The 71059-nt window shown below is 45.2% G+C and overlaps 4 protein-coding genes and 1 non-coding gene across 7 annotated transcripts; 2 read left to right on the top strand and 3 right to left on the bottom strand.

The window, feature by feature from the left end:
• Positions 1-13967: 13967 nt before the first annotated feature.
• LOC100216770 (uncharacterized) lies at positions 13968-15806 on the top strand. 2 transcript variants are annotated; one of them, NM_001143169.1, is made up of 5 exons: positions 14004-14221; positions 14373-14504; positions 14613-14664; positions 14854-15033; positions 15133-15806. In NM_001143169.1, exons 1-5 carry the CDS (start codon positions 14141-14143, stop codon positions 15210-15212), a joined length of 525 nt encoding a protein of 174 aa, NP_001136641.1. In that variant the 5' UTR covers positions 14004-14140; the 3' UTR covers positions 15213-15806. The 2 variants fall into 2 exon arrangements, with proteins under 2 accessions (XP_008665135.1, NP_001136641.1); XM_008666913.4 differs by lacking the exon at positions 14613-14664 and having other exon boundaries at positions 13968-14221; positions 15133-15709.
• Positions 15807-17403: 1597 nt separating this feature from the next.
• On the bottom strand, positions 17404-22013 carry LOC100193430 (Putative tRNA pseudouridine synthase). Of its 2 annotated transcripts, XM_008652945.4 has the most exons (7): positions 21680-22013; positions 21559-21594; positions 20025-20137; positions 19781-19929; positions 19538-19682; positions 18387-18803; positions 17404-17921 (listed from the first exon to the last, which is right to left on the bottom strand). In XM_008652945.4, exons 1-7 carry the CDS (start codon positions 21951-21953, stop codon positions 17505-17507), a joined length of 1551 nt encoding a protein of 516 aa, XP_008651167.1. In that variant the 5' UTR covers positions 21954-22013; the 3' UTR covers positions 17404-17504. The 2 variants fall into 2 exon arrangements, with proteins under 2 accessions (XP_008651167.1, NP_001132024.1); NM_001138552.1 differs by having other exon boundaries at positions 17429-17921; positions 19781-20137; positions 21680-21980.
• A 941-nt stretch (positions 22014-22954) lies between these two features.
• Positions 22955-23036, top strand: TRNAS-UGA (transfer RNA serine (anticodon UGA)). Its single transcript has one exon. It is a non-coding gene; the product is annotated as a tRNA-Ser (tRNA).
• Positions 23037-23992: 956 nt separating this feature from the next.
• Positions 23993-26600, bottom strand: LOC100280494 (uncharacterized). Its single transcript, NM_001139021.3, has 2 exons — positions 26393-26600; positions 23993-25758 (listed from the first exon to the last, which is right to left on the bottom strand). The coding sequence occupies exon 2, from the start codon at positions 25426-25428 to the stop codon at positions 24112-24114; it is 1317 nt and encodes a 438-aa protein (NP_001132493.2). The 5' UTR covers positions 25429-25758; positions 26393-26600; the 3' UTR covers positions 23993-24111.
• Positions 26601-29324: 2724 nt separating this feature from the next.
• Positions 29325-32796, bottom strand: LOC542606 (lesion22). The gene is made up of 6 exons (NM_001112140.2): positions 32498-32796; positions 32286-32410; positions 31577-31687; positions 31234-31422; positions 30567-30692; positions 29325-30214 (listed from the first exon to the last, which is right to left on the bottom strand). The coding sequence occupies exons 1-6, from the start codon at positions 32613-32615 to the stop codon at positions 29699-29701; spliced, it is 1185 nt and encodes a 394-aa protein (NP_001105610.2). The 5' UTR covers positions 32616-32796; the 3' UTR covers positions 29325-29698.
• Positions 32797-71059: the final 38263 nt, after the last annotated feature.

Genomic DNA, 71059 nt, shown 5'->3' with positions numbered 1-71059 from the left:
TATTCATGATCACATGACTTTAATTAAAAAACAAAATGATCATATAGCAAAATTAGATGCTAAAATTACCGAGCATGAACTTGAAAATGAAAAATTTAAATTTGCTCGTAGTATGCTTTATAGTGGGAGACGCCCTGGCATTAAGGATGGCATTGGCTTCCAACATGGAGGCAGTGTAAAGCTTAATGCCCCTCCTAAGAAATTGTCCAACTTTGTTAAGGGCAAGGCTCCCATGCCTCAAGATAACGAGGGTTACATTTTGTACCCTGCCGGTTATCCTGAGAGCAAAATTAGGAGAATTCACTCTAGGAAGTCTCACTCTGGCCCTAACCATGCATTTATGTATAAGGGTGAGACATCTTGTTCTAGGCAACCAACCCATGCTAAGTTGCCTAAGAAGAAAACTCCTAGTGCATCAAATGAGCATAGCATTTCATTTAAGACTTTTGATGCATCCTATGTTTTAACTAACAAATCCGGCAAAGTAGTTGCCAAATATGTTGGGGGCAAGCACAAGGGGTCAAAGACTTGTGTTTGGGTACCCAAAGTTCTTGTGTCTAATGCCAAAGGACCCAAAACCATTTGGGTACCTAAAGTCAAGAACTAAACATGTTTTGTAGGTTTATGCATCCGGGGACTCAAGTTGGATCATCGACAGCGGGTGCACAAACCACATGACAGGGGATGTGTCTGGACCTCGCCTCCCACCACATCATCATCTCTCGTCACGTCGTCTTCGACGAGGATGTGTTTCCCCTTGCTGGCCCATCCCCACCCACCGATCATGACTCCCTCCTCGAGTCCGATCCGGTCTCCCCCCTCCCAAGCGCCCCTCCTTGTGTCGTTACCCGCACCCCATGCGGCCTCGATGCCACGGCTCGCGCCTATTTCCGAGCCATGCGCGGCCCCATCGGTCACGCGCGTGGCGCCCCCGCTGACCACGCCTGCGCCACGCATGGCCCTGTAGACCACGGCTGCGCCATGCGTGGCCCTGTCGACCACGCGTAGCCCCGTGAAAGGGAATTAGGCTTACACCTATTTCCTAATTGATTTTGGTGGTTGAATTGCCCAACACAAATGATTGGACTAACTAGTTTGCTCTAGTGCATAAGTTATACAGGTGCCAAAGGTTCTCACTTAGCCAATAAAAAGACCAAGAATTGGGTTCAACAAAGAGAGCAAAGGATAACCAAAGTGTGCCCTGGTCTGGCGCACCGGACTGTCCGGTGTGCCACCGGACAGTGTCCGGTGCACTAGGGGACTTCACGCCGAACTCCTCACCTTTGGGAAAATCTAGAGGCGCTCCGCTATAATTCACCGGACTGTCCGGTGCCCCAGAGGAGAGCAACTCTGGAACTCGCCAGCTTCGGGAATTTGCTCCGCTATAATTCACCGGACGTGTCCGGTGTACACCGGACTGTCCGGTGAGCCAGCGGAGCAACGACTACTTCGCGCCAACGGTCACCTGCAGAGTCATTTAATGCGCGCCAGAGCACGCAGAAGTCAGGCACACGCGAAGTGGCGCACCGGACACTCTACAGTACATGTCCGGTGTGCCACCGAACATCCAGGCGGGCCCAGCAGTCAGAGCTCCAACGGTCGGAACCCAACGGCCTGGTGACGTGGCTGGCGCACCGGACAGTGTCCGGTGGCGCACCGGACTGTCCGGTGCGCCATGCGACAGCAGCCTCCACCAAACGGCTAGTTTGGTGGTTGGGGTTATAAATACCCCCAACCACCCCACATTCAAGTCATCCAAGTTTTCCAACTTCCAACCACTTACAAGAGCTAGGCATTCAATACAAGACACACCCAAGTGATCAAATCTTCTCCCAATTCCACAAAAGCTTTAGTGTTAAGTGAGAGTGATTTGTTGTGTTCTTTTGAGCTCTTGCGCTTGGATTGCTTTCTTCTCTCTCATTCTTTCTTGAGATCAATACTCACTTGTAACCGAGGCAAGAGACACCAATTGTGTGGTGGTCCTTGCGGGGAAGTTTTGTTCCCGGTTGATTTGAGAAGAGAAAGCTCACTCGGTCCGAGGGACCGTTTGAGAGAGGGAAGGGGTTGAAAAAGACCCGGCCTTTGTGGCCTCCTCAACGGGGAGTAGGTTTGCGAGAACCGAACCTCGGTAAAACAAATCCGCGTGTCACACTCTTTATTCGCTTGCAATTTGTTTTGCACCCTCTCTCGCGGACTCGATTATACTTCTAACACTAACCCGGCTTGTAGTTGTGATTAACTTTGTAAATTTTAGTTTTGCCCTATTCACCCCCCCCTCTATGCGACTTTCACCCCGCCGACCCCTCCCGCACCATGCTCGGCCCCGTCGACGCCCACGGCTCGCTTCACCGACCCCGCGCTCGTCTACCACCGCCGCCACCACGTCACTACCTCGGCACATGCCGACCCGGGCCCATCGACGAGCTCGGCGCGCTTCACCGACCCCGCCGTCGTCTATCACCGTCGCAAGTTGGCCACGCCGCGGCCCCCGACGTCTAGGCAGACCGCCTCGAGTCACCGGTGTACCACCCGATCACCATCCACCGCGACCCCAGGCACGTCCACCCGATGGTGCCCTGGCGCGCCGCCGGCGTTCTCGACCTGTCGACCGGCTGATCTTGGCAGCTGATACGACTATCACTCCACCGGACGCCTCCCCGGTCCCATCCTCCGTTCGTACCGCTCTCACCGACCCACACTGGCGACGCGCTATGGAGGAGTACGCGGCCCTCCTGGCCAACCACACCTGGGACCTGGTGCCGTGTCCACCAGGCACCAACGTGGTCATTGGCAAGTGGCTCTTTTGCCACAAGCTTACCTCGGACGACTCCCTCGACCGCTACAAGTCCTGTTGGGTCCTTTGGGGCTTCACCCAACGCCCCAGAGTAGACTACGACGAGACCTTCAGCCTCGTCGTCAAGTTCGCCACTGTTCGCACCGTCCTCTCCCTCGCCCTCTCCCGGGACTGGGCGATCCATCAACTCGACGTCAAGAATGCCTTCCTCCACGACACTCTGATAGAGACTGTCTACTGCAGCCAGCCCACCGGATTCGTCGACGAAGCTCGTCCGGACCTGGTCTGCCGGTTGAATCGCTCCCTCTACGGCCTCAAGCAGGCGCCACGGGCCTGGTACAGTCGCTTCGCTTCTTACATGGCCTCCATCGGCTTCGTCGAGGCCAAGTCGGACACGTCCCTCTTCATCTACCACCGCGGCAATGACACCGTCTTCCTTCTACTCTACGTCGACGACATTATGCTCACGGCATCCACCGCCAACCTTCTACAGCGCACGATCGTCGCCCTGCAGTGGGAGTTCGCGATGAAGGACCTGGGGCCCCTCCACCACTTCCTCGGCATCATCGCCGAGCGCCGGCCCTAGGGTCTCTTCCTCCATCAGCACCAGTACGCCATCGATATACTAGAGCGCGCTAGCATGTCCGACTGCAAGCCCTGCTCCACGCCTGTCGACACTCAGGCGAAGCTCTCAGAGGACGACGGGCCCCCGGTCGCCGATGCAACGTCCTACCGGAGCCTGACCGGCGCGCTCCAGTACCTCACCTTCTCCAGACCTGACATCGTCTACGTCGTCCAGCAGGTGTGCCTGCATATGCACACCCTACGGGAGCCTCATCTCACCGCTCTCAAGCGGGTCCTGTGCTACCTCCGCAGCTCCTTTGACTACGGCCTCCTACTCCGACCATCCTCAGCGTCGGAACTCGTGGTCTACACCGACGCCGACTGGGCTGGCTGTCCAGACACGCGTCGATCCACCTCCGGTTACTCTGTGTTCCTAGGCGCCAACCTCGTCTCCTGGACCGCCAAGCGGCAGCCCGTTGTCTCTCGCTCCAGTGCTGAGGTCGAGTACCACGCCGTGGCCAACGACATGGCAGAGGCCTCCTGGCTGCGACAGCTCCTCCATGAGCTCCAGTCCCCTCCAGCGTGTCACCCTCGTCTACTACGACAACGTCAGCGCAGTCTACCTCTCCACCAATCCCGTGCAACATGAATGCATGAAGCACGTGGAGATCGACCTGCACTTCGTCCGAGAGCGTGTCGCCACCGGTAACGTTCGGGTTCTCAGTGTCCCCACCACTCTGCAGTTCGCCGACATCTTCGCCAAGGGGTTACCGTCGAGTGTATTTTTAGACTTTCGCTCCAGTCTCAACATCTGTACATGATAGAGTTGCGACTGCGGGGGGTGTTAGAATTGTATTAGGGTTTATGGGGTCTCCCTTATACATTTACCATTTCACCCCTCTGTTTGTAATGGGCCAGGCCCAACTCAGTCTATTAATATACAGGCCCACCCTATTGTAGGGTTAGGGTTTCTGTTATTCCAATACTAGGTAGGCTTACAATCGAGGTAGCCTAGTTAATAGGGCTTGCTAGAGTGGGGGCTGACAATAATACATGATCTTAACCCCATAATCATATCAACTAGAATTGATAAAACTTAGGTGTATATCTTTGGTATAGGAGGCCGTCATAGATTTATAGTAAGGTAGAAGTCCAATGATCGGCAGCGACGACAACATCAATAATGGGGACGACAGTCTTTTCTTCACTAACCACGATAGAGCAGATAAGATCTCGTTTATGTTTGTGGGGGCAAGGAGGTACCAGTAAATGTTGGTTCACATATTAGTCTTATTTCTTATTTATTTACACGATGTGAATGGGCCCGTAACCAAGGTGGTTTCTATGCCCTCAATCGGGACGCGAGAGGTCCTGCTTGGTCTTTTATGACCAAACCTAAATGAGATCAATCCAACATTCTCCTCTTGATCTCATGCTTAATCACTCATATTTAGAACTTATTTTCTTAATACCTTAACTTACATTCTCTAGCCCTTAATAGTTTAGTGCATCAATACCGAAGTGCCACAAAAATCAGTCATGAACCACTTGACAATGACTTTAGCACACCTTTCTATCTCAAAATAGAAAACATATTCTTGACGGTGATGGTTGCATTTATGACCCCTTAATCTAGAATCAATGGTGTGCACTTCATATACTCTTACCTGTGGTATAAGTTACTTGTGAAGTGCAGGACTCTTTGAGACAAGAACTTCATTTTCACTGCCACCTACTCGAAGCAATCTTCATTCCGCTGTGATCCAGTCTTTGAGTAGAGTAAGGTTTTAAGTTTTACAATGATAATATTATTATTCGCCTATTCACCCCCCTCTAGGCGACATCTAGATCCTATTTCCGGGCATAGGGAACTTTCAGTGGTAATGGATCACGATCCAAATGCTTCTTCACAAAATGGTAGGTCCCTAAATAAATTTTAATTAAAAAAGAATAGAAATAGGACCCGATCATAATCCAATCCGATCTTTAAATCTTATAGTGTAAAATTTAGAGTCCATTGTCACCCATAGCTAGATGGGTGAAGAATCAACTCATAGCGAGCACATGATCATTATGTGGATCAAGGAGGAGTTGTAACCTTTTGTGGGTCCTCCCATAAGGATTAGTGGAAAATGTAGACTCTCCGGTATCTCAAGAAAACATTGCCATGATCCTTTTCCTCTTTTTATATTAAGCATTTACTTTTAGCAATTACTTTCATGGACTTGAGATTACTAAAATTGCCATGCCGGTGTATGATTAGAACTCCATTGTAAATCTCTTGTGCGTTGGCTATAAACACTTTTAGGTAGAAGGGTGAAATAGCTAAGTGTTAGGTTTTAGTTTCATAATACTTTTAGATTAGCCCAATTCATGCCTCTCCTCTTGGACATCTTGAGCCTTTCACATAACACGATAGATCTCTGGGGCAGCACACTCCACACACACCATGGTAAAATGATCTAACCTAAACACCACACTTATTCTAGTGTCTGCACAAATTTATAATCTACTAGTAGAGCAAAGGCAAAAAAATAAAGATGAGGATCCATCCATCACCAACAAATACCTACAAGTTTGGAAAGAATAAACTAAAGCTTTGTAGAAGTAAAATGGGAACCAAATGCTAGCGAAAATTTGAAGATGTTGAACACATAAATAACGTTCACCTTGTCCACCAAGGGAGGTAAAATTGGGAACATGAGATCAACTAAGCAGTCTTGCCATGGCAATCGACCATGATACTGAGCTAAAATCCTAAAATGCATCCAAACTTTGTTCGCGTCTGGTGTAGAGACCAAGTGACCGCCTTATGGTAGCAAAGACCCGGTCGTAGAGAGAGTAGATCTAGCAGTGGGCAAGCAAGAGTAGCCCATGCCAACATGAAATATGAGGGGAGGGCGAGGCATGATCGAAGAGGTTACTATGGAGAGGGCAGGGAGCACAACCAGTGGAAGATAACCACCCCAAATGATTAGTGGAGTAGCTCTCCAGGACACGGAAGAGCGGGGAATCGGTCCAGTGTGAAGGATGGATTAGAGCCCGTTATAGGGTGAATATAGGGATAGATGATATGTGACAACATTGAGTGATGCCTCAACTATGACCTAGAGCAAATAGCTGGTTAGGCAAGGAGTGAGGAAGGAGATGAGAAGGGAGAAAGGGAGGGGAATGTGGAAGGGATCTCCAGGCTAACAAGAGAGGCCGCGGAAGCTAGGGTTTGGCACAAGGTTTAATTCGGGTGGCTGTCAACATGAGCATGACATACTTAATTATTACATTTGCAATCACATAAATTGACTCCTAGATCAATTGATTAAAAGTAGTACGATATGTACATGGTTAGAGTATGTGTTAATAGTTTGGGTTACAATGCAAGTAGCATCTGCAAATAAGCAAAGAATCAACCATGTAATATTGCTACTGATATAAAAAAGTACTCCCTTCATTTTTTTATTTTTAAAAATAATTTAGCGGACGATAAATATTTGAAAACGGAGACAGTATTATAATATGACCGCAGATAAGCTCGTATAGCTAGTAATACTATATCGATCGATGAGTTGCCACACAGAGACATTCTTTTTGAAAGGAAATCTGTGTCCACAGACATACAGTCCGATTAGACTGGCAGTTCAATTAATCGGCTGTCCCCGCATCGCAACGCAACACAACAAACGAGCGCTACGCTACCTCATGATGAACACCACAATTGCTGTTGTTTTTCTTGTTGTTTTTCTTTTTGGTTCTGCCAGCCATTTGTAGGGATGGGCACGTGTGGGCCGGCGCCAGCACGAGGGAAGCAGACAAGGCGCCTAGGGGCAAAATCTCCCCCGTGAAACTATTTCCTTTGGAGCCTTGTGCTAGCTGCGGCATGCACATCTCATCATCGCTTGTTAGCTAGCTTGCAAGAACAAACAAAGCTCCCGTGTGTAGTATTAACACATGCATGCACATATATATGTTTTGAACTCCCATGCTGTTCTATACGAGAATGACAAAATTCCAGCTACACAAAAGCAGCGACGATGGAATTCTCTAGAAATAGATCGATCGACGACCATGCATGCATGCATGATGATTAATTATTATTATCCAGGCAAATAATTAAAGTACGCGTGTGTATTGTTATACAATAATGCGCATGCAATGCATGATTCTATGAAAGAAGAGCGCTTCAAGAATCAAACGGTATTAATTTGAACATCCTCTGTTGATTTGATATTAATGCGCTATGCACTTTTAATAATGTTCCGCTAACACAACTGCCGTTGGAACCGCATAATTCCATTAGTCGATCTTATGAAGAAAAAGTGTCCAGCAAATAACGCTTTCGTGTTAGGGAAAGTTACTTATTTCTCTGCTGTGAGCTTAATTAGGGCCAGCTCTGCCTAGTCTGCAGTGTGCAGGTCCGGAGCGCCGATATTGCAACACGTACTTTGGGTCAAGACAATTCGATCGATAGTGTATATAATTGTGTGAAGCAGCAGTTGCTGATATACACTGCTTTGTATGAGAACAGGAGGCACACAAAGTAGATGTACATGCAATAGTTCTATGCGATAGTGCATGCAACAATCTATATAAAGGGACCACCAGAGACGACTGAGAGAAAAACACTATTTCTTCGTTTCCATACTTTAAGATGTTTTAGTTTTATCCTAAATCAGTATTAACCACATGGGTCAAAATTAGCTAGGTTTGCAATAGAATAAACTTACACAAGTTCAAACGGACGAAGTAGTATTTGAAGTTCCAACAGGTTCCAACAGCAATGGGAGGGGGGCACATTTCACTCGAAGCCTTGTTCGTTTGATTCAAAATCAATGGGGATTGAGAGGCTAGCTCCAATATAATCTCCTTAATTAGTTAGTTTTGGATCAAACGAATAGACCCTCAGATAGAGTGGTCTCATTTGGTCCCTAGACTTGCAGAGGTGGCCTGTAGCGGCCGGGTCCGTAATATAGGCTTTGACGAATGCTCGGTGGAATGGATGCAGACGACAAATTAATGGTGCGTGGCGGTGGAATGGATGTAGCCTGACACACCGTGATATATGTTTGTTTAGCCCCCCTTTGAAACGCATGAATTTTATAGGAATCATACTGGAATTTCACATGAATCGTCAATTTATTTTCACAGAAAAAAAAACATATGAAATAAAAAATTCATGCGTTCTGAAGAAGGCCTTAGTCTTAAAATAAGTATTGCTATAATATCGCATCATTAAACTTTTTAAATTTTAGTAAGTCTAATAAGTTTATTATAAAAAAAGATTAAAAAAATATATCTAAGAATACTATAAATATTTACTATATTTATTTAATTAATTAAAATTAGAAATATTTAACTGCTGAAACGAAATAGTAGGTTAAATTATTAGCTATATATATGTTCCACGTAATAATATATATAGTGCAGTGGAACACAGACAAAATTGATGCATGCTGATAATACGAACTAATTAATCATGCATGACTATATATATATGAGCTAGTTAGTCGGTCTCGATCAGTTGAAAGTCATCTCGGCATGCAATGCAATGCAAGGTGGAGGTGGGTGATGAGGAGGAGCAGATCGGCTCTGCTACATCACTACATGTCCAACGCTGTTGGTGTGTTGCCTGCCTACATGACGTGCGCAAATTGTCTGGTTCGCCCGCCAGCCGCGCCCCCGGTCATCTCGATCTGCCATTGTCGCGCCCGGTGCTCCTCCTCCATTATTCCAACACTACTACTGCCGCTGCCACTCCGCAACAAGGCGCGTCGTCGTCGTCTCGTCCCTGCGCGGCAGGTGCTGCATGCCGGTTCACGAGCAGATTCCCGGACGACCCCTTCCGCGCGCGTTGCCCTGCACGGCTAGCTCTCGCTTAATAGGAATCTAGGTCGATCTTTTCAAGTTTAGCTTAATCCAGAAATAGTTTAGTAAATTTGTAACGATAGTACTACCACTCGCAATAGTGTAGCTAATATATATGCAAGTCATAAAACACCGGTAGTAGTTCCATTATTCGCACGAGTCAACATTATATATGTGTTGCCAAAATATGCAGGTAGAGAATTAACAAGTAGAGATTGTGATGCAACACAACCAAAAAATATGATTGGTGAATATATGATGTTGTAGCCTCTTTTCTTCTTATCTCATATAAGAGCTAGATATAATCAGGAGTTGCAGGAAGATTAAAAGATATATTAATCACCATAACATAAAGTCCACATAAAGTCCAAATTGTAACCACATTAAGTCTACACCTTATTAAATTAAAGATAAAACCATCCTATGATACATAAAGGGAAGATGTGCATATAAATAGAAGTTTGTCTTTCGTTTGAGTCTACTAATAGCTTGTTTCACCATCTTACTCCATAGGATCTACGATCATATAGTATGATAGACTTCATATGAGTCTCAACCCTATCTCATTCGATAAACCATCTTACTTCATACGAGGCATATATAGTATGATAGATTTTATGGTAGACCCATAATGAATTGATTTTCAAGATTTTTAGACATATGAATATAATCCAACGCTATCATTCGAGAATTTCTTAGTTTTTTGATAGCTTTTAATTATCTCTTTATATGCCTCATCGATTTTATGTTATCCTTATAACCCTTCACATTGATTATCATAATCTGAATACTATAATTTGTACAAATAGCTAAAGTAGGGTTTTCAACTATTGGTAAACCATAAGGAGTTCATAAAGCCACTTGGTCTTAATAAAAGTGGTATTTAATGTTTGTTTTGCTTCCATAGTTAAACTTGTTAAGATGGTATGCTTGCAATACTTCCATAAAATAGTGTCACCTTCAATTAAGAACATACATCCACTTATGGTGTATATATCATCATCAGCAGCATATATCCAGTTTGCATCATAATAATGCTATAGTACTCCTGGGTACTCGGTATAGTGAATGTCATAGCTTATTCTACCTTTGAGATAGTGCATTACTCTCTAGCTCAAAAAGCATGCTAATGATCATCTCTCAAATGTGACACAAATTGGCTTAGATTGCTCATAGAAAATAAGATATCAAGCCTTGTAGGAATAGATAGATACAAAAGCAAACCAATTATTTAGGAGTATCACAATTGACCCATTGCTATTCTTTTGTTTTTCCTCAATAGCACACTAGGTTCATAAAGCGTAGGACCAAGTTGGTAGTCACTAAACTCTTTTGAAGCATGCTAACTCTAAAATATTTTGCCAAAGATATTAGAGCAGTGTACCTTTGGAAGCGTTTTCAAAAAACGTTTTCGCTTGCTCTCACGCGTGTCACTTGGGCCTATAAGTAATGCATATGATTCCGACACCTAGTGGTATAGTAGATGTCCTAGTTGTCTGATTAGACCCTCCTCTTAATAGTACGATGATCTATCATAAACCCGATCTTGATGAGTAAAATAAAATGCCCACGGTTGCCTTAAGCCTTTGCATTTCTCCTTTCTCTTTTCATGTTGAGCACTTGATCATCCTTTATATCCATCACTAACCTCTTCCATGTAGTGTGGAGGCGAAAGCGGCAGGCAACTCAACTTCCCTACTTTAGACAAGTGCGGAGGCAGCATGCAGCAGTGGCTAACGGCGGAGCCTAAACACGTGCCTAGTCTGGCCGTGCTCTGGCTCCGCCGCTTGTTCGAATGGCTCAGAATCGGATGCTCTCCAAAGAATTTTAGAGCCTCTAAATTAGGACCCTAAAGGCCCGTAAAAATCCCAAACATATATAAATACTTGCCCAAAATTAGTTTAGTGTAATGGAATAAAAAATTGAGCTACATATGTCCATATCATAATTTAACATCTCTGCTGTCGTCGTGCCTGCGCGGCGACGTCGTCACGAGTCACAACTCACAACTACTACTCATGTGCGGCGTCAAAAGCGCTGTCGGCCAGGGCGCGGCGGCGGCGGCGGCGGCCGGTCGACGGCTCGACGAGAACACATCTGCAGGCAGTGGCAGATGATCGAAGCGCAGTGCAGGCAGGCTCCAAGTTGCAAGGGCCGGCCGGTAGTAGTGTTGGTGTGGCGCGCGGCGGCCGGGCTCGATGCGGATGCACATGCATGCACGCGTGCGCGCACATCCGCATGCATGCAAACGCGCACTGGCTCGTCGCAACCAAAAGTTGAGCCGCCGGCCGCCGCCGCGCCACCCAAGCTAGAGATGAAGAGGCCGGCCGGCCGGGGCCGTAGTACTCGTGCCGTCGTGCGTACGTACTGTACGCTCGATGGCCAACCTAACTAGCTAGCTATAGTAGTACCTAGCTATCTAGTCTAGTGATAAAATGTGCTGCCGGCGCCGTGCGTGGGGGTGGGGGCTTCCATTCCTTTTGTTCGATCGCTAGCGGTGGGGGAATGAACATGCATGCGTGCTGGTGCAGTGGTGTGAATAAAGTATATAACAATCCAGCTACTGCCTGCTATAGGGAATGAGGTGGGCTTAATTATTTGCATTGTACGCAAGCAAACTAGCTAGGTTTGGAGTCCTGGACCACCCTTGCAGCATGACACTACTAGTTCATGAACATATGTCTGTGCGCTGTTTGAAAACTAATCGGGTGCCGTTTGGTTTACATATTTGTAACGTAATGGGTAATGAATAACGTTAAATCATGTTTGTTTTAGTCCAACCGTAATCAGATACCACACTAAAATTTGATACCAGCCTATTCAAATTTGTTACCGCCAGTAATCGAGCCGAAACCATTACCATTACCATTTGCGTTACATTTTTAAACCAAACAGCACTATAGATTCTAGATAAATATTGTACGTCGCTTTAGTCTTGCACTAAATTAATTAAGTTAGTCTAAATTTGATTGGTTAGTTAGTCTCTGATGAAATTTCATAGCACTCTATTTGATTGTGTGTTTGTGTGTTTTTTTATGTATGGTGTTTTTTAAGAAAGGAGATAATAAAATAAAACTCTTTTGGCATGATTACCAACTTTATATGTGTTGTAAAATTTAATACCCCTCTGTTCTAAAATATAATTCGTTTTAGACTAAATATATACTCATTAATTATTATTTATTCGAATGTGGACGTGGGAAAAAAATGTCTAGAAAAAAATTGGGATTGAGAGAGTATATATTTGAGACTGTAGAGAAAAAAACCACAGTTTATAATATACCAAAGTTTACAATATTGTCATGACATAACTATGTATATTATTTTACAACAGTCGAATCCAACATTAGTTTTAGCGTAGGAGAATAGACTGTAACCATGTGCAAGGGGAAAAAAATTGTCCAGACCAAAGTTTTTTAGACCCCAAAAATACCATAGTATTGGTGAAACCATGGTTTAAAATACAGAGTTTTTAGTTGTGCTCCCAAACACCTTTTGGCTTAAAATATCATAGTATGGTCAAATAATACCACGTTATTATCTTGAGACTAAAAAAATACTATATATATATATAGAGAGAGAGAGAGAGGATGGATGTGTTGATCTATATTTATTTATTTTGTTTACATGGTATGACAGTCCCAAAAACAGCGTCAAAACTCTCTGTCAAAAAGAAACACCTATGATCGAGAACATATTCCTTTTATTGCGTTGATTGTATTTGAAATATGTGCTGATATTGTAAACATTAACATATTTGTTTACAAAAAATAATCATAGTTAAAAAATGTTTGGTTTACAAAAAAAATTAAAAACAAGTTACAACATGTATATGTATACTCCATTTTGAATTATAAGGCGTTTTAGATTTTCTAGATACATAGTTTTTCAACTTGCTTAGGTATACACATATGCTATATTTAGATACATAATAAAGGCAACATATTTAGAAAAAAACATATTATGGTTTAGAGTATAACAAAGGAAGGATTACAGTTGTTTGAAAGCGTTGTTTTGATCTGAACCTCAGTTCCTTTGAACTATATATATGGTGAGTATCCGAGGTGTGTGTGTGTGTGTTTGTGTCAATCATATCTATATATACCACCAGGCCACCTCAAGTTGTCCATATATATAGTGGCCAGAGGAGAATGATGTCGCTTCTTTATATATATATATATATATATGCAATGCGGAGCGTACGGAGTACGTCTTGGCGTGCATGCAGGGGTAGCTAGGTTCCTTTAACCCAGGCAATGCAAACTCGAATTTTATCCACGGCTGTCATCATCTACTAGCTAGATACACACGAGCACGAATGACCTTAGCTTAGCTAGCTCTTGTCGCCGGCCGAGAACAGTCTAAGAACAAACTCTAGTTTCTAGTCTAAGAACACACATCTACTTCAACATACACTCTCTCGTGAGCAGCCTTTCATGCCTTAAAGGTGAAAATATAAGCCAACAATAGTTAATCATTTTAATAGTAAGTTACATGCATGCACACCGGCCAGCTAATAAAAGCAAGCCGTCCTCGGATATATGAAGAGATTTGACATGGATAGATGTCTTGTGTTTGTAATATTTTCGTTACATATTCTCGGCCAATTATTTTTTGTTATCACTATTGTGTGATTCTAGAATATTATGTATATACACCCGCACGGCACGACGAAGCGCCGCAGGGTAGCGACAAAAAGGTCACGTGAGTGCCCGCGGTACCGGGAGACCACGACTATATAGATATGGGGGGGATCGAGTCCTTGGTTCCTGGTCCTCCATTCAAGCTCCACTACTCCACACCTAGACTTCCCAATCCTCCATTGGGCAACCTGTCACACAGTACGCCGTCGCCTGTGGTTTGGTTTGTGGAGTGAGAGAGAAAGAGAGAGAGAGACATAGACTCGGACTCGGAGAGAAGGAGATGATGTCGAGGGAGCGCAAGAAGGCGGCTGCTCTTCAGGAGAAGCTGAAGATCCTCCGCTCCATCACTCACTCCCACGCTGTACGTATGACATGATCTAATAGCTACCTGTTGCTCAACCTTTGCTTATTCTTCTTCTTTTTCTTCTTCTTCTTCTTGATATATATATTCTCCAGTTCGATCTCTTTCCTCTGCGAATTAATTACTTGGCATATGGACACGTACACCGCAGCTGAGCAACACGTCGATAATCATGGACGCGTCGGCGTACATCAAGGAGCTGAAGCAGAAGGTGGTGAGGCTGAACCAGGAGATTGCGTGCGCGCAGGACGCGCTGAGACACAAGGCATCATCCTATCCCACGGTACGGTATATATAATCTAATCTCGCTGCTGCTTTTTGGCGCCCCAGCAAGCATGCAGTTCGTTCACATGCCAATAACCAACCAATCGATGGAGTTCGGCGGGTTCAGGCAGTAGGGCCGGCGTCCGGCGACGCAGGCATAGGAGTTCACATGCGTCGACGTACGTACGAGAGAGAGGCGTCTGCTAGCTAGCTAGCTAGCGCTGCATCACTTGCATATGTCGTCAGTCGTCGTCTGCATGCATTATTGAGTTGATCGATCCAGCAGCTAGCTAGCGTTGTTGTTGCCTTGATTGATCAAATATAATGACGACGAAACTAACGGGCCGGGTTATATATTATATCTGCAGGTGACCGTGGAAGCCCTAGGAGTGCAGGGGTCGTCGTTCCTGGTGAACGTGTTCTCCGACAAGAGCTGCCCGGGGCTGCTCGTCGCCGTGCTGGAGGCCTTCGACGAGCTGGGGCTCAGCGTGCTCCAGGCCACCGCGTCCTGCGCCGACTCCTTCCGCCTCGAGGCCGTGGGCGGAGAGGTAAAATTAATTATCGTCGTCGATGCTACACTGCACTAGTAGAGAGAGCACAGTCCAAAATCGTGATCAGTTAATAACAATCGGTGTATATATATGCAGAACGTGGCGGACAACGTGGACGAGCACGTCGTGAAGCAGGCCGTCCTGCAGGCCGTCAGGAGCTGCTCCGAGGGCGGTAGCGAGCACGACGACGAGGAGTAGTAGCTAGCTATAGCTAGAGGCTGAGCGCGCGTAAGCACACACGCCTTCTGCTACTTGCATCGGTCGATGTCGTCCCTGCTGCTGGTGCATGGCTGCCTGGACAACCGCGCATGTACTCGATCGATCGTCGACCGGCCGGCGCCCTCTATGTGTATGGTAGTAGCAGTAGCTCTGGCTGGACAACCGCGCATGTACTCGATCGATCGTCGACCGGCCGGCGCCCTCTCTGTGTATGGTAGTAGCAGTAGCTCCGTTTCTCAGCTAGCTCCCCCTCTCGATCTTTAATTCGATTTTTTTTACTCTTCTCTGTTTCCTCTATCTATCTATCTATCTATCGGTGGCAAAGATGAAACAGAGCCGCTGCTCCTAGCTGCTGATGGTCCGGTGAATTCGTTCGTAGCAGCGCCACCGTTTCCTGTGTAATAGTATTGGCCGGAGGGCACGCCGTGATTTACATATTTAGTATATATGTCTATGATGCATGCGTGATAATAAGATCGATCATGCCTGCACGCACGCACGCATGCATGATGTAAGAATGACGACGACAACGACGACGATGATGATCATGCAGCTACCCTTCATACATTAATGCTGACGATGGTCATTTTGGTTCGCTGCTAATTCGATCCCTTCCCCCTAACCAATTGCTCCTATTTGTGGAATAATCTCATGTACGTACGCGGTGCTGAATCGCTCCAGCTGCTAAGTCGGCAGCTCGACCTGCCTGCTACTCCCTGAAACATAGTATACAGTGCCTGCACAAGAGCAGCATCGTCGATTTCGATGAGATAATATGCTGCTGTGCTGTACGTGGGGGTTTTACTGATTGATCTGCCCAAAACAAAACACGCTTGTGATGTTGTGCACGCCGTGACCGTGTTTATTACTACTACTGTACTCGAGAACGGCAGTCACGAGCTCCAAAAACACAGGAAGGCAGCCAATGGGATGGATGGATGGGGTGGGTGGCCCAGACGGATCGGACATTTATTCCGAGCAAGAGAGGCCGCGTCGTAGTAGTAGTAGTTATTTTAAAAAGCTGCAGCAGCCACACACGGCTGGGGCTACTCCCCCGGCCGGTCAGGGTCCGGCTCCGGAGCCAGCAGGCATATCCATCCATCCATCCATCAACCACACCCCTGATGAATGATCTGACCCTGATCCTCATCCTGGGGCGCGGTGGCAGCCGCATCGATCGCTACAACGCCCTCGTGACACACGGCTCCGCGTCGCCTGTGACCCGTGTGTGCATGCGCGCGCGCAGCAAGCTGACGACCAAGCCACGGACGACGGACGGATCGATGGGGGCGGCAGGGCGTCGTGCCACCATCAGCCATGCCTGCTCCCTCCCTCCCTCCCTCCCGCGCGCGGCCTACCTAGCTAGCTAGCTACTTCGCCGTCCACCACGCACGCACGGTGACATGTGCCCCCCCAAGCCGCGCGTCCGGCCAGGTGCCGTACGACGGTGGCAGGGCCAGCGCTTTGTCGCCTCCCCGCACGGGAGCGCGGTGCCTTTGTTTTTCACCTGGCCCCTGTCTGTCGAGCGAATCGGACGAGAACCCGGTAGGCCGGGAGCACGGCGCGGCGTGCTGCACAGCCTACGGGCTATAGGAGGGGCCCTGGCTGGCAGCCAGGCAGGCACAGGTCGCCGCTGCTCTGCTCTGCTCTGCTCTCCCCTCCCCCCCTGCCATGCGGGCCTCATCACGAGAGGGATTTCGCGCGCGGCGCGAGGCTCTGGCTCGCCCGTCACCGTCCTCGACCTGCCCCTGGCCCTGGCGTCGCGTCCGGCGTCCGGACGTCCTCGGTCAGGTCAGACGTGCAGTGCGGCGTCCAGACGCGCGGGCAGCTGCTGCTGCTCGTGAGGCGACAATTAGGGAGGCCACTGGGCTCTGCACTAGTCATTGCCCCCGCATGCATGCCCGCAGCCCGCCCCTGCCCACTGACGAGACGTTCGGTTGAAAAAAACAAGCTAGGTAGCATCAGTGACAGCGAGCATCATCCTCCACGTGAAACCAACACGGGGTGCGTCCGTCCGTGCATGTGCCTCGCCATTGGAATGCCTCCACGTGACGTGAGTACAGAACACTAGCTTGCTCCTGAGCTAGTATCAACCCAACAACAACAGCAGTGCCCGCGCGCTGCTTGCACTGCGTGACGGGCTGCATATGTATGAATCTCAATATATAAACATCAAGCGAACTAGTATATATAAATCATCATTGTTCACTGCTAGGTAGTTCATCCACCTTGCGACACTGCCAGCACTCCTAGTTTCTAGCCATCTTCGCTCGGTCGTAATCATCCCTCCACGCTCGATACGCCTCCCTGACTTCGTCCAGCTGCGAACCCGGTATGCCCGAGAACCTGTCCAGGTTCTCCAGCCACTCCTTCCACGGCGGCAGAGAGGGGTCCAGGAACTTCGCTACTTCTGGCAGGAGCGCTGCCCTGTAGAACTCCTCGACCCCCTTCCTGGTTGCTTCCGACTTGTTCATGGACTGGATCCCGGGGCGAACGATCCTCCCTCCCTTGCTCTTCGTGCAGAAACTGTTGTCCTTGAGGACCAGGACCTCTGAAGGGGCTATTGGTAGAACGATTCTGGAGAACTTCGCGAGGGACAGCTCTATGATGTCTCTTGGTAGTAGTCCACGCTTCACCGTCACGGCGGTTCCAACCATTTTCCGGATCTGAGGCCAAGAAAGAGAATGGTGTGACTGCGAAGTTATAATTCCAGGTCTGCATGATGTTTTCAGTCCTATGAACAACCACAAAAGGGCTGTTTTAACAATCATGTTACTTCTCAGATGTGCCTAGATTGTTGACAGTGTATACTACTATCCAATGGACTGCTTGGTAAAGGAGAATAGCGTTTTAAAAGGCATGTCAGCTTCTCAAGTTCTCAGAGGGATTATTTTCTCGACAGCGATATCAAGAAACACAGTTCAGAATCATAGACAATAACATACTACTGAGCCGGTTTCTCAGATGGATTGGATTTCAAAAATCAAGTATGCATCCATACTTCCATAGGTTTTGCTTGATAAAACACCCAAAACAAAAACACGAAGTCCAGCAACAAAGTATCCAAACCTTAAAAGTAATCTTGTGAAATTTAGTTTTCCCTGATCGGTGGATCACTGAATTGTACATACCTGATGTAGCATGAAAGATACCCCGCATATGGTCAACTCAACGAACTGAATCCCTGATGAAGTTTGCAAGTCTCCACAGGAACAGGTAATGATATCTCTGAAATGTGAAGCGTTTAATCTATCGCTTTCGTCAGGCTCATGCAGCCACCTAGCTTGAATCTGCAGCCGATCCTCAGAAAGCTTCAGAATACCATTCACACGAGTGTCTTCTGGTATACCAGAGTCAAAGATTGATGAAATATTCAAGTCCTCATCGTGATCTGGAGAAGTGCTTTCTTCAGAAGAGCTTTCTGCCATGCCAGTGTCAGAGGACATGGACTTCAACGCCGAGCTTGCTCCTTTGGCCCTTCTGTGTCTTCCCGCGAGAACCTTCCTATACTTGGCACGTGCAGTGTAATTATGGAATGGATGGTTTCCCTACAAGTTGAGAAGATGGAGTGAAGTTTGTGTGCATGCAAAGTAATTCAACGAGGAAAAAAATATATTCTGACAAGGTCTTCCCCTGATATGCATATTAGGGTAAAAGAGGGTGTGCTTATATCTTAAGGAATTAATTTGTCCAGGCTTCGACAAATTTGTGTTATGTCTAAGCAGTGATCGTCTAGCAAATGTCATGCAGAGAGTACACTGAACTAGGCTCCACTTCTTCAGTTGTGTACTTGTGTCAGTACCACAAAATATATATTCTGAACCTTCAAATTTAGTCCAAAAGGAGCCTGAAGTTGTTTAACTACCCACTGAAGCATCCAGCAGTCAAGCAATTGGAAAAGCACCAACAAATGAACATGTTTAATTATGACACATGCCTCTCTTAACATGTTTAAATGTTCATGAGCATTCCACATTTTTTTTCATTTCTATCGTCTAATTGAGAAATCAGAGAACGGACCTAAGCAATTCAGATACATAATAGGGCAGAATCTAAGGTTAAAGCTCGTGGAATCATGTATCAAGTAGGTTCGATGACCTCTGGTGTAATATGCTCAATTGCTCATTAAATAAAACTCACTGCCATGTCTCTTTCTGATTTCAACATATAAGTGCGTCCCCCAATCACTTGCATGTTATGATTCAATTCATGGAAGATCCTATTGTTTTCCAAATACTGTACATCCACAGAATGATTGAGACACATTGAATCAGGGACATACCTCAAAACCTTTCAGTATTTTGTTGAATTCTGACAAGTGCTCTTGCATTTCTTCAGAGCTATAGTCATCTTTAATTCCAATAATTTCAGCAGGAAGAAGATAGAAGTACTCACGATATAAGCACTCCCTCCTTACATCAAAACTCCTATAGTTCAATGCACACCATGTCATGGTAGAAATTAAGTATAATCAAATGAATCCTCTTATCTCTATCCCTCCTGTACATTAAGCCGCCCCATTTACCTTTGTGCAGGCAATATACTAAAAACCCTCACATTGTCCGGCAAATTTGAGTTAATGAAGCTGGCAAGAGCAATACCATCAGGATCATCCTCCCATGCTCTATCAGGGATTTCCATCTTAAGGGAAATCATTGTAGCCAATGAGTGTACCTGCAATTAGTCCATTCTAAGCATGCATAAAAGCCTTTGTTAGCTGAAAAATGTATTCTTCATAAAATCTGAGTGGTTAAATGGTTAAAGCCTACCCCTTTATCAGTTCGGCTACTCCTCTCCCACCCAATCTTTTGCAGTTTTCCATAATTACTCTCGAGAATACCCCCGGACTTGAAGATGGCAGATTCCAGGACTGACTCAATGGCTGCAGAATGAGCTCAGAGAAATTAATCTATATCTTATAATGCCAATGCATCATTCTGAATTGTTGATACTCCCTCCAGTATGATTTCTAAGGCCAGTCTCAGTGGGAGTTTCATGTGAGTTTTATTTGCATCTAATACTACGACACGTGTGCAAATTTGATGATTTGGCAGGTTAATTGTGAAGCGAAAGTTTCATAGAGTTTCAGCAGGATGAAACCCGCTGACTCAGTTACCAACACAAAAGCTGATGTGGCAGTCTTTTGTAATTGTGCTGTGAAACTGGCTACTAAGGCCAGTCACAGTTAGTTGGGGGGGGTCATGTCCCTGTTTCCAAGACTTCCGGGTATTGAAATTTGAAAACAGTGCAACTAAGTTGTATTCCCATGAAACTCATTTCATCCCACGAAACTTTTATCACCTCTTTATGCTATGTCATGTCAGCTTATTTAATGCCCATAAAGCTCTAACAAAACTCCCATTGAGAGTGACCTAAGGCTGGCCTAAGGCATGAAACCTAAAATTCAGATACCAAGATGCACACACGGAACATTACTCTCATGTAGGATGATTTACTCCGTGGTGGGTGCCATGCCAAATTAGCCATGTTGTGCTTAATGCGTGGTTTCATGTGTAGGGTTGGATATCGAGCCAGCTCGGCTCGGTCGAGCTCGAGCTGGCTCGTTAAGATAACGAGCTGGCTCGACTTGGCTTGTTAAAGAACCGAACTAGAGAACCAGCTCAGCTCGGCTCGTTTGCGAGCTCAAGCTGGTTCGTTTAGCTCGCGAGTCACAACAAAAAAAAATATACACATGTATAAAACAATATAATCAATTACTAGTTAATTCTAGACCAATTAAACACTAGAAAAGTGTAATAATACTCACAATTTCACATACCATGACAATCCAACACCAAACAAACGAAGTTCATCACTTATTAGTTCATCCAACACAAGTGTGATCTTTGTTTGAATATTTTGCCCAACCCTATTCATACGCTTAATGACTTCAGATGACACATGTGCCTTATATAGTAGACTTTTTTTTCAAAACTCACATATGCCTTATGAAATGGACTGGAAAGAGTAATTAACAAAACAACCAGGAGAAACTATAGTACATAGAGCATACATGATTCAGTACCTATATTATAGAAATGTCATCTGTGTCATGTGTGTCAGTGTGTGACCTTTCACAATCATTATATAGGATTACAAAACATTGCGGTGAAAGTTTAAATCATTCGACAAGTGACCAAGCATTAGAGATCCAATGCACAGAACCACTAGCGGCAAAGCAATGCAACTAGCACGAAAAGAGTCATCTAGTACTACCAGGCAGCAACGGTGCAGTAAATTAAGCTACACTGAGCACACAAAATTAAGCATAAAGCCCAATCAAGTTAATTATTCAGAGCTTACTCGAATCCACGCCAAGCTCTTGCTGCTTTTGAAGCCCTGCCAAGCACATAGCAAAAGCATTACATCAAAGCTCCACGGCACCCATTTCCCGGGGGCAAATTAAATAGTCGACGAGCAAAACCTCGGTAATCAGTGCCGACGTAGCCGATGCGGAGCACCACCCTCTTCTTGCGCGCTGACTCCCACCTCATCCCGCCGCCTCCATCGTTGGCGGACGTGACAGGCGGAGACAGGGACGGCGTTGGTTTGAGTCTGGCGGATGCGGAGGAGGAATAGCAGAGAGTTGTACGCGGAATGCTAGGGACCGCGCGCTTCGCGAGGAATGCAGAGGATATAGACCTCCGGAGAAGACACGAAGCCGACGCCGTGGCGGCGGCGGCGGTGGCGGCGGCCATCGTCGAGGGAGGCGATGTGAGGAAGAGTGGCCCACGTAGAAGGTCCGTTAATTGCAGTGGCAGATAAGACCGAATATCGTGACGGGCTTTATCTTTTGGGCTTTGTATAGTTGGGCCTGTAAGGCTATGACCCGCAACCGTGAAATGCTCTATTCGCGATATGACATCGAAAATTATATAAAATCTTTGTATGCCACTGGATCTACATATCATACATATAAAAAATATCACCTAAATGTCATAATGGCATATAAGGGATGGGTATAAAATCCAATGGCATGGCTCTTTCAACATTAGACTAGTTTGCTAGTCATATGGGTTTTCAGAAGCATCGTCATGGATATATGAACTTACGTTTAATTACTTTTGTACTAGTTATTTTTATGCTTTCTAAAAAGGTGATAACATGCTAACATAAAAAATTGTCCTCTATAGTTGAATGTAATCCAACCTAGGGTTAGTGCGCCCTATGCCCCTATTCCGTGAAAATGTGGTGAATCTGATAGACAAGATTTGATGTTAGCTCCCTAATTCTTTTGGGGCAATTACGTCAATGACCCTATTTTAGGTGTAACTACAAATTTGCCCTTAGTTTTTAAACTTTGTGTGTTTTCCTCTGTTTTTTAAAATGAAACTGTTGTATATGCTCCTAGTCTGTTAATTGTACTGAAGGAGTGAAGGGTGTGAAGTACGTTGCACGGTGTAATATGAAATTTGGGCTTCTCTTGAACCATGTAGCTTTGTTTACACTGTCAAGGTGAGTGCCGTCGTGACACTGACAAGGCAACGTTGGTAGACAAGCAGATCAAAGCGCTAAAGATACCATAAACATGGACGAACAAACAAGGCTTTATGATGATTTGACAACACAAGGGATCAGGTTGAAGCAGCTGCAGCCATAAAAGTACAAGGGATCAGGCTGAAGGTCTAACGTAATCAACTAATTGAAAGTGTTCGAATAAAACATAACACGATGTATATTCAATCATTTTTCACCAATCGTCGATATGTCCGAGTGGTTAAGGAGACAGACTTGAAATCTGTTGGGCTACGCCCGCGCAGGTTCGAACCCTGCTGTCGACGTTTTTTTTGAATTTTGCCCCAACTGTTTTTTTTCATCTCATTCTGTAAGATTCGATGCACGCCGTTGATACTTTCCGTTGTAAAAGAACTGTTGCTAGAATAGCTCCCGGCGAAGCAAAGGTAAGTTTAGAGCCCCAGTTGTATTTAGATTATTTCTGAGCTTAACTGATGTTCTTGTAGTAGTAAACGACGTGATCGTCAACACTATAGGTCACGTATGATGGTTTCGCAGGCAGTGCTTGGATAGGCTTATGATCATTGATCCTGAGCCTATCTGTTCGAAATCGGACTAGCGCTTGGCCCAGACAGCTAGCTCCCGTTGTGGAGCCAACCAAACAGACCGCATGCTCTTAACTGCAGCCGAATAAGCCCGATCAATCAGGTTGATCCTTGACCACTCAAGCTTCGGCTGTTTGCCTTCTTCGGTGTCCTAGAGAAGATTCGGGGATTCCAAGGCTCAAAGAGCTGAATCAGGAAAGATCTAGATGAGTCTAGAGTGTTCTATACAATCAAGGACAGTTCTAAAACCCTAGTCTAAAAATCAGGCTTCAATGCGTTTAATTGATAAAGCTTTTGACAACTATATAGCTTTATGATTGTGAACATCTGACTTTTTTTTAGCAAAACCAGTAGATGGATGACAATTCCAAATAAAAATCAAAAGTTCTGCATAGTATAAAATTCAGTACTTGCCTAAACAACTTCTACAACACATCAGACATCACTTTCTTAATAAATTACTAGAGTAAAGAACTTTCTAGCTAACGTTACCACGGAAAATTCATACAATAAAGCAGCTCTATTAGGTTCACCCATTCTCTAATACCTTTTTTTTCACCAATCAAAGTAATTGATTATGAAAATATTCCCTTGAGATAGAAACCATGTTCCAGTAGTATTGGTCAACAGAAAGAACATTCCACTGCATGAACGTGAGAATAAAAACAACATATAAGTAATATTATTAAGTCCCATGACATTTTTTTGGCCTGAATGCCTGATACACTTTCTAATAGCATTAAAGCTGCCACAATATCTAAGGTTGTAGGTTGATGATTATCTAAAGTTGATGAGTCTACTTCTCGTCAGGTTGTTCACCATGCCATGCCCACACAATATCTTCTAGTGCCGGTCTCATGCTTTGGTTCATAAAGTTATGATACTCAAGGATGTCACCATTGATTTTCTTGATCTCCACGAGATGATAATTTGGTGTGATTTGAAATATCTCAGCATTTATAGACATCACACCTTTTATTCCTGATTTGGCAGCTTCCATATTCAACAATCCACCAGTTTTTGTTATAACCTTCAGATCCAGGCTCTTTGCAACTTCCATTAGCTTTGTGATAATTGTCATAGCTGTGTTGGTAGACATAAATTTAGACTCCTTGTTTGAGTTCTCAAATATACCAGAGAGATCAAACCCGTTAGACAGGGAGATGATATCAAAAGCATTCAAAATAGTCAGTTTCTCTGCCGCTGAATTACACTCGACCATATTGCTATTTAAGGAATTCAAAGCCAAATCCATGTCACTAGGCACATAATCTCTCGTTGTAGAATCAAACAATCTTGCATCAAGACCAATTCTAAACCAAGGATGAGTCCTTATTTCTTCAATAGATATTCGTCTATTAGGGTTTGGATGAAGGATGCGCCGCAGAAGCTTTCGAACATCTGAAGAAAACCAACTTGGCCATTTGAGTTCTGCTTTGCAAATTTTCTTATACATGTCCATCATGTTCTTGTCTTGGAAAGGAAGATAGCCCGCCAACAACACATAGAGGATCACTCCACAAGCCCATATGTCAGCTTTTGCACCATCATATCCTTTTTGACTAATTACTTCTGGAGCAACATATGCAGGAGTCCCACAAATTGTGTGGAGTAACCCATCTTTTCTCTTGCAGTTTGGAAGTGCACTCAAACCAAAGTCTGAAATCTTTAAGTTGTGACTTCCGTCAAGAAGAAGATTTTCGGGCTTTAGATCTCTATGATAAACTTGTCTAGTATGGCAGAAGTCAACAGCACTGATCAATTGTTGGAAATATGTACGAGCAACATCTTCTTTTAACCTTCCACGTTGAACCTTTTTGAACAACTCTCCTCCCTTGACATACTCTATCACAAAATATATCTTGGTTTTGGTAGCCATAACCTCATACAATTGGACAATGTTTGGATGTTTTACCAACTTCATCACCGAAATCTCTTGAATTATTTGATCCATAAGACCACACTTCTTGATCTTATCTTTGTCAATCACCTTGATAGCAACGCTTTCTGAAGTCTTAACATTGCGAGCATGGTAAACTTTGGCAAAACTCCCTTTTCCAAGTAACTTTCCCATCTCATATCTCTGCATTAGAATATTCTCTTTCTCAGCCATCTTCTCAGTGTTCTACTTTCAAACTTGAATAAGTTGGCGATGAACAACAATGACGTATAAGATGCTGGTAATTATAAGTGACCAGCAATTTTAACCATCTCCACCTAGAAAGAAACCAGAGACGATGGTTGAGCTACAACTCGCGGCCCCATTATGTGTGTGTGCATGAGGCAATTGTTGTGCATATATTTGCAGTCCAATGTCATCGAGATCAAGTAAAGTACAACTATGTTTGTGTATCCTGCCAATTTCCAGGCAAGGTACTCCATCATGCAACCACATCTTTCTGCATCCCTTTGATATTTTGGACCTCTGACTGGAAGCAAAATACTGCAAATGGAAAATACAGATGTTTAGACACGAAGTAGTTCAGTATTAACTAGATGTAACTTTTAAAATGGACAAGGAAAATGTTTCCGTGCGTATAAATACTACCTCTTGTATTCCTTTTGGTTCATGAAGAAGAAATAAGATCTTTTCACAAGAATATGAAAAAACTTTAGGGCCTTTGACCCAAAAAAAAACATATCTTTTCGTGGCCACGAAAAGAAAATACCCATGATATACTCTTAAAAATAATGCATTAATGTACCGAGAGGTAGATTGATTTGAAATCACAGGGAAATCCAACTAGACAGCTCTAATGTTCACACATCTCTAATTAACACAGCAGGTCGCGTGCAAACTAACTGTTGACGGTAATCGCACAGAACAGTTTGTGTAGATCTGTACTGTACTGTGCAAACCAGGTCTAAATCAAGAGGCTGCAGCAAGAGTATGTTCGTGTGTACTGAGAACCAACCAAGAGTAGGATTATATTCACCCTACATGTGCGAGTAGTCTGCCGGCGAGACTGAATCACATGTAAGCAGGCAAACATGCAAATCCCAGAAGCTAAAGATCCAAATAAAGCCATGTTAATAAGACAGGTTCTTGGGTGCAACAAGATCGATCGAATTGGTACCTGATCCCGGGCGATCCAGGCAACGCGGAGGAGCCGCTCCCGAAGTCAGATTTCCTCGTCAGAAAAGATTCAAGTAAGAATGGGTAGAGGAGCGATGGGCACGAGAAGAGGGAGAGGGGATGGCGATTTCTCTGAAGATCCAATCGGGTTTGCCAAGCCAAAGCATGCGCACGCCGTAGGAGAGAGACCCCGGCCCCTTGTTTATAGGCGAGGAGGCACTGACTGAGCTCCCTCTCGTTTCGTTGGTCAGTAAGTACTCACCATAGCCACTGGCCATGGGCCCATCAGAACAGAAACATCGATTGGACATTGGAGTGGACTAGGCAGTGAGTGGAGTGGATAAAATTGTTAGGCATATCACATAGCGTTTGTCTTCTGTATATATGAAGCGACCCGATGATTATACTGATCAATGGTAATCGTTGAGTAAAAGGTAAATGAAAACCAACAGATGCGGGATTGAACTTGTTGGCTGTTATCTAAACAATATCACCAGGAAGTCAAAACTAAGTCCGAAAGATGTTGTAGATGATAAGTTAGAGCCTGGAATGGGAAAGGAACAAGACACCAGAGCAAATCTGCCGAAGGGGAACATGGCCAGTTCATGGTTCCTCTGAAAGTTTGCTGAGTTGATGCTTCTCCACCGTCACCTCTTTCAGCCAGTAGTTTGGCAGCACAGGGAAAGTAGTGGAGCTGTGGAGGGAACTGAAGCCTATGTCGCCATTGTTTCTATTCTCTACTTCACGAATTCTCTACTCGGATGTTGATCCGGAGATTGAAGAAGACTTCAAAAGTTCAACCATGATTTTTGTGTGTGTGTGTGTGTTTTCACCACCGAGTTTGGCGTGTGTCGAATCCACCAAATCCTGCTCTCAGTAATACAATAGCACGATTATGAGATTATCGTTCATTAGACACGTACGTTCGCAGGTACCAGCACCCGATCACGTACGGGAGGAGGTGAAAAGTATGCTAGTAGCAGGACGAAACATTAGCAGCACAGCACGCGCCAACGGATAAAGATGAGGTTAGTTTAATTTTACACACTACCGGCGGCTGCCCTGATGAAATCGTCCTATCAGCCAAGACAGATAGTCTACTCTAGTCGATATGCATTGAGAAAACGTTAATAATAATAAAAAGGACGAAACGAGGGATTCGCACTTTCGCAGATAAGAAGATAAGGGCTCAATAGCAAGTCCAAAAGTTGTACGAAGGAATTGCCAAGAGAAAATAGACAGCGTAGAAATGGAAAGCGAGGGTGGATGTTGAGCTTCTTTTTTTTATGAGCTTTTCTGATAATTTAGTTAAAAAAAATTCTAAATATAGATAAAATCTAAGTATCATAAAGATTATGAACAGAAAGAGATAAAAAAACGTCCATAGCTGTAGCTTTAACTAATGTGATTCTCATAAAACGAACGCGTACTAAAAAGCTATACATTTAGCAGTCTGATCTTAAAAAAAGCTCGAATAAACAGGACCACTAGGGCTTGTTCGGTTCTACCCCAATCCATATGGATTGAGGGAGATTGAGGGGGTTTCAATCCCTAGTAAGTCAAAATCCCCTCCAATTCATATCAATCCCCTCCAATCCATATGGATTGAAAATAAACGAACAAGCCCTAATAGGACAAGAACCATGCATCCATCGATCCCGTCGCCATCGCACTCAGCACTGGGTCCCGTATCAGCGCGTGCGGGACTGCTCGGTCTGCGGCCGCCAGCCGAGATATTTTCAGCTAGATGATAGCGACGCCCAACCGCAGCCACTCCCACTCCCAGCTCCGCGTCTCGGTGCCCGATCGTTCCTTTCGCAACCTTCTTCCTCCGTCGTTGCTCTTCCTCTCCATCCTTTTAGCCTCCTCCACTGTGGCTTGCGAGCGCCGCCACCGTAGCAAAAGCTGCAGTTTCCTTTTCTAGTGTCACCTCCTAAATCCACTGTTTGCTTTACTTTACATGCTGTGAGCGTCAGGATAGCGTCAAAGCCCAAATGCAGATAAACATCCAGGTTTCTAAGCGCGGCACTGAGCTAGCCACTGACAAGTTTGTTTGTTTTTTTTCCTTCTTCCTCCGCTCAAAAGCTAACAAAACACTAAGAACAAACTAAGGCGACATAAATGGATCTGTCAGCAGCAGCAATCCATCAAGCAAGGATAACCATGCCTGGGTCTAGTGGTCTGTCAACGACGTCAGGAGCAATTGACAACTGGATAAGCATGGCAGAAGAACCAAACATGACCCTGATCTCTGCATTGCAGTTCTATTCTTAATTAAGAACCGTCTTTTTTTGATAAAAAAAAATAGAGCTCATCCAACAGCGCACCGTGCCGTACTGGATAAAGCCGGAGGATATAAATTAGGAGTAAAAGCATGGGTGCAGCCATAGAAAAACAATGGCATACGCCCCAGCTGACTGCACCGTTGACCTGCTTCAACTGAAGCAAAGCAGCTGGGCTGGCCCTGGCCTTCATTAGTTAGTGAAGAAAAAAGAATCGGCTAACGGTGGCATCCCCCCTGTGGCCCTACATACTTTGCTGAATGTTCAAGCAGCATTGCTAATTACTCACTTTTGAGCATATCTTAGTCTTCCATTTTTTTTCTTTCCTCCATTGTTTACCACCAGTACTACCACTACAAGTATGATGGAGACGTTTCAGCAACCAACTAATATTTGCTTGATGATCCAGAAATACTGCTTCTATGTAGGATCAGGTGTTATTCCTAACGCTTCCACAGTTTCTAAAATCCATGCACTCAATACCTGAAACGAATATAACCCTTTTGAGCTGGATCAATCGAACTCTACTGCTATAGGTCGAGTACATGGTAGACAGTACAATACAAAATCACTGCAGAAAATTTAACTTAACGAGATAGATCACGAGCAAGTTATCTGGGAAGCCAAGTCAACCTGAAGAACAAAAAAAACTGATATCATGCAAAGAAAATGTTTGTAACCAGTATTCTGAGAGAATACAAGAACAAACACCCTCGATGGGGTAAGACTGAAACATTTCTATCATGTCAACACATGATCAGTATTTCTGCTTCGTAGTCTCATAGACAAGGCTACTGGTTGTACAGAACTATAGTGCTATAAACAATTAGGCACTTCATTACGCCTCCACTCAAATCTGCTTACAATATTACACTGAAACCGGAACTTGAAATGCGACAGACAGAATCAGTCACAAAAATGTTTTCAGGCACTCTATACTGCACATGGCTTTCTGCATCTATCCTCGACCGCCGACTCTACAACTTCTGCCGATTTGGAGAAAGGAAAGAACCATGCAAGGTTCTTTAGTATCTGATCCCTTTTGCGACCTCGAAGAAGTGAGCAACATTTTCCTCCGGAGTTCCAACCTTGATGCCATGGCCAAGGTTCAATACATGTCCAACATTGCCAGCCTTCTGCACAGTGTCGTAAATCCGCCTGCTTATAAACTCTTTGGATCCAAAAAGAACACCAGGGTCCACGTTCCCTTGGACTGCTGTGTTAGATCCCAATCTTTTCCTGCCCTCTGCCATATCGACCGTCCAGTCCAAGCTGACAACATCAACACCTGTCAAAGGAAGCCTCTCCAGCAAGCCCCCAGATCCACTTGCGTAGAGTATCAGAGGCAAGTTAGGATGTGTTTCCCTAACACTATCCACTATCTGCTTTAGATAAGGCAGGCTAAACTCCTCAAAATCAGCCGGGCTGAGTTCAGTAGCCCATGAATCGAAAATTTGGACAGCCTGCGCCCCATTGTCCGCTTGGTATTTAATATAGTTAGCCATTGATGTTGTGAACTTCTGTAGCAAATTGTGTAGAATCTACAAAAAAAAATGTCAAGGTCAAAGCTTTATAACAAGACTTTGGATGATCAAGAAACAACAACAACAAAGCCTTTTAGTTCAAAGCAAGTTGGGAATTGGGATAGGCTAAATATGATCAGAAAAATGAATGAAAATAATGAACAAACTTAAAATATGCTTTGTGTTAATAAACTCTAGCAATGTCCTTCGTAGTGCTCTGAGATACACATCAACCAATTTGTTCAGATGTCATGCTAGAAGTCAATCAAACTGTGTAGCATTCAGTACCCTACATGCAACCGCAAATTCTTTTCAAAGTGATTGTGCTGAGTAGAACAGTATTCATGTGGAACAAAGATCTTTTCAATACCGCTGGTTCTGAGAAGGCCATTTTCTTAATCAATGTAAAGTTCTTTGATGAACCTCCTTCCACACAATAAGATGCCAAGGTAAACGGAGCTCCAACAAAACCTAGTACAGCAGCTTCATTCTTAACCTGAGAAAGAAACAACTGAGTCACTCCTAGCAAGAGGAGAAAAAAAAATCAAATGTTTGAAATGTGCCTCAATACCACCTCTACACGCTGAAAATGTAATTTCATGCAAAATACCAAAAATCCAAATAAGATTAGAGATACATGTGTTTTATAGTTTCCACTTAAACATAAAAGTATTTTTCAATCTTTTGAAGAATGGAGACTGATTGTTTCAATGTACTGTTTGCCATGTCATTTGACTAAGCATTCCCATTCAAAAATCCACATGAGCTACTCAGCATGATCAATTGCATTATCTTGATGTACTTATTCCATAATGTTTTCGTGACTATAGCAAGCTCCAAGTAATGTTGCATTAAAACTTTAAAGATGAGCCTAGATTGCCTGCGACTTAAGGCGACTGATATTTACACTGTGAAACCTAGAGGATTGATCAATTAGAAAATGAAAACAGTGAGTTGGCTACCAAAATCTTAACAGGAACAAACTTAGTCCCACATGAACATGTTTTTGTAATGACCAATAGACCACATTTACTAACCTCTTGTCTCAAAATATTCAGAGCCTGCCCCACATAAGGGACCCACTCCTCAGGAACAAATTCTCTGACTTCATTCACAGCTGCTGCCGTTCTCAATGGATCATAGATCACTGGACCTTTTCCCTTCACAATGTCAAAAGGTATGTTCATCCCAGGAAGTGGAGTAAGGATGTCCGAGAACAAGATGACCTAATAAAAGCACATGAAAAATATTAGCACAACACCAAAGACCAACAGATATTGGGAAATATCTGAAATTCATATACTCCGTGTAAGCTTTGTGATAAATTTCTAAACAGAGACCTTAAACAACATACACAAAAAGCTAAAGTCTGCAGCTTACTCCATCAGGCTTGAAAACCTTCCATGGTTGCAAAGAGATCTCAACAACTAGGTCGACATTTTCTGATCTTTCACGGAACGAAGGATACCGCTCGCAGAGCAATTGGTAGCTCTGCAGAAAAAAACGAAGGGTAATAAGTTAGTAAGGATGGGTGTTCAGTTGTTCACTATCGGTTGCACAAATAAAGCATGCCTTTAAAGGAAACATAGACCCATCCCGGTTCAAAAAGACATGGCTAACTTGGCATTGTTATATAAATCGTGAGTCACAGACACAAAGTTGTAATGGTTCTGAAAAGGCGAACAAGCTCAGTACCAGGATCATTTAGATCAACATGCAATCACTAGGTCTGTTGTGCGTGAACGGGAATCGGCATTCAATTTAAAATAGCAAAATGATTTTGCAGGGAGTTTTGATGATGACTTTTAATAGTTCCCCCTTGACTAGTCCACTTTTCCGCATGCCACTGGAACCTACATCACAGCACCCTACAAACATTTAGCATTTATGTTCCCTTCTATGAAGAATGTTGGCTAAATTCCTTATGTCTCACATGCATGATACATTGTTGATCACTTTTCGAGACTATGACTATATAACACTACCAACCAATTTAAGATCATTCCTCGAGCTGCGCACTGGCATGTTAACTACAAAAATGCTTAGCAGACATACAGATAAAATCGTCACAAAATGGAAGTGAACTTGCCTTCATGTACCTCCCGGCCTGCCTCATGAGCCAGACGGGTGGCCTCTCGACCTTCCTCCCTCTGATTGCGCTCACCAGCAGCGGCTCTTCCGCCGTCCTGGGCGAGGCCTCCTCCACTACCGCCTCTGGAGCACCATCACGTCGAAAGAGCAGCTAAATTAACTTCTCAGCACAAGCATCCCAACCTGTGAGCAGAACAGAAGAAGCTTCACCTCCGACGGCGCTGCAGCGGACGGCCGTGAGCTGCCTGCGTCTGGGCCCGGCGCGGGCGGACCTGCCGCGGAAGAGGGAGGTGGACGGCAGCGAGAGCGGCGGACACGCTGTTGCCATTGGGGCGGGATCCGAGGTGCTGCAGCGGTCGCGGACGGGCAAGGGGGTCGCGGCGTTGGGTCGGGGAGGCGACGACTTGGCTTGCTTGGCTTGGCAAGTTGGCTCAGCCGCTCAGGCGACGGAGAATCGGAAGGGGATGTGAATGGGATCAGGTTGGATGAGAGACGATCTGAGATGAGATGAACGGAGATCGTGGGGATGAGATGGTGGATAATAGCGTGGGCCATCGTGGCCTGTTAGGCCCAGTTCGCTTGGATCTAGATCGAAGAGTTTTATACGTAATTAAATCCTTCTATTCAATTTTGATTAGAAAAGAATTTAATTAATTTAATTTTTTCTAGTCCTTTTCAATCTACTCGTAACCAAATCAATTCCAGTTAGACCGACCTATCTAGCATTTTTCTCGGGTCCTTTTTTTTAAACTTGTAGAAAATAACTATGGTGATAATTTTATAATATCTAGTAAATATGTACATACGGAAAATATGTGATTATAACTACAAAAAAATCATCATATATTATAATATTAAAGATTTTTAATACTTAAAGTACTAAATTATTTAGTTATAAGACATCATGATCATTTTTAAAAATACTATATATGTCATCGTTTGAAGCATACATATAGGTATTGGAAAGATGTCTCCAAGCATCACATAGAAGGAAATCATCGAAGGTCCAACTACTACCGAACACACGCTTCTGAGGTCCTATACTTAGGACCTACCTTGGATCTAACAACGATAGAGGCACACCATCCTTGCGAGCTTGATATCAAACCCACCGAAAGAGTAAAGTTATTTGAGTCATCTCATCTCAAAACACATGGCCTAAAACCCTAGGCTCCCAGAGCCTCGATACACTCTAAGATTCAGGACACTTTCACACTTAAGTTTGTTTGAGCACTGTCGTCCATAAGGGATACCTAAAATCTAGGGTCCCTAGCCTTCAGACACTCCTAATAGCAGTAAACTTATATATTCTTTGCCCCTTGATCTCTAAGCTTCCCAGTTTCGGAGAATTCAAGAAGCTCCTACAATGGTTGTATGGAGACGCCCGTAAGTCAAAGAAATGCAGTTCACCCCCAGCAAGGGCATGATAACTGAAAGGGAAATATGGTTTAACCTTTTCCTATAAATAATTTTGGTGATTGAATGCCCAACACAAATAATCGAACTAACTAGTTTGCTCTAAAGTATATGATATACATGTGCATAAAGGTTCAACATAAACCAATAAAAGATTGAAGAAAGTGTTCAAATTCAAAGGAGCAAAGAAACCGAGTGTGCCCTGGTCTAGCGCATCGAACTGTCCGGTGCACCAGGACCGTACAGTGTCCAACTCTCAACTCTCGGGTTTCTCAGAGCGTGCTTCGCTATAATTCACCGGACTGTCCAGTGTGCCACCGGACTGTCCGGTTCACCAACGGAGCAACGGCTCCTTCGCGCAACGGTCGACTGTAAAAGCTGAAGTTTTAGAGGAACAGTGCGCAACAGTGCGCGGCAGAACAGAGCCGCCCGTTAGAGGCGCAGGACAGTGAACAGTACCTATCCAATGCGACACTGGACTGTCCGGTGCCACTAGAAGACAAAGCCTTCAACGGTCGACGGCGCCCGAACCCTAACGGTTGGGTGACGTGGCTGGCGCACCGGACAATGTCCGGTGGCGCACTGGACTGTCCGGTGCGCCATCGACAACAGCCATCCCCAACAGCTATGTGGTGGTTGAGGGCTATAAATACCCCACAACCACCACCACTCCAAGCATCAAAGTTTCTAGCACTTCACATTCAATACAAGAGCTCGTGTTCTTTGAGCTCTTGTTTCTTGGATCGCTTTCTTCTTCCTCATCCTTGTTCTTAAAGTGACTTGTAATCAAGGCAAGAGACACCAAGTGCGTGGTGGTCCTTGCGGGGTCTAAGTGACCCGTTTGATTAAGGAAAAAGCTCACTCAGGAAAGGGTTGAAAGAGACCCGGTCTTTGTGACCACCTCAACGGGGACTAGGTTCTTTGGAACCAAACCTCGGTAAAACAAATCACCGTGTTCATTCGCTTTAATTCTTTGTTGATTTGTTTTCCCCTCTCTTTCAGGCTCGAATTTATTTCTAACACTAACCCCGGCTTGTAGTGTGTGCTTAAGTTTATAATTTTCAGATTCCGCCTATCCACTCCCCCTCTAGGCGACTTTCAATTGGTATCAAAGCCCGGTACTTCATTAGAGTCTAACAACTCGAAGTGATGTCGGGAGCATCCGCCAAGAGGGAGATGGAAACCGGCGAGAAGGCCACAAGCCACGGGAAGGCTCCATCAAGGGAGGTCGGCGCCAAAGGCAAGGAGGAATCCCCTCCCCGCGTCAAGTCGCATCGGAGTGGTGACAAAAAGAAGAAGATGAAGAAAGTGGTCTACTGCGAGACCGACTCTTCATCGCTCTCCACATCCGGCTCTGACGCGGAGTCCGTCACTTCTAAGCGCACTCCATTACTTTCGGTTCCATTAGGCAAGCCAACATGTTTTGATGGTGAAGATTATTCTATGTGGAGTGATAAAATGAGGCATCACCTAACCTCACTCCACGCAAGCATATGGGACATTGTTGAGTTTGGAGCGCAGGTACCAAATGTGGAGGACGAAGATTACGATTCGGACGAGGTCACCCAAATACAACATTTTGACTCCTAAGCAACTACTATACTCCTCGCCTCCTTGTGTCGAGAGTAGTATAATAAGGTGCAAGGGCTAAAGAGTGCCAAGGAGATTTGGAACGTCCTAAAAACCGCGCACGAAGGAGATGAGGTGACCAAGATCACCAAGCGGGAGACGATCGAGGGGGAGCTCGGTCGATTCGTCCTCAACCAAGGAGAGGAGCCACAAGCTATGTACAACCGGCTCAAGACCTTAGTCAACCAAGTGCGCAACCTCGAGAGCACAAAATGGGATGACCATGAAATGGTCAAGGTTATTCTAAGATCCCTTATTTTTCGTAACCCTACTCAAGTTCAATTAATACATGGTGATCCTAGATATAAGCTAATGTATCCTGATGAGGTAATTGGGAAGTTTATGAGCTTTGAACTAATGATAAAAGGATCCAAACACGTTGACTTGGAGCAAGGCGGCACCTCCACACCCGAGGTGCGACCTGTCGCATTCAAAGCGACGGAAGAAAAAAGAAAGAAGAGTCTACATCAAATAGGCTCCCCATCGACGCCTCCAAGCTCGACAATGAGGAAATGACGCTTATCATCAAAATATTTCGCCAAATCCTCAAGCAAAGGAGGGGGAAGGACTACAAACCCCGCTCCAAAAGAGTGTGCTACAAGTGTGGTAAGCCTGGTCATTTTATCGCTAAATGCCTAATGTCTAGTGATAGTGACAGGGACAACGACAAGAGGAGAATGAAGGAGAAGAAAAGATACTACAAGAAGAAGGGTGATGATGCCCACGTGTGTCGGGAATGGGACTCCGATGAGAGCTCCACTGACTCCTCCTTCGATGAGGATGCCGCCAACATCGCCGTCAACAAGGGCCTCCTCTTCCCCAACGTCGGCCACAAATGCTTCATGGCAAAAGATGGCAAAAAGAAGAATGTACAATATAGAACCACCCCCAAGTATACTACATCTAGTGATGAGTGTAGTTCTAGAGATGATGAAGATGATGTGCTTACTCTTTTTGCCAACCTTAATGAAAGTCACCTAGAGGGGGGGGGGGGTGGATAGGCGGAATCTGAAATTTACAAACTTAAGCACACACTACAAGCCGGGGTTAGCATTAGAATTAAATCCGAGTCCGAAAGAGAGGGAAAACAAATCAACCAAGAAATAAAGCGGATAAACACAGCGATTTGTTTTACCGTGGTTCGGTTCCAAAGAACCTAGTCCCCGTTGAGGTGGTCACAAAGACCGGATCTCTTTCAACCCTTTCCCTCTCTCAAACGGTCACTTAGATCGAGTGAGCTTACTCCTTAATCAAACAGGTCACTTAGACCCCGCAAGGACCACCACACACTTGGTGTCTCTTGATTTGATTACAAGTCACTTGAGAATAAGAATGGGAAAAGAAGAAAGCACGACAAGAGCGACAAATAACACACAGATCACTCTCTCTCTCAAGTCACTAATCACTAATGATCACTTGTCTCAATTGTGGAACTTGGAGAGATTGGAAGCTTTGATTGTGTCTTTGAATGGATTGCTAGCTCTTGTATTGAATGTGAAGGATTGGAGTGCTTGGGTGAAGCGAATGGAGGTGGTTGGGGTTGTATTTATAGCCCCCAACCACTTCCTAGACGTTGCCCCCTTTCTGCCGACCGCGGACGGTCCGCGCCCCTGGTCCGGACGGTCTGCCCCTGCACATCAACGACTGAAATCGCAACGGTCAGCAGTAACGGTTATATCAACGGCTACTATGCATTAAATGTGTCATCATATGTCAGATAAAGCAGTCGCGGATGGTCCGGTCGTGCACCCCGGACGGTTCGCGAGGACACAAAAAATACATTTTACTGAACCCGTCACCTTCGGGTTTTTTCTGGTTTTCACCGATCGGACGGTCCACGCTTGGTCTCGAACGGTGCTCGCTTCTCCGTCGGACAGTTCGTAGTGTTGACTTGCGTTTATGCAGTGTTCCTGTCCGAGGCTCACTTTGGTGTCGCGGACGGTCCGCGCTTAGGTGTTTTTCCAAAAAGCTTCTCCTGTCCAGAATAATCTACGGTATTCCGGACAACCGATTTAGAATGATTGTAGATGAGCTTATTGTAGCATCCCAAAAATTCAAATCCTGAAATTTTCTCAAACTCGCCCTAAATTCAAAATGAATTTCAAGTTTCATTTCAAAATGTTTGTTTGCGAGTTGATATCAACAAATAAAATATAGTGGTCTATATTATCTCCAAAATCCTCCTCAAAATACCTACAAATATTTTCCGAGTGATCCCCCTCAAATTCTTTCCAGAAATACTGCCCAGATATTTCCTAGTGATCCCCTTCAAGTTCTTTCCAGAAATACTGCTCAACTATTCCACCGATATATCTTCGGATATTTTCCTCTTGAGAAATACCTTCAGAATCATTTTTCAAGACCCTACAAATATTTTCTTCATAACTTTCCTCATGCCCATACGTATACGTATGCCTCCAGTGTCATACGGTGAGCTCTACAAGCTAATTACACTTATTTAAGACAAATACATGCTAATCTCCACTAATCCTCTCATCCTCCCCCTAATCCTCTCATCCCTCCCCCTAATCCCCCCACCATGGCTATAAATAGAGGGGCAAGGGCCTCCTCTCATCCCACCCCAAGCCATTTCATGGCAACTCTCTCCCCCCCCACACACACCCACTCCATGTTCCACACAAGCACACACTAGCACAAGGATCGTTCGATCGTTCTTCGATCGTTCGTCCCCTGTTCTTAGTTTGTTCGTTCGTTCATCCGATCGTTCGATCGTTCATCCGATCGTTCATGGTTTGTTCGTCCGTTCGTCCGATCGTTCGTCCGTTCGTTCGTCCATATAATCTTTTTCCTACCGTTATGCTGCCGAAATTCCGATCGTTCGTTCGTTCGATCATTCGATCGTTCGTTCATACTTCCTATTCATCGTTCATCGTTCGTTCATAGTCCCTATTCATCGTTCTTCTAGATAATCTTTGTCCTGCCGTTATGCTGCCGAAATTCCGATCGTTCGTTCGTTCGATCATTCGATCGTTCATCGTTCATTCATAGTCCCTATTCATCGTTCATCGTTCGTTCATAGCCCCTATTCATCGTTCTTCCAGATAATCTTTGTCCTGCCGTTATGCTGCCGAAATTCCGATCGTTCGTTCGTCCGATCATTCGATCGTTCGTCCGTTCGTTCATCCAAATAATCTTTTTCCTGCCGTTATGCTGCCGAAATTCTGATCGTTCGTTCGTCCGATCATTCGATCGTTCGTCCGTTCGTTCATAGTTCCTATTCATCGTTCATCGTTCATCATTCGTTCATACGGACTATTCACTATCACTATTCACCATTACTATTCACACACACTATTCATCATCGTTACTATTTATTATTACTATTCATCATCGTTACTATTCATCGATGATATGTATAATTACTTTTCCGTCGCCACTATTCATCGTTACTAATCATCGTTACTATTCATCGGTCATCCAGTCACCCCAAATTTCAACTACTCATACATCATGCTGTCCAGTCCACCTAAGACCAGCCAGACCCATGTTCCAATCATGCGAACTCCGGTGACTGTGATTTTCCTTCCAGTGGGAACTTCCCATCTGGTCACCCATCCCAGGTTTCTCCAAGTTGAGCACGCTTAACTTTGAGATTCCTTCGAATCAGGCTCCCAAACTCAGATTCCAATAATTCTCGTTTCTAAATTCTTATCAAACTATTCCCTATCCAACCATGTCATCCCTTAAGCATGGTCCATATTCCAGAAAACTCCCAAAATACTCTTGTCCCATATTCTGCCTATAACTCTCCTGTTCATACTAAGTCAGACGATTCATTCGTCACTATTCTCACCAACAGTGAACTTCACTGTGCTACACCACATACACTCGGCTATAAATACACCCAGCTACCCTCTCCCTCTCCACACACACTTAACACCCTCAGCCAAGGCAAACACCCCACCCACCCAGTTACTCCGCTCTGCCGGCTACACGCATAGTGTCGCTTCGCCTCCAGTCCACCCTCCTGGTAAGCACCTCCGCTCCACCACCAGTAATATCACAACACCACATGACACAGATTCTACTCAAGACTCTACCCATCCATATATCGCTATTCTGACCACTATACTAAATATTTGTTGGTATACTTGCTGGTTTGTATGTTTGCTTGTTCATGTTGCATAGTTATCGGAGCGTTCGTGCCGTCTCGTGGAGGCCAGGTCTGCAAGTCTACGCCAGGCGGTGGAGCCAGAAGCCAGTTCCACGAGCTCCCCTTCCCCTTCGCCGAATAAGCACGGTGAAAGCATCTAGGCCCCTGGTTGGTTTTAGTGATTAATGACAACGTAATATTATATGTGACTAACGTGTGTTTTGCAGAGACAAGTGGTAAGTTAGGTCACATGACAGGTAAAAGCACTACAATGTGAAAGCAATCCCGGAGATAAGAACTCGAAGCGACGGCTAAAACGACGGAACAAAAGGTGAAGGTCTACGGAGTCCGAGTGTCAAGGAGATGTGGACACTCGCGATTTAGTTAGGTCTTTTATTCTCTTTTAGCCGTACTATAAAGAGGGGTTGTCGATGAGTAGTTTGACCAAGAGAGTTCTAGTGTAGTGTTGGTGCACAATCACACTCATACACAGTGCTAGGTGTCACTCTAGAACTCACATACAAGTTAGAGCGAAAACCGATTTGAAAATCAGCTGAAAAAACAAGACTTAGGGTTTCTGGCTTTGGGGCACCGGACTGTCCGGTGTGCACCGGACTGTCCGGTGCACCCTCTGCCAGGTGGGACCAGGCTGGTTCACAGCAGAGCCTTCCCAGTCGCAGAAACCCGAGAGCGCTGCCTTCGGAGATGAATTTTAGTGGCACACCGGACATCGCACCGGACTGTCCGGTGTGCACCGGACAGTGGACTGTTCACTGTCCGGTGCGCCATGAGTCCAACGGCTCTGTGTCAGAACTAGCCGTTGGAAGTGACCGTTGGCGCACCGGTGGCGCACCGTTGGCGCACCGGTGGCGCACCGGACTGTCCGGTGCGCCATCGCGCAGCAAGTTTCCTGTAACGGCTAGTTGGTGGGTGAGGGCTATTTATACCCCTTCCACCCACCATATTCAATGTCTTGCACTCCACATTTATTCCAGCACCTTGGTAGAGTATTGCAAGCACCAAAAGCCTAGTGAGGAGATTAGAGAATCATAATCCGCGCTTGTTCCTCATTAGCGCTAGTGAGAGCCACCTAGAGCACACACCACTTGCATTAGGCTTCTCTTGGTCAAGCAAAAGTCTATGGCTTGTTACTCTTGGTGATCGGCATCACCTAGACGGCTTGGTGGCGTAGGGAGCTCGGTGATCACCGTGAAGATCTTGTTGGTGACCCGACTCAAGTTTGTAAGCGGTCTCGAGGGATCCACCGCGCCGGAGTGGCAAAGGATCATCTCGTAGTGAGCACTTGGTTCTTGCGAGGACCAAGGGGGAGCGATACCCTTGCGCGGGTGCTCCAACGAGGACTAGTGGAGAGTGCCGACTCTTCGATACCTCGGGAAAAATTGGAGGAGTCTTCTAAACTTTGCTTTACATTCCGCACTTAATTCAAGCTATTTACTTTGTGTATTTGTTTAGCAAGTATTTGAAGCATTGTTTTAGCCTTGTTACATTTCTAGTATTATTTTCTTAGTGCTAGTTGTTGGGGTGAAGTTGGGCTCTTGTTTAGCTCTTGCTTAGGTTTTAATTAGTGTTGATTTTTAGAAAAGCCCAATTCACCCCCCCTCTTGGGCATCGTGATCCTTTCAATTGGTATCAGAGCCTTGTTGCTCATAGATTAGCTTAACCGCTAGAGTTACGATGTCCGGTGGGGATGGACCTCCTCCCGTTTTTGATGGTGACGATTTTCCTTATTGGAAAATTCGTATGGAAGCATACTTAGAGGCTATAGACATTGGTGTTTATAAAGCCGCCACACAAGGGTTTCCCCAACCTAGAGATCCCACAAATCTTGTAGGTGATGAGTTCAATTATGAGAAATGGAATGCGAAGGCCAAAAACACCCTTTTTAGAGGCCTTTGCAAAGATGTGTTCAATAGAGTTCGGAATCATAAAAATGCTCATGATTTGTGGATAGACATTTGTGCTCTACACGAAGGAACTAGAAGTGAACGTGAGGAAAGATATCACATAGCTATGCGAAAGTTAAATTCTTTTGAAATGCTTGCTAATGAAAATGCAAACGCTATGTACTCACGACTTAATATTCTTGTAGAGGAAGTCAATGGATTGGGGCTTACTCAAATCTCACAACCGGATGTTGTGAGGAAGATTCTCAGTGTCCTCCCAATAGACAAATATGGACACATTGTCACTGTGCTACATCAAATGGATCTTTCAGTTACCACACCTACACAAATTTTGGGAAAGATCAATGCCCATGAAATGTACATGCACATCAACGACAAAGAAGAATCATCTTCCAAAAGAAAGGATTTGGCCCTCAAAGCAAATCATGAAAGAAAAGGAAAAGCAAAAATACAAGTTGAGGAAGAATCCTCAAGTGATGATGACCTTGATGCAAACATTGCCTTGATGGTAAGGAAGACCACCAAGATGTTGAAGAAGCTAAATAGAGAAGGCATCAAATTTGATTCAAGGAAGAAGAAGTTCTTTTCCAACAAAAGAAAGCCCATCTCTGAGATGGACTGCTACAACTGTGGTGAGCTTGGTCATCTTGCTCATCAATGCAACAAGCCCAAGAAGAACAAGTTCAAGGGCAAGAAAGAAGATGACAGTGATGATGAAAAGAAGGAAAAGAAATTCTTCAAGAGGAAGGATGGGAAGCAAAAGAGGTTCCACAAGAAGAAGAATGGAAAGGCCTATATTGTTGGTGACTGGCTCACCGACGTCGAATCATCAAGTGGATCTTCTTCAAGTGAAGAAGAGGATGATGAAAAAGTTGCGGCCATCGCCGGGGACTTCTCTTCACCACCACCATCGCCATCATCCACTTCTCACCTGTGCCTTATGGCTAAGGGTGAACGAAAGGTACAAAATGATATTGATGATGATAGTGATAGTGATAGTGATGAAGAATTTGCTTCACCTTCATATGATGAGTTAGCTGACTTACTTAAAGAATATACTCAAATCATTAGAAAGTCAAAAGCTAAATGTGATAGGTTGAAAAATGAAAATGAATCTTTAAATGCCAAGTATGACATAGTTATAAAGGCTAGTGATGAAATAAAAGAAGAAAATAAAACTATGTCATCAACTGTAAATGAGCTCACAATCTCCCTAAAAGATGCTAAGGAAAAATATGACAAATTAAATGAAGCTAATAGGGAGTTGCAAAATAGACTAGTTAAGATCAAGGAAGACTATACTCAAATTAAATTTGATCATGACAATCTTCTTGTTGAAAATGAACTTTTATCTTGCAAAACACATGAGGCTATTAACCCTGTTGTTAAGCTTGATGTAGCAACCTCATGTGATGATTTGATTCAAGAAGAGCAAACTAGTCTACATGCTGAATTGACTGAAAAAGTTGAAGTCCTGACTTTAGACAACCAAAAATTGAAGAATTATTTGACTGATGCAACTACTAGAGGAAAAGTTGCTATTGAGAACAATGATTTCAACAATGAGTTGGCAGTGGATAATCAAAGGCTTAAGAATGAGGTCAAGAAACTAAAAAGTGAAAATGAACATCTTGCAACAAGTGTGCAAAAGTTCAACAAGGGTCAATACCTCCAAAATGAGCTGCTTATGAACACTGTTATGAAAAATAACAAGAGTGGTATTGGATACAATGCTTTTGTGCAAAAGAAATCTATCACTCAATACAAGCCAAAGCAGACTCACAAGCCTATCAAATGCTTTGAGTGTGGAAATGAAGGTCATTTTGCCCACAACTGCAAAGCTAAACCACCAACTCCCTTGCCTAAGCACTCAAGACCATTTGCTTTCAATGCTCACTATGTTCTAAGAAAGGTTGCAAATGGAAAGATTAAGGTTACATTCCTAGGTCCACCAAATAAGAGTAGACCTAGACAAATCTGGGTGGCAAAGTCCTTAATTGAGAGAGTCACTGGTCCTATGCAATATAGGGCTCTCAAAACTCAAGCTTGATTTGTCTGTGAATGTAGGTGAACTACAAGACCGGTGGGAGCCATTGGGTTATTGACAGTGGATGCACACAACATATGACAGGCAACCCACGGATGTTCACCTCATTAGATGAGAATGTTGATGGTCAAGATAAAATCACATTTGGAGACAACTCAAAAGGAAAAGTACAAGGACTTGGCAAGGTGGCAATCTCAAATGACTTATCAATATCAAATGTTCTCTTAGTTGCACCTTTGAGCTTCAATTTATTATCAGTGGGACAACTCTGTGATCTTGGACTTCAATGCTTATTCACTCCATCAGAGGTTATTGTAACAAAAATGGATGATGAATCAATGGTATTCAAGGGTTTTAGATACAACAACCTCTACTTAGTGGATTTCACTTCAGAAGATGCAGACTTAAGAACTTGCCTCTTCACCAAAGCTTCTCTTGGATGGCTTTGGCATAGAAGGCTTGCACATGTTGGGATGAGCACACTCAAGAAGGTATTAAAGAAAGATATGGTTAGAGGATTAAGGGATGTGGTATTTGAAAAGGACAAGCCATGCAGTGCATGTCAAGCTGGAAAGCAGGTTGCTAATACACATCCCACTAAAGCTTTCATGTCAACATCAAGGCCACTGGAACTACTTCATATGGATTTATTTGGACCTACAAATTATGTCAGTGCCGGTGGCAACCTCTACTGTCTAGTGATTGTTGATGACTTCTCAAGATACACTTGGGTGTTCTTTCTCCATGACAAATCTGAAGTTGCATCTATATTCAAGAAGTTTGCCAAGAAAGCTCAAAATGAATTTGATTGCAAGATTAAGAAGATTAGAAGTGACAATGGCAAAGAATTTGACAACACCAACATTCATGAGTACTGTGATGAAATTGGGATCAAGCATGAAGTATCTGCCACATATACACCTCAACAAAATGGAGTTGTTGAAAGGAAAAATAGGACCTTGATCACTCTTGCAAGAACCATGATTGATGAGTATAACACACCGGAGAGGTTTTGGGCTGAAGCTGTCAACACTGCTTGCTATGCATCAAACAGACTATTTCCTCACCGGCTACTTGCGAAGACTCCTTATGAACTGCTAAATGGGAAAAAGCCAGACGTCTCTTTCTTCCGGGTGTTTGGGTGCAAATGCTACATCTACAAAAAACGCCATCATCTAGGGAAGTTTCAAAGACGTTGTGATATTGGTTTTCTTTTGGGTTATTCATTAAAGTCCAAAGCATATCGAGTATTCAACCATGCCACTGGCGTGGTAGAAGAAACATATGATGTGGAATTTGATGAGACTAATGGCTCCCAAGGAGCACTTGAAAATCTTGATGATGTAGGTGATGAGCCACTTAGGGAAGCAATGAAGAACATGCCTATTGGAGCTATCAAACCAAAAGAAGATGAAGAAGAGGTGCAAATCATTGACAGGCCTTCTTCATCAAATGTACCACAAGATGATGAAAAAGATGAGAGGCATGCAAATGAAGATACTTTTGTCTCTCATGAACAAGCAAGGGTACAAGCCGAAGATGTTGATGCTCCAGGATCTTCTTCCCAAGTGGTTGACAGGAGAAACTCATCACTACTTCAAGCTCATCCTCAAAACCAAATCATCGGGAGTCCTTCACAAGGGGTTATTACTCGATCACATAGACATGCTAATTTTATTGAACATCACTCTTTTGTTTCTTGTGTTGAGCCTACTTGTATAGATGAGGCGCTACAGGATCCGGACTGGGTGAATGCCATGCATGAAGAACTTAACAACTTCACCCGTAACGAAGTTTGGACCCTGGAGAAGCCCCCACAAGATGCAAGAATCATTGGAACAAAGTGGGTGTTCAGAAACAAACAAGATGATCAAGGTGTGATTGTAAGAAACAAGGCAAGACTTGTCGCAAAGGGATTCTCTCAAGTTGAAGGCTTAGATTTTGGAGAGACCTTTGCACCGGTTGCTCGACTGGAAGCCATCCGTATCCTGCTTGCATATGCATCATGCTATGATATAAAACTTTATCAAATGGATGTAAAAAGTGCATTTTTAAATGGCTTCATAAATGAACTTGTATATGTTGAGCAACCGCCTGGATTTGAAGACCCTAGATATCCTAACCATGCTTACAGGTTGTCCAAGGCGCTATATGGGCTAAAGCAAGCTCCAAGGGCTTGGTATGAGCGTCTTCGCGACTTCCTCATCGAAAAGGGCTTCAAAATCGGGACCGTCGACACAACTCTCTTCACCAAGAAACATAACGGTGATATTTTCATTTGTCAAGTATATGTTGATGATATAATCTTTGGCTCGACAAATGACTGTCATTGCAAGGAATTTGGTGAATTGATGTCGAAGGAGTTCGAGATGTCAATGATTGGTGAGCTAACATACTTCCTCGGCTTTCAAGTCAAGCAAATGAAAGATGGTAACTTTCTCTCTCAAGAGAAGTATACCAAAGACTTGTTGAAAAGATTCAACATGGAGAAGTGCAAACCAATCAAGACCCCCATGCCTACAAATGGACATCTCGACTTAGATGAGGGAGGTAACCCGGTTAATCAAACCCTCTACCGTTCTATGATTGGTAGTTTATTATACCTTACCGCATCTAGGCCCGATATCATGTTTAGTGTCTGCATGTGTGCTAGATTTCAATCTAATCCTAAGAAAGCTCATCTTCGCGCTGTTAAGAGAATTCTTAGGTATCTCAAGCACACCACAAGCGTTGGTCTGTGGTATCCCAAAGGAGCTACTTTTGATTTAATTGGCTATTCCGATTCGGATTATGCCGGTTGCAAAATTGATAGGAAAAGTACTTCTGGGGGATGCCATCTGCTTGGCAGATCACTAGTTTCATGGACATCCAAAAAGCAAAATAGTGTTGCCTTGTCAACTGCCGAAGCGGAATACATTGCCGCAGGTGCTTGTTGCACACAGATTTTATATATGAAACAAACTCTTCTAGACTATGGTGTAGTTCTAGAAAAAGTACCTTTGTTGTGTGATAATGAGAGTGCTGTTAAAATTGCTAATAATCCTGTACAACACTCTCGCACCAAGCACATTGATATCCGTCATCACTTCCTTAGAGATCATGTTGCTAAAGGAGATATTATTTTAGAAGGAGTGAGGTCGGAAGATCAATTAGCGGATATCTTCACTAAGCCACTTGATAAGACCCGCTTTTGCATGTTGAGGAATGAACTAAATATCCTTGATCTCAGAAATTTTATGTGAAATGTCAAATGGTGTTGTCACTTGCATTGCATATTTAAATTCCTTGTATTGCATCTAGGGCTTGTCTAACCTAGTTGAGATAACCGCCAATAAAGCGAGTGAAAAAGCTTAACTCGGGTCAAACTTGACAAGTCTTAGTTTTAAGCTTTTAGCACTTAAATTCTTACTTTCAAGCAATTATTGATTCTTGAAATATGCATGAGGTACTGCACTTAGGGGGAGTATTCAAAACTCAAATCACTCATGAAAAACCCCTAGTGCAAACCAAAATGCAAATTTCACCATTTGCCTATTTTCTATAAAAATTATCTAGCCTATGGCAAAATATTTTGAAAAGTATATGAGGGTGCCAATACCTGTCCCAACAAGTGTTCTTTTGTGTGATTATAAGTTGGGATTTGGTTTGGTTAGGAGTTAGATAGAAAAATTCAAAATTTTCCAAACTCTCCTCTGTCTGGGCTCACCGGACAGTCCGGTGTGCACCGGACACTGCACTGTGCAATGTCCGGTGCACCGGCAGCCGCGCGCGAAGTTCCTCTTTTCTTGTGCGCTGTCCGGTGGTTCACCGGACATCTACTGTGCGCTGTCCGGTGTGCACCGGACAGCCACTGTAGACTGTCCGGTGTGCCCATCTCGCGTTTTAAAAAACAGCCTCCAGCCCGAGCCGAGCCAGAGGCCCTCTGGTTGTTCTTTTCCCCCAGCCGCCCAGCCTCTGCGTCTGGCGTTTTCCTCCTCCCGGCGACCTCTCCGGCGGCCACCATCTCCGGCCATCATCGCCGGCGACCTCGCCTCTCTCCATCCCTCCCTCGGTGAGCAAGTCTCTCTCCCATCTCCTGTTCTTCTTCCTCTCAGTCCTCTGTGACAAGTCTACCCCCTCTCTACCCTTTCTCCCACCTTTTGCAAATCTTCAAATTCCTGTGAATCCAATTGTTGAAATGTGTTCATGTACCTCCATTGTGTATCCCTGCAAACCTTTAGCTCCTTCGGGAGGGCATTCCCACCTCAAATGGCCATATTCCTAAAACCCTAGATCCCCGCACACCAAGTGCTCGGTGAAATGCCCAAACCAGCCAAACTTGCTCCAATTGAACCCAAATTTTTCAGGCACCTTCACCACACTTCCAGTAACCTACATGCCAAATTTCACGCCAATCCGAGATCCCAGGCTTAAATTTAACCAAAATTCTCGTTTTGCACGATCGTTTCCGAGCCGAGTGCCCAAAACCCTATTTCTTCGCCTAAATTCAAACCAAGCACACACTTCACTCATATTGACCTATATAAACCTATTCGTAAAGTATCGGCTCAATCCCATATCGTTTTGTGCCTCAATTTGAATTCCAATCATCCTATGTCTCTATTTGTCCGTCAAACGTCGTTTTCACGGCTTTTGACTTATCGATCGTCCCATCTCGTGCCATATCGCTTTGTGTATGTATTTATTCACATTTCATATGCTTATGACTATGTGACTAATACGTGCTCACCTCTTCTGTCATTTCAGTGACCTTGTGTGACCGTGTGCCGTCTCCCGTCCTGCCTGGATCGTCACCTCTCGTGTGACCTTTCCAGGTAGACATCTCACTCTTTGCTAAATATATCGGTCACTTTTGCTCTGTGCTTAGTCTCTCTATCTCGTTTGCAGACTTTAGTTCAGGATGCCGCGCACGAAGAATGCGTCGGCATCAGGGGGTGGCGACGATGAGGACCCTCGTCGCCCCTTCAGGCAGGTGAAGGGCAAGACTGTCTATCTGGAGCAGCAGGAAGGCCGCAAGAAGCGGCGTTCAGACAGAGAGGCTCGCGCAGCAGCAGCAGCTGCCGCAGCCGCTGCACAGGCAGCACTTGGAGATCAGCCGGATATTCCATCAGATCAGATTGCTTTCCGTGCTCGTCGTCTCGCCTCCCGGTCTCGCTCCTCCACTCACACCTCCGCTTCCACTCCGCCACCCACTCTGCCTGCTCCAGTCACTCCTATTGCTCCATCCACCTCCTCCGCCATACCCACTACCAGCACTACGCCAGCTTCCACTGCTTCCCCTGCCCCCGCTCCCGCTTCAGCTCCTCCTGTCCCTCCACCTCGCTTCCGGGAGCGTGATGAGACTGAGGTCCGTCCACTTGTTTCGGATCCTCGTCTATTTGATCTTCAGCGTGCTACTGCAGCCCGGGTACGTCGGTTCAGGTACGTACCCGTGGAATCTTGGCTGCCAGCTCAGAGAGACCCAGCAGCAGGAGTTCTTTTCAGCACACGGATTCAGGAGTCTTTCTTCAGGGCTCAGGTGTCAGCTCAGATTGCGCTACGAGTTCACCGCCTCTTGGATCTTCCAGCCTTCTTGCTAGCAGCCGGTGCTGAGTCTGAGGCGCATCTCACATATTTGCCAGGCCTTCTATCCTTTCTGACTATCAGCGGCAGATACGTTGAGGAGTGGGTCCGCGTCTTCTATGCCTCTGTTTGGATTGACCCGGATCATCATTGGATGAGGTTCCGCTTTGAGCGCGAGGATGTCACAATCACTGCCGATCAGATCCGACAGCTATTTGGCTTCCCTGTGTCGACGACTCGCCTGCACAGTCTCTGTTACGGCACTTCAGATCCTCCACGTCGCCCTCACGGCGGTGTGGCTCCAGGGACAGCTCACGTCGCGGCTCTGTTCCGCCCGCCTTTTTCAGATGGGTCGCGACGTTCTCCAGCAGACTTCACTCCGGCAGCGAAGTACTTATATGAGCTCGTCAGACGGACACTCCTGCCTAGGATGGGATACAGGGAGGCCACCACTCATATCCAGCTTTGGCTCCTTGGTGCCCTGGTATCCCACTCTGAGTTTGATGTTGTGGACTTTCTGATCTGTGAGATTGAGGACACTGTTCTGGATGGGATTCGTGCTCGACGACAGCTGCCCTATGCTCACTACTTATGCCACATATTTGCGCAGCTGATCCAGCCACCTCGCTTTCAGAGCACCCTTGAGGCCTCTCGCCTTGTGTTTGGATCTTACCGTCCTGCTCCAGAGATTCCAGTGCCAGCTTATGCTCCTGTGTTTGTCACTCAGGCCGAGGATGCCGCACTTCGACAGTTTGACACCCAGGGTGCAGCAGATGATGATGATGATGATGATGATGATGATTTTGGGATTCCTCCTCCACCTCCGCCTCCTATGCCTCCACGCTCTCATGATCATGAGGCTGGGAGCTCTAGTGCTGCCCCTGCTACCACTCAGGCTATGGACCCTGCTCTAGCTTCGATTCTTCAGACTCTCACTCAGCAGCAGGCTCAGCTGGCAGCCGAGCAGGCCCGTATGTCCGAGAGGATGCTCTCAATGTTTCAGACTATGCAGGACAGGCAGGATTCACTTCAGCAGCAGCTTATTCAGGATAGGGCAGAGAATAGGGCATTCATGGCCCTCATGCTTCAGCATTCTGGTATCTCAGCGTCTCCAGTTCAGTCTGCTCCGCCTTCTTCGCTTCACGCTCCAGTAGTGCCTTCGATCTTGTCTGCACCCCCTGCTGTTACCTCTCCGCTCCGGCCGGTCACCTTGGCGTTCACTTCACCAGTTCTCAGCTCTGTCTGCCCGCAGCCGCCAGTGCCACCAGCATCTGCTGTTACCACTACCGCTGTGGCAGTATCTGTGACTGCATCTGCTCCGGTAGCTCCTGCAGCGCTGCCTGCGTCCGAGTCAGTACCAGCTCCAGCTTCTACCGCAGATCCTGGATCCGAGCCTGACTCTGACCCTCCGTCGGCGTTTGCTCTGCTACCTCGACCTCGACCGGATGCGCCCCCGTCGCCTCCTCCTGCATCAGGTGTTTAGGTCCCTTTTGGTGTTTGACGCCAAAGGGGGAGAGACATGAGTTGTGAGAGCTAGGGGGAGTCAGAGAGTTAGTAGAGAGTCAGTGTCCTTTTGATGTAATATTTGTGCCTGCTACTCTCTGTACTAGCTTTATGTTTTTGGCTCACAAACTCGTCATATACTCTCGTTGCTTTTGGTTGACTGTGTGTATTACGTTTTCACCTTATATCATATCTCCAGTCTTCTAGTTCTTGTTTCATTAATTTACTTTTTCTTTTATATGAACAAGAATCTTATGATGTGTATGCGCTCACTCTTATTATTATGGTACACATTCTTTCTGTCAAAAATTACTGAGTATAACTAACCATTTTTTCAATTGACAGAATCTTCAAAACAAACTACTCTCACAAAACTTGTAGGGTTGTCATCAATCACCAAAAAGGGGGAGATTGAAAGCATCTAGGCCCCTGGTTGGTTTTAGTGATTAATGACAACGTAATATTATATGTGACTAACGTGTGTTTTGCAGAGACAAGTGGTAAGTTAGGTCACATGACAGGTAAAAGCACTACAATGTGAAAGCAATCCCGGAGATAAGAACTCGAAGCGACGGCTAAAACGACGGAACAAAAGGTGAAGGTCTACGGAGTCCGAGTGTCAAGGAGATGTGGACACTCGCGATTTAGTTAGGTCTTTTATTCTCTTTTAGCCGTACTATAAAGAGGGGTTGTCGATGAGTAGTTTGACCAAGAGAGTTCTAGTGTAGTGTTGGTGCACAATCACACTCATACACAGTGCTAGGTGTCACTCTAGAACTCACATACAAGTTAGAGCGAAAACCGATTTGAAAATCAGCTGAAAAAACAAGACTTAGGGTTTCTGGCTTTGGGGCACCGGACTGTCCGGTGTGCACCGGACTGTCCGGTGCACCCTCTGCCAGGTGGGACCAGGCTGGTTCACAGCAGAGCCTTCCCAGTCGCAGAAACCCGAGAGCGCTGCCTTCGGAGATGAATTTTAGTGGCACACCGGACATCGCACCGGACTGTCCGGTGTGCACCGGACAGTGGACTGTTCACTGTCCGGTGCGCCATGAGTCCAACGGCTCTGTGTCAGAACTAGCCGTTGGAAGTGACCGTTGGCGCACCGGTGGCGCACCGTTGGCGCACCGGTGGCGCACCGGACTGTCCGGTGCGCCATCGCGCAGCAAGTTTCCTGTAACGGCTAGTTGGTGGGTGAGGGCTATTTATACCCCTTCCACCCACCATATTCAATGTCTTGCACTCCACATTTATTCCAGCACCTTGGTAGAGTATTGCAAGCACCAAAAGCCTAGTGAGGAGATTAGAGAATCATAATCCGCGCTTGTTCCTCATTAGCGCTAGTGAGAGCCACCTAGAGCACACACCACTTGCATTAGGCTTCTCTTGGTCAAGCAAAAGTCTATGGCTTGTTACTCTTGGTGATCGGCATCACCTAGACGGCTTGGTGGCGTAGGGAGCTCGGTGATCACCGTGAAGATCTTGTTGGTGACCCGACTCAAGTTTGTAAGCGGTCTCGAGGGATCCACCGCGCCGGAGTGGCAAAGGATCATCTCGTAGTGAGCACTTGGTTCTTGCGAGGACCAAGGGGGAGCGATACCCTTGCGCGGGTGCTCCAACGAGGACTAGTGGAGAGTGCCGACTCTTCGATACCTCGGGAAAAATTGGAGGAGTCTTCTAAACTTTGCTTTACATTCCGCACTTAATTCAAGCTATTTACTTTGTGTATTTGTTTAGCAAGTATTTGAAGCATTGTTTTAGCCTTGTTACATTTCTAGTATTATTTTCTTAGTGCTAGTTGTTGGGGTGAAGTTGGGCTCTTGTTTAGCTCTTGCTTAGGTTTTAATTAGTGTTGATTTTTAGAAAAGCCCAATTCACCCCCCCTCTTGGGCATCGTGATCCTTTCACACGGCAAGCTCACTGGATCCCTTTGATGCATAAAGTACCTATGATTTTTCAACCACAACCCTCAGCCTGTTATTTTATGCATGATATGATTTTGAGACAAGTTATTATGGCCACCCAGCCGCTTGTCGCAATCAATCCCTGATATATATGTTCCAAATGATTTGAGAACAGGTGTGAGTTTACAAAAGAAAATGCTTTTCAAAATGTGTGTGATGAAGGGTTTTCACCCTTATCACCTTGTGAGTGGGATAATCAGGGACTCCCTGGTTTAGGGGAGGGCCTAAGGTGTTGGCTCAGCTGGTTTAGGCGTGAGCAGAAGGATTGTCCCCTCATATAAGGACCGGTTTGTAATCTTCACTACCTGTACTCTTTAATAGTACAACCACTCGAGACTGTGTGGGCAGTCACTCAATCTGAACTCGTGCGGTCCGACCCCAGGGTTATGAAGGCTGGGGAGCACCGGGAGGATAAGGAGGGGGAAAGTTTTGTCCGGTTTGGACATGGTGGTGGCCTGACTCCTTCCGGATAACCGTTAAGGTTAGGACGTGCGGGGAAAGAAAGAGATTCGGATTCGGGTCTCACTAGCTATGAGATCGCAGAGCCGGACTAGTGGGTAAAGTGTACACCTCTGCGCAGAGTTTGAAAACCTATTCGAATAGTCTATGTCCACAGGAATGGACGAGTCTGGTGTGGTATGTCAATTAGTGTTTTGTTTTCAAAAAAAGGGTGCGTTTGAGAAAAGTGGTTTTTAAAAGGTTCGGCGGTTGAGCCGTGAGCTATGGTGGACGGGAAGTCCAGTAGCTGTTTTTTTTGGAAATGAAAACCAGTGGGGAACTGCTGAGATACCTGGATGGTTTAGTCCAGGGGATTTTGTTATAATATTGAAAAACTTCCTGCTCCTTTTGGAGAGGATGCGCTTTGCAAAAATACAAAATGTTTTTCAAAACAACTCTGCATAAAATATTGTTGTTTCTGCAAATATCCTGAGCTCCACATATTCCATGCATTATATCTGATTTCCCCATTCCGCGGGTGAAGGTGGGCTGCTGAGTACGTTTGTACTCACCCTTGCTTATTTGTTGTTTTTCAGAAAAAGGAGATCGGGTAAGAGTTACGACTGTTCCCAACCTTGCGTGTGGCTGTTGGACCGCTGATTTGCTTCGCTGCGTATATCGGGCTGCTTCAGCCCCACTCTGATGATATGTCCTGAGTTGTGGACCAACTCTTAAAGTTGTTCGCCACCTTTATAGGTTTGTCTTGTTTAAGCAAATCTGGAATCATCTGATGTATAAATGTGTTTACTAGCCTCCTGGGACTAGTAATTGTATCACATTTGAGTCCCAGAGGATTGGGACGCTTCAGGTGGTATCAGAGCTGTTAGGTTGGCCGCAGGACGTAACCTTTAGCCTGATCCAAAAGTTTTTGAGTCAAAACTATTTTCTTAAAAAAATTCTTGCTCTTATCCCTTCATTTCAAAATGGTTTCCTCCTTTCCTTCTCGCAGAAGTCAGATGGAGGTTCGCTGCCAAACCAGCTTTTGCCAGAATGAAGATGGTTTCCCCAAGTTGCTGAGAGCATGCATAGTTCGCCTCGGAATCAGGATCCAGCCAGAGTATGATGGTCGTGAATTCGTTGAGCATGGCACGGAGAAGTGTATCGTGACTGTATACATTGGATCCAGTCCGCACCATGTGGAATGGAGTGTCACTGCTGCTGGGCACAGATTCAAAGACACCTGCCAAGTCGTCGCTCGCAAGGCATTGAGGACCCTGTGTCAACTGTATGAAGAAGAAGTGGCCGACACCCCGCTCAGATTCTTTCCGCCCTTTCAGATAAATCGTCCCGTTTGGATGGCCAGGATGCATGCATTGGAAGGTCAGCAGTTGCTTGAGGACGACCTCACAGTCGTGTACCTCACCGCATACCTGCTCACCCTGGATGCACAGTATGATTTCTTGGCTCGGCACCACCGTCAGATGATTGGCCGAGCAGAAGATGCAGAGAAGCGCAACCGTCAGCTCCATGTGGATCTCATCACAGCTCAAGCCCGTGCAACTGCCTTGGAGAGTCGTGAAGTCATTGCTGTTGAAGCTCTGAAGCAAGCCAAGGATGAGCACGTCCAGAAGTTGATGGAGGCCTACTTGGTAACCCATAACCAACATAGAGCCATGCGGATCCAAGAGCCCGCTTCATCCAACCCTATTCAACCCATCAAAGCTAAAGACCCCCAGATTCTTGAAGGTCACTCGGTCTCTACCAGAGGAGAAAAGAAGGCTTGGGAACTCCCGGAAGGAGCCATAGTCTTGGAAGGAATTCCAGTCTCCCCTAAGGCTATGGATAAGCAAGAGCACCCTGAATCCTCCCAAGATCCCCCGCCAGAGTTGTTTGAGCCCCTCACCATGAAGAAGATTCCAGCACCATCCCTTGAAGTCAAGGAAGAAGCTGCAAGCACCCCGCCAGCACCGCCGCCCTCTAAGGAGCTACAAGAGCCTGCCCCGCTTCAAGAGGAGTTCGACCCCGTGTTGCCATCTCAGTCGCCGCCAGAAGAAGTCATCAACATCAACTCCCTCTTGACCCATCCAGGAGATGTCTCAAATTGAAGTTGTGCGTCAGCCTTGCCAGAAGAGAAGCTGCCAGATCTGAGTTAGTTATACCCAGTCCTCTGCGTGCATTGGGTAGTGAAGTTTTTCTTCACTTTGGCTAGAGCCCTGCATGTATGAGAGGTAATCATGTAGTCCCGTGTTTTGAAAAACTCTAATTGTGTGGCCCCTAGGGCATTTCAAAATGAATTTCGCTTGATGTTTTCTCCCCTTTTGAGTGTATATGTGATGCTTTAACGTTAGTGCTCATAAGTCGCATTTAGCATAGTTCTCAATTCAGGAACCAAACAATAGTAGTTATGCTTAGCCCCCGAATCTGAGTAGTCCGTGCTTTGGAAAAACTCTATCCTTCCGTTATTCAAAACATTTGATTTGCTTATGCTTATCATTGCTGAACTTATGTGTTTTCTTTCTTTTTAAGAAAGGTTTTCTCTAAAAACATCAATCACAAATTAGATCTAATCCTCACCTTATGCTTCCATTCTCATCTTAACCCATCTCAAGAGAAAAGTGCCTTACCCAAGAAGATACCGGGAAGCTTACCCTTGAAGCCTGGAACAAGCTACAGAAGAAACCAGTCCAGCCGCTCAGTCAAAAGGACCGACCGTGGGAATCAAAGCACTGCCCCTGAGTCAAAGTAAACAGGAAAAGAGGACAGAAGGAGTTATTACCATACAGAGATGCAAAGATTCTTGGAACCAGAGACCACAAACATCAGGGTCATTGACCCCACCACTCACCTGTGCCCCCCCGCACTCATGCCTCGCCTCCATGCGCACTACCACCGCCACCCACCGCCCCCCTTTGCAGCGCACTACCGCCGCCCACGCCACCTTTGTAGCGCACCCACCGCCACCCTCATCGCCGGCAACACCAGACCCCCTCCCCTTATCGCACCCGCTGCCGCGTAGCACCTACTCCGTCATCACTACTCCGCAACCGGACACCCCGCTCGCCTATAAATCCCCCCACCAGCCCCCTCAACTCCCAACTCGCTCAAAGCACACTCCAGATAAATCCCCTCTGCCAAATCGCAAGCAACTCCATTTTTCCACTCCCTTGCTCCTAAGATCACAATGCTTGGTGATTCTTAGGTTGAAGACTGTTGCACATGGTTCATAGTCTTTGGTTTCCTCCTCTGTATGATGGTAATACTCTTTGATAGAATCCTCCAGTGGGAAGAGCAAAGAGAAAGAAAGAGGCAGTAAGAAGAGAAAAGAAGATAGTGAAGAGAAGAAAAGAAGAAGGTTCTCCCAGAATCAACCCTGTGACAGTCATCTCTCTGCAGCCTGGTCAAGCAGCAACAGCAGGAGAAGGCCCCGTAACACCCTTGTTATGAGGTACTTCAAGGATTTCAAATCCCTGAGATTCAAGAGCCCTACCCTCATTCTTTTTAAGTGGGGTAGTGTTCCAGCAAGGTTCCTGCTATGGAGAAAAAGAAGAAGGCCTGCAGCAAGCTTGTGGAGGACCAGATCATTGAAGCATATAAGTTTATGGATGAGAAGTGGTCACCCAAGTTTTGTTGATGAAGCACCAGAAGACCAATCAAGGAAGGAATCCATGTGGGAGTTCGCAAGAGGAAGGTTTGCGTGTTGGCATCGATGCTTCTTCAATAAGCTAGCTGCCAAGCGAAACCTAGAAGCCTGAAGATGATCTTTGAGTAACCAGAATCAGCATTTGCAATCAGCAACCAGATGCTCCTCAAAGGTCGGCTTTTGTTGAAGTTCCATCTCCTCGAAGAGTCTGCAAAGTGAATATATGTAGCTGAAGTAAAGCTATACCCATAACCCTTCTAAGCCGAATCTCGAGGACGAGATTCCTTTTAAGTGGGGTAGATTTGTAGCATCCCAAAAATTCAAATCCTGAAATTTTCTCAAACTTGCCCTAAATTCAAAATGAATTTCAAGTTTCATTTCAAAATGTTTGTTTGCGAGTTGATATCAACAAATAAAATATAGTGGTCTATATTATCTCCAAAATCCTCCTCAAAATACCTACAAATATTTTCCGAGTGATCCCCCTCAAATTCTTTCCAGAAATACTGCCCAGATATTTCCTAGTGATCCCCTTCAAGTTCTTTCCAGAAATACTGCTCAACTATTCCACCGATATATCTTCGGATATTTTCCTCTTGAGAAATACCTTCAGAATCATTTTTCAAGACCCTACAAATATTTTCTTCATAACTTTCCTCATGCCCATACGTATACGTATGCCTCCAGTGTCATACGGTGAGCTCTACAAGCTAATTACACTTATACAAGACAAATACATGCTAATCTCCACTAATCCTCTCATCCTCCCCCTAATCCTCTCATCCCTCCCCCTAATCCCCCCACCATGGCTATAAATAGAGGGGCAAGGGCCTCCTCTCATCCCACCCCAAGCCATTTCATGGCAACTCTCTTCCCCCCCACACACCCACTCCATGTTCCACACTAGCACAAGGATCGTTCGATCGTTCTTCGATCGTTCGTCCCCTGTTCTTAGTTTGTTCGTTCGTTCGTCCGATCGTTCGATCGTTCGTCCGATCGTTCGATCGTTCGTTCGATCGTTCATGGTTCGTTCGTCCGTTCATTCGTCCATATAATCTTTTTCCTACCGTTATGCTGCCGAAATTCCGATCGTTCGTTCGATCATTCGATCGTTCATCATTCGTTCATAGTTCCTATTCATCTTTCATCGTTCGTTCATAGTCCCTATTCATCGTTCTTCTAGATAATCTTTGTCCTGCCGTTATGCTGCCGAAATTCCGATCGTTCGTTCGTTCGATCATTCGATCGTTCATCGTTCATTCATAGTCCCTATTCATCGTTCATCGTTCGTTCATAGCCCCTATTCATTGTTCTTCCAGATAATCTTTGTCCTGCCGTTATGCTGCCGAAATTCCGATCGTTCGTCCGTTCGTTCATCCAAATAATCTTTTTCCTGCCGTTATGCTGCCGAAATTCCGATCGTTCGTTCGTCCGATCATTCGATCGTTCGTCCGTTCGTTCATAGTTCCTATTCATCGTTCATCGTTCGTTCATATGGACTATTCACTATCACTATTCACCATTACTATTCATCGTTACTATTCACACACACTATTCATGATTGTTACTATTTATCGTTACTATTCATCATCGTTACTATTCATCGATGATATGTATAATTACTTTTCCGTCGCCACTATTCATCGTTACTAATCATCATTACTATTCATCGGTCATCCAGTCATCCCAAATTTCAACTACTCATCCATCATGCTGTCCAGTCCACCTAAGACCAGCCAGACCCATGTTCCAATCATACGAACTCCGGTGACTGTGATTTTCCTTCCAGTGGGAACTTCCCATCTGGTCACCCATCCCAGGTTTCTCCAAGTTGAGCACGCTTAACTTTGAGATTCCTTCGAATCAGGCTCCCAAACTCAGATTCCAATAATTCTCATTTCTAAATTCTTATCAAACTATTCCCTATCCAGCCATGTCATCCCTTAAGCATGGTCCATATTCCAGAAAACTCCCAAAATACTCTTGTCCCATATTCTACCTATAACTCTCCTGTTCATACTAAGTCAGACGATTCATTCGTCACTATTCTCACCAACAGTGAACTTCACTGTGCTACACCACATACACTCAGCTATAAATACACCCAGCTACCCTCTCCCTCTCCACACACACTTAACACCCTCAGCCAAGGCAAACACCCCACCCACTCAGTTACTCCGCTCTGCCGGCTACACGCATAGTGTCGCTTCGCCTCCAGTCCACCCTCCTGGTAAGCACCTCCGCTCCACCACCAGTAATATCACAACACCACATGACACAGATTCTACTCAAGACTCTACCCATCCATATATCGCTATTCTGACCACTATACTAAATATTTGTTGGTATACTTACTGGTTTGTATGTTTGCTTGTTCATGTTGCATAGTTATCGGAGTGTTCGTGCCGTCTCGTGGAGGCTAGGTCTGCAAGTCTACGTCAGGCGGTGGAGCCAGAAGCCAGTTCCGTGAGCTCCCCTTCCCCTTCGCCGAATAAGCACGTCAAGCTCACTGGATCCCTTTGATGCATAAATTACCTATGATTTTTCAACCACAACCCCCAGCCTGTTATTTTATGCATGATATGATTTTGAGACAAGTTATTATGGCCACCCAGCCGCTTACCGCAATCAATCCCTGATATATATGTTCCAAATGATTTGAGAACAGGTGTGAGTTTACAAAAGAAAATGCTTTTCAAAATGTGTGTGATGAAGGGTTTTCACCCTTATCACCTTGTGAGTGGGATAATCAGGGACTCCCTGGTTTAGGGGAGGGCCTAAGGTGTTGGCTCAGCTGGTTTAGGCGTGAGCAGAAGGATTGTCCCCTCATATAAGGACCGGTTTGTCATCTTCACTACATGTACTCTTTAATAGTACAACCACTCGAGACTGTGTGGGCAGTCACTCAATCTGAACTCGTGCGGTCCGACCCCAGGGTTATGAAGGCTGGGGAGCACCGGGAGGATAAGGAGGGGGAAAGTTTTGTCCGGTTTGGACATGGTGGTGGCCTGACTCCTTCCGGATAACTGTTAAGGTTAGGACGTGCGGGGAAAGAAAGAGATCCGGATTCGGGTCTCACTAGCTATGAGATCGCAGAGCCGGACTAGTGGGTAAAGTGTACACCTCTGCGCAGAGTTTGAAAACCTATTCGAATAGTCTGTGTCCACAGGAATGGACGAGTCTGGTGTGGTATGTCAATTAGTGTTTTGTTTTCAAAAAAAGGGTGTGTTTGAGAAATTGGTTTTTAAAAGGTTCGGCGGTTGAGCCGTGAGCTATGGTGGACGGGAAGTCCAGTAGCTGTTTTTTTGGAAATGAAAACCAGTGGGGAACTGCTGAGATACCTGGATGGTTTAGTCCAGGGGATTTTGTTATAATACTGAAAAACTTCCTGCTCCTTTTGGAGAGGATGCGCTTTGCAAAAATACAAAATGTTTTTCAAAACAACTCTGCATAAAATATTGTTGTTTCTGCAAATATCCTGAGCTCCACATATTCCATGCATTATATCTGATTTCCCCATTCTGCGGGTGAAGGTGGGCTGCTGAGTACGTTTGTACTCACCCTTGCTTATTTGTTGTTTTTCAGAAAAAGGAGATCGGGTAAGAGTTATGACTGTTCCCAACCTTGCCTGTGGCTGTTGGACCGCTGATTTGCTTCGCTGCGTATATCGGGCTGCTTCAGCCCCACTCTGATGATATGTCCTGAGTTGTGGACCAACTCTTAAAGTTGTTCGCCACCTTTATAGGTTTGTCTTGTTTAAGCAAATCTGGAATCATCTGATGTATAAATGTGTTTACTAGCCTCCTGGGACTAGTAATTGTATCACATTTGAGTCCCAGAGGATTGGGACGCTTCACTTATGCACCTATGAAATAATCAACTAGGCAAACCAGTTAGTCCAAAAGGTTTGTGATGGTCGTCAAACACCAAAATCGATTATAGGAAATGTTTGAGACCATTTCCCTTTCAATCTCCCCCTTTTTGGTGATTGATGCCAACACAAACCAAAGCAAATACAAAGTATAGAAATGTAACTAGTTTGCATTTTGACAGATGTGCATAAGTTATATTCAAATGAAGGCATTTTTCTAAGTAGATAAGTTTGATTTGATATTTTTAACATTTTGGACCACATTTGCACCACTTGTTTTGTTTTTTGCAAATTCTTTTGGAAAATCTTTTTCAAATTCTTTTGCAAATAGTCAAAGGTATATGAATAAGATTGCGAGAAGCATTTTTAAGATTTGAAATTTCTCCCCCTGTTTCAAATGCTTTTTCCTTTGACTAAATAAAACTCCCCATGAATGAAATTCTCCTCTTAGTTTTCAAGAGGGTTTTGATAGATACCAATTGGAAATATATTCGGAATTTAGATACTAATTTTGAGAATCTATCTTCCTAAATATACCAATTGAAAATAACACATACCAATTTGAAATATACCAATAGAGAAAATTTCGAAACACAATTTAAAATTAGGTGGTGGTGCGGTCCTTTTGCTTTGGGCTTAATACTTTCTCCCCCTTTGGCATTAATCGCCAAAAACGAAGACTTTGAGAGCCCCCTTTTTTTTCTTTCTTCCCCATTGGTAAATGAAATATGAGTGAAGATTATACCCATTGAGAGTGATGTGGAGTGACGGCGAAGGGTAAATAATACCGATAGAGTGGAGTGGAAACCTTGTCTTTACCGAAGACTCCATTTCCCTTTCAATCTACGACTTAGCATAGAAATACACTTTAAAACACATTAGTCGTAGTCATGAAAGAGATGTGATCAAAGGTATATTAATGAGCTATGTGTGTAATGTTTAAATCAAAATTCCGAGAATCAAGGATGTTTAGCTCATTCCTAAGTTTGGTAAAGGTTTTCTCATCTAATGGTTTGGTAAAGATATCGGCTAATTCTTCTTTGGTGCTAACATAGGCTATCTCGATATCTCCCTTTGTTGGTGATCCCTCAAAAAGTGATACCGGATGTTTATGTGCTTAGTGCGGTTGTGTTCAACGGGATTATCCGCCATGCGGATTGCACCCTCATTATCACATAGGAGAGGGACTTTGCTCAATTTGTAGCCACAGTCCCTGAGGGTTTGCCTCATCCAAAGTAATTGCGCACAACAATGTCCTGCAGCAATATACTCGACTTCGGCGGTAGAAAGAGCTATTGAGTTTTGTTTCTTTGAAGCCCAAAACACCAGGGATCTTCCCAAAAACTGACAAGTCCCTGATGTGCTCTTCCTATCAATTTTACACCCTGTCCAATCATCATTTGAATATCCTATTAAATCAAAAGTAGATCCATTGGGGTACCAAAGTCCAAACTTAGGAGTATAAACTAAATATCTCATGATTCTTTTCACGTCCCTAAGGTGAGCTTACTTAGGATCGGCTTGGAACCTTGCACACATGCATACAGAAAGCATAATATCCGGTCGAGATGCACATAAATAGAGTAAAGATCCTATCATCGACCGATATACCTTTTGATCTATGGACTTACCTCCTGTGTCGAGGTCGAGATGCCCATTTGTTCCCATGGGTGTCTTGATGGGCTTGGCATCCTTCATCCCAAACATGGTAAGTATATCTTGAATGTACTTCGTTTGGCTGATGAAGGTGCCCTCTTGGAGTTGCTTGGCTTGAAATCCTAGAAAATACTTCAACTCCCCCATCATAGACATCTCGAATTTTTGAATCATGATCCTACTAAACTCTTCACAAGTAGATTTGTTAGTAGACCCAAATATGATATCATCAACATAAATTTGGCATACAAACCGATATTTTGCAATAGTTTTAGTAAAGAGTGTAGGATCGGCATTACCGACTTTGAAGCCATTAGTGATAAGAAAATCTCGCAGACATTCATACCATGCTCTTGGGGCTTGCTTGAGCCCATAAAGCGCCTTTGAGAGTTTATACACATGGTTAGGGTACTCACTATCTTCAAAGCCAGGAGGTTGCTCAACATAGACCTCTTCCTTGATTGGTCCATTGAGGAAGGCACTCTTCACGTCCATTTGATAAAGCTTAAAGTCACGGTAAGTAGCATATGCAAGTAATATACGAATTGACTCAAGCCTAGCTACGGGTGCATAGGTTTCACCAAAATCCAAACCCTCGACTTGTGAATATCCCTTGGCCACAAGTCGGGCTTTGTTCCTTGTCACCACACCATGCTCATCTTGCTTGTTGCAGAATACCCACTTGGTACCTACAACATTTTGATTAGGACGTGGAACTAAATGTCATACCTCATTTCTCGTGAAGTTGTTGAGTTCCTCATGCATTGCCAACACCCCCGAATCTCTTAGTGCATCCTCTACCCTGTATGGCTCAATAGAGGACACAAAAGAGTAATGTTCACAAAAATGAGCGACTCGAGATCGAGTGGTTATCCCCTTATGAATATCACCGAGAATGGAGTTCACGGGGTGATCTCTTTGTATCGCTTGGTGGACTCTTGGGTGTGGCGGTCTTTGACCCTGAATTTCTTGCTCATCTTCCTTGTCTTTGTCATGGTCATCTCCCCCTTGATCATTGTCCTCCTCTTGAGGTTGCTCATCTTCTTGATCTTCTTCTTAATTGTCTTGAGCTTGATCCTCATCTTGAGTTGGTGGAGATGCTTGATTGGAAGATGATAGTTGATCTTGTGCTTATGTAGGCTCTTCGGATTCCTTAGGACACACATCCCTAATGGACATGTTCCTTAGTGCGACGCATGGAGCCTCTTCATCATCTAGCTCATCAAGATCAACTTGCTCCACTTGGGAGCCATTAGTCTCATCAAACACAATGTCACAAGAAACCTCAATTAATCCAGTGGATTTGTTGAAGACTCTATATGCCCTTGTGTTTGAGTCATAACCAAGTAAAAAGCCTTCTACAGCCTTAGGAGCAAATTTAGATTTTCTACCTCTTTTAACAAGAATAAAACATTTTCTACCAAAGACTCTAAAATATGAAACATTGGGCTTTTTACCGATGAGGAGTTCGTATGATGTCTTCTTGAGGATTCGGTGAAGGTAGAGCCGGTTGATGGAGTAGCAAGCGGTGTTAATCGCCTCAGCCCAAAACCGGTCCAGAGTCTTGTACTCATCAAGCATGGTCCTCGCCATGTCCAATAGAGTTCTATTCTTCCTCTCCACTACACCATTTTGTTGAGGTGTGTAGGGAGAAGATAACTCATGCTTGATGCCCTCCTCCTCAAGAAAGCCTTCAATTTGAGAGTTCTTGAACTTCGTCCCATTGTCGCTTCTTATCTTCTTGATTCTCATTCTGAACTCATTTTGAACCCGTCTCAAGAATCCCTTTAAAGTCTCTTGGGTTGTGATTTTTCCTGCAAAAAGAATACCCAAGTGAAGCAAGAATAGTCATCCACAATTACTAGACATTACTTACTCCCGTCGATGCTTATGTAAGCTATCAGGCCGAGTAGATCCATGTGGAGTAGTTCCAGTGGCATGTCAGTTGTCATTATGTTCTTGTGTGGATGATGGGTACCAACTTGCTTTCCTGCTTGACATGCGCTACAAACCCTGTCTTTCTCAAAATGAACATTGGTTAGTCCCAAAATGTGTTCTCCTTTTAGAAGTTGTGAGGATTCTTCATCCCAACATGGGCTAGTCGGCGATGCCAGAGCCAACCCATATTAGTATTAGCAATTAAGCAAGTATCGAGTTCAGCTCTATTAAAATCAACTAAGTATAGCTAACCCTCTAATACTCCATTAAATGCTACTGAATCATCACTTCTTCTAAAGACAGTAACACCTATATCAGTAAAAAGACAGTTGTTGCCCATTTTACATAATTGAGAAACAGAAAGCAAATTGTAATCTAAAGAGTCTACAAGAAAAATATTGGAAATAGAATGGTCAGGTGATATAACAATTTTACCAAGTTCTTTGACCAAACCTTGATTTCCATCCCCGAATGTGATAGCTCGTTGGGGATCTTCGTTTTTCTCGTAAGAGGAAAACATCCTTTTCTCCCCTGTCATGTGGTTTGTGCATCCGCTATCAATTATCCAACTTGAGCCCCCGGATGCATAAACCTACAAAACAATTTAGGCCTTGTTCTTAGGTACCCAAACGGTCTTGGGTCCTTTCACATTAGAAACAAGCACCTTGGGTACCCAAACACAAGTCTTGGAGCCCTTGTGTTTTCCCCCAACATACTTGGCAACTATTTTGCCAGATTTGTTAGTTAAAACATAAGATGCATCAAAAGTCTTAAATGAAACATTAGGCTCATTTGATGCAGTAGGAGTTTTCTTTTTAGGCATTTTAACATGTGTAGAATGCCTAGAGCTAGATGTCTCATTCTTGTGCATAAAAGCGTGATGGGAAACAAAATGAGACTTCCTAGTATGAATTCTCCTAATCTTGTGCTCAGGATAACCTGCAGGATATAAAATGTAACCCTCGTTATCCTGAGCCATGGGAGCTGAAAGGATCACGATGCCCAAGAGGGGGGGGGGGTGAATTGGGCTTTTCTAAAAATCAACACTAATTAAAACCTAAGCAAGAGCTAAGCAAGAGCCCAACTTCACCCCAACAACTAGCACTAAGATAATAATACTAGAAATACAACAATGCTAGGACAATGCTTCAAATACTTGCTAAACAAATACACAATGTAAAGTGCTTGAATTAAGTGCAGAAAGTAAAACAAGGTTTAGAAGACTCCTCCAATTTTTCCCGAGGTATCAAAGAGTCGGCACTCTTTACTAGTCCTCGTTGGAGCACCCGCGCAAGGGTATCGCTCCCCTTGGTCCTTGCAAGAACCAAGTGCTCACTACGAGATGATCCTTAGCCACTCCGGCGCGGTGGATCCCTCGAGACCGCTTACAAACTTGAGTCGGGTCACCAACAAGATCTTCACGGTGATCACCAAGCTCCCAACGCCACCAAGCCGTCTAGGTGATGCCGATCACCAAGAGTAACAAGCCGTAGACTTTCGCTTGACCAAGAGAAGCCTAATGCAAGTGGTGTGTGCTCTAGGTGGCTCTCGCTAGCGCTAATGAGTAACAAATGCGGGATTAAGATTCTCTAATCTCCTCACTAGGCTTTTGGTGCTTGCAATGCTCTAGCAATGTGCTGGAATTAATGTGGGCAACAAGACATTGAATATGGCGGGTGGAGGGGGTATAAATAGCCCTCACCCACCAACTAGCCATTATCAGCATTCTTCTGCGCATGGGTGCAGCGGACAGTCCGGTGCGCCAACGGTCGACTCCAACGGCTAGTTCTGACAGCTAGTCGTTGGGCTGATGGCACACCAGACAGTGAACAGTCACTGTCCAGTGCACACCGGACAGTCCGGTGCACTGTCCGGTGCGCCACTAAAATTCATTTCTGGAACTGGCGCTCTCAGGTTTCTGTGGGAGAAAACTCTTCCCCAAGGCCACCTTGGCCCCACCTGGCAGAGGGTGCACCGGACCGTCCGGTGCACACTGGACAGTCCGGTGCCCCAAGGCCAGAAACCCTATTTCCTATTTTCAGCTGTTTTTCAAATCGGTTTTCGTTCTAACTTGTGAGTGAGTTCTAGAGTGACACCTAGCACTATATGTGAGTGTGAATATGCACCAACACTACACTAGAACTCTCTTGGTCAAACTACTCATCGACAACCATCTTTATAGTACGGCTAAAAGAGAATAAAAGACCTAACTAAATCACGAGTGTCCACATCTCCTTGACACTCGGACTCCGTAGTCCTTCACCTTTTGTTTCGCCGTTTTAGCCGTCGCTTCGAGTTCTTATCTTCGGGATTGTTTTCACTGTTGTAGTACTTCTACCTGTAATGCGACCTAACTTACCATTTGTCTCTGCAAAACACACGTTAGTCACATATAACATTACGTTGTCATTAATCACTAGAACCAACCAGGGGCCTAGATGCTTTCAATCTCCCCCTTTTGGTGATTGATGACAACCCTACAAGATTTGTGAGAGTAGTTTATTTTGAAATTTCTGTCAATAGAGAAGATGGTTAGTTATACTCAGTAATCTTTGACAGAAAGAATGTGTACCATAATAATAAGAATGAGCGCATACACATCGTAAGATTCTTGTTCATATAAAAGTGAAATCAAATCGATGAACAAGAACTAAAAGACTGGTGATAACATATAAGGTGAAAACATAATACACACACAGTCAACATAAGCATCGAGAGTATATATAGAGTTTGTGAGCCAAAAGCACCAAACTAGTACAGAGGGTAACAAGCACATATATTACATCAAAATGACTCTCTACTAACTCCCTAACTCCCCCTAGCTCTCACAACTCATATCTCTCCCCCTTTGGCATCAAACACCAAAAGGGTACCCGAACCTACACATCAGAAGAGGGAGGAGGCAGCGGGGGCGCATCCTGTCGCGGTCGAGGCAGTAGAGCGAACGCCAGCTGGGGGTCAGAGTCAGTCTCGGATCCAGGATCTGCTATAGAAGCTGGAGCTGGTACTGACTCGGACTGAGGCTGCGCTACAGGGGCTGCCGGATCTGAAGTGGTCACAGACACCGCCACAATAGTAGTGGAAACAGCAGAAGCTGGTGGCACTGACGGCTGAGGGCAGACGAAACTGAAGACCGGTGACGTGAAAGCCAGGGTGACCGGCCGGAGCGGAGAGGAAAGTCCTAGCTGAATCGCTGGCACAACAGGAGCCTGAAGAGGTGGAGGCGGTGCTGACTGAACCGGGGGAATCAATACACCAGAATGCTGTAGCATAAGAGTCATGAATGTCCTGCTCTCAACCCGGTCCTGAAGAAGCTGCTGCTGTAGGGAATCCTGCCTGTCCTGAATTGTCTGAAACATCGAGAGCATTCTCTCGGACAACTGCTGGTGGGCCGCTGCCTGACGTGTCTGCTCGGCTGCCAAGTGAGTCCGCTGCTGAGTAAGTGTCTGGAGAATCGAAGCAAGAGCAGGGTCAATGGCAGGAGGGGTAGCAGGGGTAGCACGAGAACTCCCAGCCTCATGATCATGGGAGCGTGGAGGCATAGGAGGCGGAGGCGGAGGAGGAATCCCAAAATCATCATCAGCATCAACTGCTGCGTCCTGAGCTTCGAACTGATGAAGAGCAGTATCCTCGGCCTGAGTGTCAAATACTGGAGCAGGTGCTGGCACATGATCCTCAGGCGCTGGACGGTAGGACCCAAAGACGAGGTGTGAGGCCTCAAGTGTGCCCTGGAACTGTGGAGGCCGAATCAGCTGAGCAAAAATGTGACACAGATAGTGAGCATATGACAGCTGTCGACGAGCACACAGACCATCCAGAACGGTGTCCTTGATCTCACAAATAAGGAAATCCACAACATCAAACTCTGAGTGAGAGACCAGGGCACCAAGGAGCCAGAGCTGGATATGAGTGGTGGCCTCCCTGTACCCCATCCGCGACAGAAGTGTCCGTCTCATAAGCTGATATAGAAACTTTGCTGCTGTGGTGAAGTCTGCCGGAGAGCGTCGCGACCCATCTGAGAAGGGCGGTCGGAACAGAGCCGCGACGTGAGCTGTACCAGGAGCAACACCGCCATGAGGGCGACGAGGAGGGTCAGAGGTGCCATAGCATAAGCTGTGAAGATGAGTCGATGACTCGTGAAATCCAAATAGCTGGCGAATCTGGCTGGCATGAATAGTGACATCCTCTCGCTCAAAACGAAACCTCATCCAGTGGTGATCAGGGTCGATCCATACAATTGCGTAGAAAACTCGGACCCATTCCTCAACATACCTGCCGCTGGTAGTCAAAAGAGTGAGAAGGCCAGACAGATAGGAGAGGTGCACCTCAGAGTCGGCACCGGCGGCTAGTAGAAAAGCGGGAAGGTCCAAAAGCCGGTGCACTCGCAGAGCAATCTGTGCAGACATCTGAGCTCTGAAAAAGGACTCCTGAATACGGGTGCTGAAGAGGTCAACTGCAGCAGGGTCCCTCTAAGCCGGTAACCAAGACTCCACGGGTACGTATCTGAACTTGCATACCCGTGCCGCTGTAGCACGCTGAAGGTCAAACAACCTGGGATCTACAGTCACAGGTCGTACCTCAGTCTCATCACGCTCCCGGAAGCGAGCAGGTGGGATAGGAGGAGCGGAAACGGGAGCGGGAGGAGGAGCAGTGGAAGCTGGTGTAGTGGAGGTGGTGGATGGCGCAGCAGGGGTGACGGGAGCAGGCAAAGTGGGTGGTGGAGTGGAAGTAGTGGTGGGAGTGGAGGAGCGAGGCCGGGAGGCGAGGCGACGAACTCGGTACGCAATCTGATCAGAAGGAGTCTGTGGCTGATCTCCTAGCTCGGCCTGCTCAGCGGTTGCTGCTGCTGCTGCCGCTGCTGCCGCTGCTCGGGCTGCTCTGTCCATACGCTGCTTCTTGCGGCCTTCCTGCTGCTCCAAGTACATGGTCTTTCCCTTGACCTGCCTGAAGGGGCGACGAGGATCCTCATCATCGCCTCCCCCTGGCGCCGACACATTCTTCGTGCGCGGCATCCTGACCTGACGACTGCAAATGAGAGAGAGAATCTAAGCACAAGTCGATAATAGCTGATAGAATATCAAAAGATGAGATGTCTACCTGGAAAGCTCACACGAGATGTGAAAATCCAGGTAGGACAGGAGACGGCTCACGGGCAGGCAAGGTCACTGAAATGACAGAAGAGGTAAGCACGTATTAGTCACATAGTCATAAGTATATGAAATGTGAATAAGTATATACACAGAGAAATATGGCACAGAAAACGAGAGATATGACGATCGAGAGGTCAAACGACGTGAAAACGGCGTTTGAACGAGAAATAGTGCCATAGAAGGTTTGGAATTCGAATTGAGGTATGAAATGATGTGGAATTGAGCCGATACTTCACGAATAGGTTTATATAGGTGAATATGAATGAAGTGTGTGCTTGGTTTGAAATTAGGCGAAGAAAATGGAATTTGGGCACTTGGCTCGGAAACGATCGCTCGAAACGGGGAATTGAGTGAAATTGAAGCCTGGTATATCGGATTGGCGTGAAATTTGGCGAATATGTTACTGGAGGTGTTGTGAAGGTGCTTGAAAAATTTGGGTTCAATCGGAGCATTTTTGGCTGGTTTGGGCATTTCACCGAGCATGTGATGTGCGAAGGTTTAGGGTTTCGGTGAAAAGGCTATTTGGGGATGTGAAACCCTCCCGAAGGAGCTAAAAACCTGCAGGGGATTCAATGGAGCACTGGGGCACACAACCATGCACTAGGATTCACAAGATTTACACAAGAATTTGAAATGGGCACAAGAGGTGGGAAGGAGTTCACTGACCACAGAAATAGAGAGAGAGAGAGGGAAGACAGATGCAGAGGGGAGCAAGCATGCTCACCAGAGGAGGGCAGGAGATGGAGCACTGGGTCACCGGAGCACGGTGGTCGCCGGTGAGGGGAGGTCGCCGGCGAGGGAGTGGAAATCGCCAGAGAGGCAGTGAGCCAGAGAGTAGGAAAAACAGAGAGCCTCTCGCTCGGCTCGGGCTGGAGGCGTTTTTTAAAACGCGATATGGGCGCACCGGACAGTCTACAGTGCCTGTCCGGTGCACACCGAACAGCGCACAGTAGCTGTTCGGTGAACCACCGGACAACGCACAGGAGAAGGAGTTCTTGCGCGCGCGGCCGGTGCACCGGACAGTGCACAGTGTAGTGTCTGGTGCACACCGGACTGTCCGGTGAGCCCAGACAGAGGGAAGTTCTGAAATTTTTGAATTTTTCTATCTAGTTTTGAACCAAACCAAATCCCAACTTATAATCACACAAAATAACACTTGTTGGGACAGGTATTGGCACCCTCATATATTTTCTCATAATTTTCAAAATATTTTGCCATAGGCTAGATAATCTTTTAGAGAAAATAGGCAAATGGTGAAATTTGCATTTTGGCCTTGCACTAGGGGTTTTCATGAGTGATTTGAGTTTTGAATACTCCCCCTAAGTGCAGTACCTCATGCATATTTCAAGAATCAACAATTGCATAAAAAGTAAGAATTTAAGTGCTAAAAGCTTAAAACTAAGACTTGTCAAGTTTGATCCGAGTTAAGCTTTTTCACTCGCTTTGTTGGCGGTTATCTCAACTAGGTTAGACAAGCCCTAGATGCAATGAAAGAAATTTAAATATGCAATGCAAGCTTGACAATACCATTTGACATCTTAAATAAAATTTCTGAGATCAAGTATATTTAATTCATTCCTCAACATGCAAAAGCGGGTCTTATCAAGTGGCTTAGTGATAATATCCGCTAATTGATCTTCCGAACTCACTCCTTCTAAAATGATATCTCCTTTAGCAACATGATCTCTAAGGAAGTGATGACGGATATCAATGTGCTTGGTGCGAGAGTGTTGTACATGATTATTAGCAATTTTAACAGCACTCTCATTATCACACAACAAAGGTACCTTTTCTAGAACTACGCCATAGTCTAGAAGAGTTTGTTTCATATATAAAATTTGTGTGCAACAAGCACCCGCGGCAATGTATTCCGCTTCGGCGGTTGACAAGGCAACACTATTTTGCTTTTTGGATGTCCA

Source organism: Zea mays, chromosome 1 (genome assembly GCF_902167145.1).
Source record: "Zea mays cultivar B73 chromosome 1, Zm-B73-REFERENCE-NAM-5.0, whole genome shotgun sequence".
Taxonomy (NCBI): Eukaryota; Viridiplantae; Streptophyta; class Magnoliopsida; order Poales; family Poaceae; genus Zea; species Zea mays.
This window is presented reverse-complemented; position numbering and strand designations above follow the sequence as displayed.

Bases quoted from the DNA above. Each gene is read 5' to 3' on its own strand.
- LOC100216770 (NM_001143169.1), top strand. From the start codon at position 14,141: ATGATGTCGAGGGAGCGCAAGAAGGCGGCTGCTCTTCAGGAGAAGCTG. The intron at 14,665-14,853 runs GTACGTACGAGA...TTATATCTGCAG, and splicing joins AGGAGTTCACATGCGTCGAC to GTGACCGTGGAAGCCCTAGG. The intron at 15,034-15,132 runs GTAAAATTAATT...ATATATATGCAG, and splicing joins TCGAGGCCGTGGGCGGAGAG to AACGTGGCGGACAACGTGGA.
- LOC100193430 (XM_008652945.4), bottom strand. From the start codon at position 21,953: ATGGCCGCCGCCACCGCCGCCGCCGCCACGGCGTCGGCTTCGTGTCTT. The intron at 20,138-21,558 runs GTAAGCTCTGAA...CTCATTCTGCAG, and splicing joins AGAGCTTGGCGTGGATTCGA to CCATTGAGTCAGTCCTGGAA. The intron at 19,683-19,780 runs GTAAATGGGGCG...ATTGAACTATAG, and splicing joins AGTATATTGCCTGCACAAAG to GAGTTTTGATGTAAGGAGGG.
- LOC100280494 (NM_001139021.3), bottom strand. From the start codon at position 25,428: ATGGCTGAGAAAGAGAATATTCTAATGCAGAGATATGAGATGGGAAAG.
- LOC542606 (NM_001112140.2), bottom strand. From the start codon at position 32,615: ATGGCAACAGCGTGTCCGCCGCTCTCGCTGCCGTCCACCTCCCTCTTC. The intron at 31,423-31,576 runs GTAAGCTGCAGA...TGCTTTTATTAG, and splicing joins AGGTTTTCAAGCCTGATGGA to GTCATCTTGTTCTCGGACAT. The intron at 30,215-30,566 runs GTATTGAAAAGA...TTTTTTTTGTAG, and splicing joins TGGCCTTCTCAGAACCAGCG to ATTCTACACAATTTGCTACA.